Source organism: Vigna unguiculata, chromosome 4 (genome assembly GCF_037176805.1).
Source record: "Vigna unguiculata cultivar grain cowpea cultivar isolate G323 ecotype 2 chromosome 4, ASM3717680v1, whole genome shotgun sequence".
Classification (NCBI taxonomy): Eukaryota; Viridiplantae; Streptophyta; class Magnoliopsida; order Fabales; family Fabaceae; genus Vigna; species Vigna unguiculata.
In genome coordinates, this window is record NC_140795.1 from 4682504 (window position 1) to 4742367 (window position 59864).

Here is a 59864-nt window from a genome sequence, read left to right on the forward strand (position 1 = left end):
ATAATATTTTTCTCATTACAAATAATAAATTCACCAAAAGTCCAAACCTATATTTGACATGAACAGCCAATACACAAAAGTTTAATATAATGGATAATTGATTACAGACAAGTGGCCGGAGATATTTACAACCTAGAATATAACTATGGCTTATGTCACTTGTGATAAGACAACATGTGGTCCCTCGGAAAAATAGGGAAACAGCCATTTTAATATATGGATTAACCCCACGCTATCTTTTCTCCTTTACTCAAAAATAGATAATTTGGTTATTTATTCTTTAGTTGATTTTAAATTATTAAAATATAATTAGTTTATTTTTCAAAATTGTTTCTCTTTTAATATTAAAGTAATACTTGTACATATAGACCCGAAAGTGATAATAGATTCTCTTTTATAATTATTTCTGAAATATTAAAAAATAATGATATTACATGTATATTTTAATTATTATTTAAGATGTAGTTTTTATTGTGTCTTTATATTTATAAATTTAAAAGATATAAATACCTAACTTTTTCTTAAAATTCACACTATATTTATCATTATTTAAGTTTAATTAGTCTGATAATATTTATTTTTATTTATATAAATTGATATCTATTTTATAAAGGTGTTAATTGAGTTCTAAATTTTTAAAAAATATTTTAATTATATTATTTTTTTAAATAAACCTAATTGTAGCATATTCTTAAAAGTTAAATTTTTGTAAAGATTTAAATAGCAAATTAACACGTATAAAAATGAAAGGATGTACCATGCCTATAATAAAACTTATTAATTATTACTTTTATTGTGCACTGGCACTCTTACTTAATTGTGTTTTAGAATTTTGCAAGTTTCTCTCTATTGGTGTCAACTAATTTATTATCTTGAAAACCACACATCATCTCGTAAAGAATAATATTAATATTTTATTTTTTATCAAGATAAAAAAAATTACCAACTCTTTATCAATAATATATTTCTCTTTTTTCAAATAACAAAAAAAAAAAATCCGAACAATATATATAATATCTATATCTATACAAATATATTTATATATATATACTCTGCTCTATGGTTTGCACTTTGCACTTACTTACTGCACATATTATAAAGGTTCATTCCTGTGTTTCTCAGCTTAAAAGGTGAATTTCTTCTCTTTGCTTTTGGATGCTGACAAAAGAACCAATTTTTGGTCTTTGAATTTTTTTTATTCGTGATTCACGCGTTATAATTTTGAATTGTTCTCTCTTAAATTTTTTTGTCAAAGGGATTTGTATTCAATTTTTGTGCTTGCTTTCTGGGATCAGCTCAAGGTTGCATCTTTTTTGTTGGGTGGTTTGAATTTTCCTTACAGTTTTGGTTTGGTAACTTTTAGGTTTCTTGGATCCTAATATTTGGTTGACAATTCGTCTCACTGTTTCTCACTTTTAGGGTTCTGTGTTTGTTTATCTGGAATTTTGTTGGTTTCCTCTGCGCGATTCTTAGGAGAACAGAGAATGTGGAGTTCCAATCCAAATGAGTATTTATTACACGTTGAAAAATGGGTTTTGGTTATTGGATTTGCAGTTGAATCTTATTCTTTTGTTTCCTTTGTCTTTTGTCTTTTAATTTTGTCCCCCCTTCAAAGTTCAGGTATATTGGATAAACTAAATCGTAATATTTTACTGAGTTTTTTACTTAATCCATTGTGTTATTCTTTGAAAACATACATATTGTTCACTTTTATTGCCTTTATTCTCCTCTGGTTCGAGTATTTCTTTTGGCTGAGAGTCGTTGGGTCTTGTTGACTTTTTACCCACCGTTTCTTTACAATCACATTTCTGAAATTTTGAATTTCTTCCATCCACTATAGATACTTTCTGTGGTTAAACATATTTTCAAATTTTACTTTATCACTCTCTTGGTAAACTGGTGATGGGAATTCAGAAAATTAAAGCAGATTGGTGGAAGCAAAAATGATAAATTTCACTATATTTGTTCTATTTTGTTGAGTAGTATTATTCTATTACAGAATTGAATAATGGGTCAAGCATTCGGTTGCTATCAAGTTGATCAGTCAAATGTGGCCATTAAGGAGCATTTTGGAAAATTTTCTGATGTTCTAGAACCTGGATGCCATTGTCTGCCTTGGTGTCTTGGGTATCAGATCGCTGGTGGTTTGTCACTGCGTGTGCAGCAACTTGATGTTCGATGTGAGACGAAAACAAAGGTATCTGCTGCTTCCTTTCCTTCACCTACGTTGTTTCATGATGCTGTTCATTATTTTTGTTTACTATCATGAAATTGTTTGGTACATAACAATGACAATTTATACTTGATTGACATAAATAACAATTTCCAACAAAGTTTATCTGTGTATTTCTAATAACTTCATATCAGAGTTCTAGGGTTGTTACTGGTTTTCATTGATCTATGCAATGTATAAGTTTTTATTGGTCAGTTTATGCTATCAAATATCAATATTTTGTTTTACCAAGATTTGGAAAAGATTTTGCAAAATTGTTTCGATGTTTCCTATGTGATTTACTGTGATATGCTATTAGAGTTTGACTTCCATTAACTTGTTAGGATAACGTCTTTGTCACTGTGGTTGCGTCTGTGCAATACCGAGCTGTTGCTGAGAAAGCATCTGATGCATTCTATAGGCTTACCAACACAAGGGAGCAGATCCAATCATATGTTTTTGATGGTACGAAAGATGACTTTTCTATTTGAAATTCCATGCATATGTAATTATTGCAGTCAAAAGGGTGTTAATAATCAACTTTGATCATTGGTGGTTGTCGTTTGTGAAGCAATATCCCTTTTGGGTGTTGTGTTGTGTTGTGTTGTGTCATTAGCAGAATTGATAACTGTGGCTAACTTCTTTAACACTGCTAATATTTTCCATTTCTTCAGTTATCAGAGCCAGTGTACCAAAGTTGGAGTTGGATTCTGTCTTTGAGCAGAAGAATGATATAGCAAAGGCTGTGGAGGAGGAGCTTGAGAAGGTAACATTCTTTCCTGCAATTGCATATCATTCAAGGTCATAACTTGTAATCACCCTAATTAACAAGTTTATTCAACCTTGATGTTCATAGGCCATGTCAACTTATGGATTTGAGATAGTCCAGACCCTCATTGTTGATATTGAGCCTGATGTTAATGTCAAGAGAGCAATGAACGAGATTAATGCAGGTAACATGTTCTAGTTCCTAAAGAAAAAAACTTCTATATATTTGTGAATATATTTATGTTGCAGTTTCCTGTACCAAATTGCTCTTACCTTGCATAAGAGTACGTAGACATGTTATATTATACATACTGTTTGAGTTCTTGCGTTGGTTTTGGATGGAACTGACTTTGTGTATAAGCATTTTTGCAATATGGTTTGCTTGGTAGCTATAACTATGTTTTCAGCCACCAGAACACAAAAATTACAGATTCCCTGATAGGATGATAAAGTACTAGGAATTAAAAATTGCAGAACTGCATTCTTACAAACTTCTGTTACTTACAACATGTTTACATGATTATATCCTCATCCTTTTCATTGTCTTATCTACAGCTGCTAGATTAAGGTTGGCTGCAAATGAGAAGGCTGAAGCAGAAAAAATTCTGCAGATCAAGAAAGCTGAGGGAGAAGCAGAATCCAAGTATCTGTCAGGACTCGGTATAGCACGCCAACGTCAGGCCATCGTGGATGGCCTGAGGGACAGCGTGCTTGCCTTCTCTTCGAACGTGCCTGGGACAACAGCTAAAGATGTGATGGACATGGTGCTGGTGACTCAATACTTTGACACCATGAAAGAGATAGGAGCATCTTCAAAGTCGTCGTCGGTGTTCATACCGCATGGCCCTGGCGCCGTGAAGGACATTGCCGTGCAGATCAGGGATGGTCTTCTTCAAGCTAGTGCTTCACAGACAAATTAAGCTTTCTTGGAGTTGTAAATAACATAGTGTGTGTGTGTCTTTTGTGTGAACTTAGAATGTCTGTATCTTTTCGTGTTTCTATTTTGTATGTGTTCATAATACATCTTAAGTATTGATGTGCAGTTTTCTTTAATACTTGTGTTGAGGATAGTTTTGATGTCAAGCTGTTTGTGAATCATATTGTTGGAGGATATGTTATTTAAGAATTACGTTCCAAAAGATGTGTTCTATCTTGAAAGTTGTAAAGTGAATGTGTAAAAATGCGGTTCTCTATGTTTACTATTTTTGTTGCATATGCTTTCACCTCTTTGCTTATTGTAAAGAATATGAAGAATTTTGAAAGGGTAAATGATTTCTTTTAAGAATTTGAAATATTTTATGATAAAATATATTGTTTCAATGATTTGAGAAAGTCCTTCATTATGATTTGCTCAAGCTTATATAACACGTGAACTTAGTCATTACTTTAGCAAGTGTCTTATACAATCCTTGACATTTCTACCTTACTAATCGCTTAAATGACTCCAATTTCTGCTTAAACAAAGATATTTCTTCTTGAATTTGTTTATGAAGAAAAACTAAAAGGAAAAAAATTAAATTATGATAGAAAGAATCCTTATAAATTTAAATAAAAATGCTACTAAGAGATAACTTAAAAGAATGATAAGTACTTTAAAAATTTCAATATTTAGGATCAAAAGATAAATATATTAGGCAAATATCAATAATATTATACTACGACCATATTGGGAATTATCTAAAGTTCCAATAGGTTGTTCTTGATACTTAATCTAACCATTGATTATTACATAAGGTTCACATGGGTATTTGCGATGAAGAAAAAAAACAAAGACTTTTAAGAAGTTTAAGTATATTGTTGGACGCTCTTAATGCTTAACCAAATTAGGATGATGATCAAACATTGTCAGACTACAATATTATAGAATGTTGTTTTAAGGAGTTTAACAAATGTTATAAATATAAAAACATTGAAAAACATTTTTTTATTAGCAATGTTAGTATTTGTTAACGGAGGAGTTGAACTCATAATCTTTCTCACCCTCCATTCCTTTTAACATTAAGTCATTCTTATATTTTTACATCCTTTACGATTTAAGGATGATTGAAGTGGTGAATTAAAAATAGATAAAAAAAAACACATCAAAACTTCATTATTCATCGTTCATACATTGGTTATGATTAAAAAATGTAAAGCGATATGAGCTAACTAAATTACTTATCATGAAAGCGACAAATGACTTTTAACCATAAAAGAAAATAAAGTCTTTCAAAAAAAACTTAAAAAAATAAATAAAACTAGTTAAACAATATAAAATAATTTTTAAAACTCGATTATCCTAACTCAATATAAAATAATTGAGTTCAATCACGTCTAAAAGAAAAGAGAAACTAAATTTTTTCTAGTAGATTAGATGATAAATTTACGTGAACTCAATTCAACTATACTTATACACTAAATATAAATAAGCATCAATACGAATTTGAATGGCTCAATGCAATAAAAAAGACCATAAAACCGTGAAATCGTCAAATCTACAATCCAATAAAAAAAATCTGTTAGGCTGTTACTTCCTGCACCCATCAAATTTCTTCATGTACCTTATCATTTTGAATTTTAATTTTTAGAACAAATTAAATTATTTCGAAAGATTTTTATTTGGAAGATAATCACTCACTTTTCAGAAAAACACTCACTCATTCCGATTTTGGAAAAACTTTTCTGAAAGCTTTGATCGGGTGCAGGAAGAAAATTGATAAGGTTCAGGATGTAACACCCAAATCTGTTTTAATTGAATCTTATTGGGCTTCAAATACCCTACATCACAATAAACAGATGTGCAAATCCTAGCTCATATTAATTAATTTTTTTAGACAAAAATAATTTTAGAAAAAATATAATACGATGATTTAATGACAAAAATATCAATAAACTATAACACCTTGAAAAGATATATTAAATGAAATACTAAATTCAGATGTTTTTTGAGAAAAAAAGGCATAATTTATAAATTTATTGGGACTAAAAGAAACAAAAAGTTATATTCAATCTTTAATGCTTCACTTCATAAAAAAAGCTCTTTATTTAATGGATATCAGTTAATAGTAAGAACAAAATTAAAAAAAATGATGAAGAAATGGAAGAAAAAAAATTAGCAACTATAGAATTTTAAGTTGTAAAAATAATATTTTGGAGCAGAAATAAATGTTGGGAGTGTAACTAGCAATTACCAAGAAAAATCCTTATTTTTTTTTTGGTCTGCCACAGCTTTATTTGTTTGGCCCAATTTATTCCTTCTTTCTTTCTTTTGCTCAGAAAATTTATCTGCGTTCCTTTTTATAACAGCGTTTGGTTCCGGACATATTTGAATACCGAAAACCGCGTTTTGTGTATGCAACATCAAACACACCCTTGTTCGTTCTGTTCTGCACTGTCGCTCTTCGCCGTTCGCGTCAGCCATGTCCGACGGCCATCTCTTCAACAACATCACCCTCGGAGGCCGCGGAGGCACCGTAATATCTCTCACACAATTTTTCTTCTTCTCTCTAACCTTCGTTTTTTTGCTCTTTCCGAAACCCTAGGGTTTTAGTTTTGCTTCGTTCAATTGTGCTTTTGCTTTCTGTCTCTTGATTTCACTTAGCGTTTAAGTGAGATTTGTGGTGCTGTCAAGTGGTTAGATAGCTTATATTAGAGTTTTGCTCTGCATTTTCTTTTCTTCTGTTTTAAACCCTAATTATTGTTATTACTGTTGCTGCAGTCTTGTTGTAGGAGATTATTATTATTTTTTGGTTATAGAAATGTGTTGAAGTTTTACTTGTTGCTTTAGTACTGACCAGAGTGGGATGTTTGTGCATTAGTGGTTTTTGTTTTGCTGTTAAAACCCCAAGGAAGTGTTGCTTTTGCTGAGTAGATGAAAACTGGGACAGTAGAAAACAAGGTTTTAATTTGCAGTTGTGGTTGCTGTGTTACCGCGGTTATTATATTGTGAGAAATTTAGGGCAAACATGCTTGTTGTAGTTCTTGATATCGCGGGAGTTACGGAAAAATATGCTTATTGCGGTTCTTGGTATTGTGGGAAATTACTGACAACCATGGTTTATTTAGTGGCAATGGCGGTCGTGGAAATCCCAATCAGCGACAATTGCAGTTGTGGAGACCCCAAAACCTTGACGCCCAAAATATCTGTTATGCACATTTTTTTCAAAAACCTTGGTAGAAAATAGGAAATCCAAAAAAAAAGGTTTTCTTGTGGGTCATGTGTCTAGTTGTTCGAAGCAAGTGAAAAGTTGTTTTCGTTACAAATTTTATACTTTTGTACCAGTAAGTGGGCATATTGGGTGGTGGTCTTATGTGCTGTTTATCTAACATCTTTAGGAATGAACTGAATATGCTGGGCATATACCCTACTCAGAGTTGCGCTGCCTGTCCCATGCCTAATTTTTGTCTGTTTGGTTGTTATTTCAATGAAAAATTAATAACAGTTGTAGTTGAAGAACTAAACTTTTTCTGTGAATTAATAATAGTTGTAGTTCAAGAACTAAACTTTTTCAGTGAATGAGACTGAAATTAACAATGGATATGTATAACACTTCTTTTTGTGTAATTGGGTTGCAGAATCCAGGGCAGATAAGGATATATGCTGGAGGAATTATATGGAAGAGACAGGGTGGTGGTAAATTAATTGAAGTTGATAAATCTGACATAATGGGGGTGACATGGATGAAGGTTCCAAGGACTAACCAACTTGGGGTTCAAATCAAAGATGGGTTGTACTACAAGTTCACAGGATTTCGTGACCAGGTTACTCTCTCTGCCTCTTCAAATGTGCATTTTCATACAGTAGTGATCGAAAAAAGAATTCAAACTTCTGGTTTGGTTTTCTTGTATTTTGATCTTTATTAACACTTTTGAAGATCTAAATATTGAGAATTTGGACTTGAATTTCTATCAAATGTTTGATCTGAATTTTTTATGTTATTACTTTATAATATTTTGCAGGATGTTGTAAGTTTGACCAATTTTTTTCAAAACACCTGTGGAATATCAGTAGAGGAGAAACAGCTTTCTGTTAGCGGACGTAATTGGGGAGAAGTTGATCTAAATGGTTAGTGTCTTAGTGGTAATATTACAAGAACTGGCTTATGTGTTGTATCTTGTAACTGACCTTCTGCGAATGATGTGTCACTTATAACTCAAACATCATTTCTTGTCATCCTTAGTTACTATAATTTTAGTGTTTGGGGAAAGAATTTAATTTGACATTACTGTTCTGTTTGATAGCACACGAGGAAATGGTATGTAATATCCCTAGCACAGGGTTGAGCTCTCTTAACTCGAAAGAAATTTGGTTGATATCATCCAGTTTGTTCTTGGGGAGCATTTGTTTTTCTTGTATAGTGCATAATGATTTCCAAAATCAAGGAAGGCTGTAAGCTTATTATGTGCTGCTGCTTTTTTCCCTCCCTAATTTGCAGTTGCTTCGTTTCATTTTAGTGTACTTAATGTCAAATGCATTTATGCACCCCTACTTCTACTTGGTAATCACATTAAGTGCAATTTTTTAAGTGAAAAACAGTTGTTAAGAGAAGGAAGTGGTTTTATTTGTATGTGTATGACTGTATGTGATTGGAAGGTGAGGGTGGTGGTTTACTTCTCAAGGAGAAACTTTATCTCATTCTTGTTTTCTTCTTTTGTAATAAAATCTTGTTTGAATAACTTGACTTGACTTCTTTTGTAATTATGCTACTAGTAGAGTAGTGGATGTTCTTATGTTTCTATTTGCATTTCAGGAAATATGCTGGCTTTTATGGTTGGTTCAAAGCAAGCTTTTGAAGTGTCTTTAGCAGACGTCTCTCAAACACAGCTTCAAGGGAAGAATGATGTGATCTTGGAGTTTCACGTGGATGACACAACTGGAGCTAACGAGGTATATTTATACTTTCATTATCTAGTTTTGTATGCTTAAGCAATTTCGTAGAGTTTTGTCAAACTGGCAGCTTTTTTGTAAGAAAATTGTTTTCATTCCTGTTTTAGCTTTTACAGTATTGAAGACTCTAGTTATTAGGTTCAATTTGATTGTGAAATTTCTGTGGTCTAATATAGTTTATGTTGTGATCTCAGAAAGATTCATTGATGGAGATAAGTTTCCATATACCAAATTCGAACACCCAGTTTGTTGGTGACGAAAATCGTCCTCCTGCTCAGGTGAGTTTGTTCATAGATGTAAAAGATTCCATGTTATAATAACTTCTAGGTTAACTGACATTTAATATCAGGTTTTCCGTGACAAAATAATGTCTATGGCTGATGTTGGTGCTGGAGGTGAAGATGCTGTTGTTACATTTGAGGGTATTGCAATCCTTACACCAAGGTAATGTATTAAAATGCACATAAAAATATTATGCAAGCATTTTTTTGGCACGGTTGTCTTTTTGCATCTAATATTTGTGTACTTTCCATAAATATATACACATTAATGTCCATTAATATAAATTTGTACTTTTATGCAGGGGACGATACAGTGTTGAGTTACACATGTCATTCTTGCGGCTTCAAGGACAAGCTAATGATTTCAAAATTCAGTATAGCAGTGTGGTTCGCCTATTTTTGCTTCCTAAGGTTCATTCCCTGGTCCTGTGATATTTGTTTTCATATTAAGTGATTAAGGATGAATAATGCCATTATCCAGCCATGTCTTTAGATCAGTGTTTTTCTTTGGACCTTTTTAGATTTGCTGACAATTTCTCATGTATCTGTAGTCTAATCAACCACATACCTTCGTCATCATTAGCCTTGACCCCCCTATACGGAAGGGACAAACTTTGTACCCTCATATTGTGATGCAGGTAATTGCTCAATGGTTTTTGGTTTTCCAAGTTGTGAGATTTGTATTTTACATGCTTCTAACATTGTTTTGCTAATTTCTGTGTAGTTTGAAACTGACTATGTTGTTCAAAGTGAATTGGCAATAACTGAAGATCTTTATAACTCAAAGTATAAGGATAAATTGGAGCTGTCTTACAAGGTATTTTGCTTCAACTGTTAATAATTGATTCATACATCTGTACAACCCCTGAGATGCCGCTCTTCAAGAATTTTTTTGGAAAATGGAAAAAGGGTATCTTGCATATTTTAGATGATTGAGTGATGCATGCCCTTTTGTAACTTTCTGTCATGCATATTGTGTGGTAGCTGACGTATTTCCTTTTCAATTGAACAATCAGGGACTTATTCATGAAGTGTTCACCACAATATTACGTGGTTTGTCAGGTGCTAAAGTGACTAAGCCTGGAAAATTTAGGAGTTGTCAAGATGGTTATGCAGTGAAATCATCTTTGAAAGCGGAAGATGGAATTCTCTATCCCCTTGAGAAGAGCTTCTTCTTTCTACCTAAACCTCCCACTCTTATTCTTCATGAAGAGGTAAAGTCTGACTGTGCTGACATGATCAAATGTCAATTACTGGTTCATATTGGATATGATATTGTGCAAAATGGAGGTTTTAATTGTTGATCTTTCCTATTAGATTGACTATGTGGAGTTTGAAAGGCATGCTGCTGGTGGCTCCAATATGCATTATTTTGACCTTCTTATTAGACTGAAATCTGAACAAGAGCATCTATTCCGTAATATTCAGAGAAATGAGTACCACAATCTGTACGAATTTATCAGGTAAATGTTATCCCATTCCCATTGCATAATTTTACATACAACTGATTGTCATATAAACAATTTGTTTTGGCTTGCACATGCAGTTCAAAGGGCTTGAAAATTATGAATTTGGGAGATGCCCAACCCACTGTTGGTATTAAGAAGGTTCTTGAGAATGACGATGATGATGCTGTTGATCCACATCTTGAGCGTATTAAAAATGAAGCTGGTGGAGATGAAAGTGACGAGGAGGTGATCAAACAGATCTTTTATATAATTTTCATCTTTTTTTTGGTCAATGACTAGCATTTAGTAAATTTTGTGTTCTAGTTTTATAAACAAGGCGACAACATTAATTATATTGACTAACGACTGAAAATGGTTGGGCATGAAAACTTAAGCACGCTTCAAGCATATGTTTCGGTTTTTTTCATTATTGAATTTTCATCACTAAGCATGCAATTGTTCTTTCTCCTATTTTTTAAGTGTCTATCCATTTTTGTGTTTTCTATTTTGCTTTTATAGCGTTTATGTGCCTTTCTTCTGTGCTTCTGCTTTTGCACATGCACACACACACACACATAACTTGACTCTATTTAAACTGGTCCACTTTGTCTTTGGGGGCTTAGCTTGGCAGTATTTTCCCGCGCTTGTTTCTATATATACATTAAATGGTGGTAAATGTCTACAGGATTCCGATTTTGTTGCTGACAAGGATGATGAAGGTTCTCCTACTGATGATTCTGGGGCAGATGATTCTGATGGTAGTGATAGTGGTGATGAGAAAGAGGCAAGTGTTATTATTTTTTTTTTTGTCTTTGTTATCTGTGATAATTCTCTACTCTTAAGTCTATGGCTCTGCTGACACCTTAATAGTGACCAATTTTCAGAAGCCTGTGAAAAAGGAATCAAAGAAGGACCTGCCTTCTAAGGCGACTACTTCAAAAAAGAAATCTAAAGATGATGAGGATGGAAAGAAGAAAAAACAAAAGAAGAAAAAGGACCCGAATGCACCCAAGAGGGCAATGTCCGGTTTCATGTTCTTTTCTAAATTGGAAAGAGAGGTGTGTGTTCTATTCTGTCATATAGTTTTGGGTTTAAGTTGTCGTTGGGGGTATGTCACCTCACTGTTGATCTGCCTAGCCTCAGTTTGGGGTTTACAATGGAAATTGGAGTAGGGCTGTGTACTTAATTTTGATGTACTTGAAATTTTGGGGAGAGTATCGAAGTTTCTTTGGTTGGGTAGAGAAAAATAATCTTCACCATGCCTTAGTAATCTGTAACGTTGAGATCATCCAGCAAAACCTGCAATGAATGCAATTGAGCCTTAATAGGCATTGTTCCAATTTGTCTGAACGCTGAACTCATGCAGCGAACTCGGTGTAGCCAAAAATGACCTTTAGGAAAATTGTTAATTGCTATTTTGATTGATAGAAATTACAAAATTTACCAGAAACGGTGCTTGTAAGGAGGGTGGTTTATACAAGTTTAGTTCTTTATGTAATATTTTCTAAAAGTATTTATATTTTGCAGAATCTAAAGAAAACTAATCCTGGAATTTCATTTACGGATGTGGGAAGAGTACTTGGAGAGAAATGGAAAAAGATGTCAGGTATGGCTGCTGTGTCATTCCTGATCTGAGCTTATTACGTATATAGTGACTAAATCCACTAAACTGTATAATTTGTTTACCTATTGAATGCAACAGCGGACGAGAAGGAACCATACGAGGCAAAAGCACGCGAAGATAAAAAACGTTACAAGGATGAGATCAGTGGTTACAAGAATCCCCAACCCATGAATATTGATTCTGGAAATGACTCTGACAGTTCCTAAGGCTGTTTCTCAACACTGAAAAATCCTGTCAGTTAATGCACTTCCATAGTTACGTGTATTCATGGCATGCAAGCTAATGTAAGTCCTCATATTTCTTACCGGTGATGCCATCTACGCACATGCTCCGTAAATTGACAAGTTTTTCCTCTTTGAAATGGCTTGATAACTTGTGTATGAGACAGAGGAAGGACGAGCTTTGTGCGTTGATCAGTTAAATCAGTGGTCTGTGTTTGAGACCCAATTTCCTAATATATTGCCTATAAAATGACAGTCCCTTGGGTTTTTGACCCACCGATGTAGGACTTGTAACATATTTATACCTTCGACTTTTGCATGAATAGGATTTAAAATGTCATATTTAGCTTACTTTATTCATTGCATATTGGTACTCTGAAAGTCGTTTTCTCTTCTATTTTGTGTATAACCAAGGTTATTAATTACTAGAAGGCCTTTTCTCTTTTATTTTTTATACTATTATATTTTGGACAATAATTACTTAGTTAAGAGAAAGTAAATCAAGAATAAAGAAGATAGTTTAACTTTGAAAATGCTTACATATTGGAGGTCATTTAATAGGATTATTTTCATTTTACTGGTATCCATTCAACTTGTAAATGTCTGCAAGTTTTTCGATACAAATATTAATATGTTAGAAAACTACGATCAAAGGATTTGAGCCATAAATACAAATCTTGAGTGAATGGGAGGTGATTCAAAATTAATGACTTGTTGGAGGTTTAAGTCAAGTCAAGTTAAACAAATATTTTAAAATAAATTATACAAATTTTAAAAATAATTACAAACATAACAACGAAACACATTGCAGATATATTCCGAATCATCTATTACTTTATATAATCATTACAAATTAAAAGTGTGTAGGCACGAGTGTATTCTTTCCACTCTTTATTATAATATAAATGTGTGTTTATAAAAGTTAAAAGAGATTGTAAAACTGGGAAAAATTTATAAAATACACAAAGTAATGTGAGTGTTTTTCTATTTATGATGCTTGTTTTGGTTTACTTTTTTTTTTTTCAGTTTTTTGAAGTAGATTATGTACAATTTTTTTTTTCTTATGATAGTGGTATGTAATATGAGAAAAATAAGTAAAAGGTAAAAGAAAAGAATAGTGGAGAGCATTGTTGTTGTAGTTTTTGGGGCTTTCTTCTTGCACCTCACGTTTTTCTTCCTACACCCCACGTTTCAATGTAGTCATTATAATCCAACAAATTATATATATATATATATATATATATATATATATTATTAAATTAAATGGATAAGCAATAATTACTACTTATTCACCTGTATTTATTTCCCGTTATTTTTACTTAGCACTCCATAGTTATTTCGAAATTCCTTTTTGGATTTTTTTCAGATTATCTGATTCAGGACTTTTCCTCATTTAGAAATTTGGTTTTAGATTTATAAAAGTTGGTTTCAGAAATTCAGTTAAGAATTTTCCAGGATTATGAAATTCAACTTTGGAGTCTCCAAAATTTATTTTGTAATATATATTAATTTATTATAAATAATTTATTATAATTTAAAATTGATAGTTTGATTAAAATTTGAAATCAAAAAGTATATTTAATTTAATATTTATAAATAAGTTAGGAGTAAATATAATAATAGGAAAATTATGATTATAATATATTGAGATTATAGTTCTCTTTTTTTTTTTTGTAAAATTATATTTGAGAGATGTATATTTGTAAGACCCCTTTTCTTTTTATTTCTGCTCTAATAAGGTTTGGGCCTGGCTTGGTTAGAGGCCTAAGATCAGTCCACTTGAGGTCCTATGATCCCCTCTCAGCCACTTACCTCTTTCATTCTGTTTATTTTCGCAAGATAGTCCCCTCTCTTACTCCCTCTCTTTTCTCTATCAGAGAGTTCTGTTAGGGTTTGATCCAGATTCTTCTCGGAGTTAGCATAATGTCATTCCTCCATGTATGCATTAAAACCTTGTTTTCTTTTCGCTTGTTTCTATTCCTAAGCTTTGGTCTCACATAGTCATTGTCAAGGTCTCATTTTCGTACTCCATCGTTTATTTTCAGCTTCTGAAGCTACTGTTGTACTGTGGTGAGCCTTGTTAGAGCTTTTTTGCGATGCAGTTCTCTTTTTTCAAGTAAGGGAGGCTAGGGTTTTACGTTTCTAATTTATTTTGCTTGTTTTTAGTTCTGTTTCGTGTTTCTGATGATTGTGTGGTGCTTATGATGGTATGAAAATACATTGTGTGTTGTTCTGGGTGAGTTTCTGGTTTTGCATGCGTAGAACAATGGGGGAGAATTGGTATTTTCGCCCAAGCGAGATGGTTTTGCTTAGGTGAGAATAGCAGAAGCTCACCCTGGTTTATGCTCAAGCTCGAGCTCTCGTTCAGGCAGAGAGTCTACATTTTGAGCGAAGAATCATATCGCTCAAGCGAGGGATCTTGCCTAAGCGAGAACTCGTAGAGCCTTCCAGTGCTATCTATTTGTAGTCTCGCCTAAGCGAGAGCCTGTAGCTTGAGCGAGAAAACTTCTCTCGCCTGAGCGAGGGCTCCTAGCTTGAGTGAGATTGGTCAGGGACGTGCTCCAACGCTATTCTCTTCTGTGTTTTGAGTGTTTGGGTTGCATGATTGAAGGATTTATTGTAAAAGCTTGAAGTATGATGTTGCATATGTTTAATGGGATGAAATGGGGTTGTTATATGTTGTGTTTGGCATGAAATGAAATATGGATGGGTTGGTTGGTTGAGCATTGACATGAAATTATAATGCTTGAGATAAAAGTTGTGGTTATGGTGTGAGGAACATGAATCTGGTGTGAGATAAACGTAATTCCACGAGTCACGTGTGGAGATCTCATGGTGGTGTCCAGTGTATATAATTAGATAATGATTCAAGTAAAGATTGCATCCCGAAGTTCTAAAGAATCAGTTAGTTTCACATAGAGCAGACTGATTCAAGTGGTGAGAGTAGCGGGAGGCCCTAGTCTTTGGTAGGATAATGACCTTAGATGTTTGAAGGCTAACCTTGTGTGATAGGGTGAAACCCATGGCAATGGCTTTGCAGAGCAGTAGAGGCCACCACAAGTGCAAATATCTAATGAATCTGATCTTATTATATGTATTCAGATTATTGAGTCATAATGTCCTATTTGTTTGCTATCACATGTTGAATGCCTATTGTGTTGCCTATTTGGAGAACTGTTTAATATTACTTGCTAAATGCCATGTTGAAATTATTTTTACACTAGCTTACCTTTTTCGTTGTGTCTGTTCTTTGCTTTGTTTTCTCTTTTGCAATAAGGTGATCAGATGGGGGAATACCTAAAGATAGATCGGTAGGTGGTGACGCTGCTGTGTAGTTTGGAAATGTTAGCTATGGCTCTTATGAGCAGCCTTAAGGCACCAATGCCTTTGTAATTTCATTGCTCTAAGAGCAGTCTTTTGCAAAACTATTGCACTTAGTGTTCTTGTTCATGGCATTGTGTAGTGCCTTTGCTTTTCTTTTCGGTATACTTGGATGATTGTAAAATCCTTTATACTATATGGCTTGTGCTCTACTTTTACTATAATTATGCGACTTTCATTTAATATATTTATTCTATATTAAATGGGATGTCACAATATTTATTTGATTAAAATAATTTATGTTGTAAATTTTGGTGTAATGAATTAGAAAAATAAAATAAAATAATGATTATGAGTGAAATTATTTGTAAAGGATTTTAATGTAAAGTCAAAATTAAGAATATGAATTTGTAAAACATTTAAGGATGGATTTAAGGGGACAACCTAATTGCTCCAAAAAATATTTCTTTAATTTTTTTTCTATATATATTTAAATTTAAATTTTTATATTTTTTTAAATAATTTTTTTATAAATAAACCTAAATGTTTTTTCTCGCGCTGAGTTCATTCTAAAAGAAATTATCAACATGTTCTATTACAGAATCAAGACATATTGACAAATTCTTTTATTTTTAACCTTAATTCCCAAATTACAACCAAAGGATTTCATGTTTGTACTCTAAGATTCGCAACTCTCGTGATTGCAACTCGTGTTCAGCGGGTTAGCCCACCCACAACGGTGGATCTTAGAAGGCATTTAGGGAGGCTATGGCCCCACCAACTTTTTTTTAATTTTTTAAAAATAATTTTAAATTGATTTTTATTTTATCATAAAATATAATATGTAATGTTAATAAATAATAAAATATAAAATTAAATATGATAAATAATAATAAAATTTATTGAGATATTTTTCTTATTCTCTTTCATTTTAAGTTTCTCACATATTATATTCATTACTACTCTTGGATATTTTATTTTGTTTTTTGTTTTGAAAAAGAAATAGAAAGTTATACACAAATTTATTCTCCTCACTCTCATTTATCATCAGTTCTTTTTCATTCTCTAACAAAAAATATAACTCTCTTTTGTCTATTGATAGTGAAATATTAATTTGATATTTAATATTTTTTTCATCATGAGTTCTTTGTATATTTACTTTTTTTATAAAGAAAGAGAAGTTATGTACTATATGTTTTTTCATAATCATTTTTTAGATGTGAATTGATTAACATAAATATTTTTTAGTAATTATGTCTCTTAATATTTTTATTGGATATTGATAAATTATTGTTTAGTTTTCATTTTTTTTAAATAGGTAAATTGATGAAGAATAAAATAACAGATTCATTTTTTTAAGCGATGAAAAGAAAGATATTCGTGAAGATTAAAACAATAACTTCTTCACCTATTTTCATGGATGATACTAAGGATTCAAGTGTTAAATTGAGAAAATCTTATTAAAATTCAAGGAATTATAGGTGGGAAGTTTCATATTAATTATTTAGAATTATAAGTGGAAAGTTTGATATTAATTCTTTAAAATTTATTCTCAAATATAGAGTGTTTTATATTAACGGTGTTAGAAAAAAAATAAAAAAAAAATAAAATTGATGAATATTATAACCAAATTGATAAAAAAATAATATTAAGACCAAATTAAAAAAATTGAACGAATATCGAGATCAAATCAATATATGTTCAATACCATTTTTATTTGTTAAGATGTTGCTCCTTATCTTCTCTTTACATAAACAAAAATGAATTTACGGGCTAGCCCGCGTTATACGAGCCTTATGTGGGTCGGGTCTAAACGAGCCGGACCAGACCGCATTGCCACCTCTAACATTACATGTAATGAGTATAGCAATACACATTAGATGAGTGGATCCATATACTAATTAGACGAGTCTAACATTAGATATTAGATGAATTTGTCAATGCACTGATGATAAGAGTCTAATAATATATACAAGTTAGGCCAATATATCCATACACGATTTGTATTTATAACAAATATATTCTATGTATTTTTGCACAGTCTATCATTTGTATTTTTAGATAGTTCACTCTATATTTTTTAACATGTTATATCCTTTATATTTTTACAAAATTTACTCTTTACAAATTTACATATATATATATATATATATATATATATATATATATATATATATATATATATATATATATATATTTAAACTTATGAATAATTTTCACAATTCTATTCAAAATTTAATTATAAACTTAAAAATATAATTATTGTTTCCAAATAATTTTAAATATAATATATATTTAAATATTTTTTAATATATAATATATATTTACTAATATAAAAAACACACAAAGAAAAATCAACTCGTGCATAGTTTAAAACTAGTTTATTCCTAAAAGATATTAGAAGTTATTTTACCCTTTTATCCATTTATTTTATTTTTAAACTTATTTGTCCTCAACATATGCAAAAAATAATTTTAAAGATTTTTTATCTTTTATAATAAAAAAAGTACTTCTCTTAATGTTTGTTTTAGACACATTGTTAATTACCATCTTTAAGAGTTGTTTGTCTAACATATTTTTAATATCTTTATTATTAATGAATAACTTATATTTAGAGTACTATTTTTTTATAATATTTTTTTCATTTTAAATTTTATTTTTTTATGATTTGTAATTACTTGATCGTTTAATAAAATCAAATTTTGATCAACATATTTAACTTATATTTCTTAAAATAATATTACTATTTTAAAACTCATATATTTTTATCAACCACAAATTATCTGCACTATATATCATAATTGTATCTCAAAAAACTATTTTACTTTTTTATTCATTAATACAATGTACTTTATATTGTGGTCTGTATATTAGACGCACATCGATCAGACAAGTGTAATAATATAACAAAGAAATGTTAAAAGTATTGCTGCTCTCGCATGGCCCTCAAGAAGAAGGGGTATTGGAGTCCCTGAGTCCCCTTCTCTTGCTGTTTTCTTGGGAAAGATGAACAGTGGTGACGAATTCAGGAGTGGGCACATACGACTCCACAGCGATCTCGTGGGCTTCCTCAGCTTGAGCATTCAGAAAGTCATCGAATTCAGCAATGCCAGCCTCAAGGCGTGGCATGGTGATGGCCAAAGTGATGAAAAGAATGAAGACAACCTTTGCAGCACTTCCTCCCATGTTTTTTTTTTTTTTTTGTTTTTTTGGCAAGGTTGTTCAAGGTTTAGGGATTTCTGTTGAAGCTCAGAGAATCCAACAAATACCTTTTACAATCCTGTGCCGAGGAGGAGAGATTATTGATTATTTTATGGCTTGTGACATATTGGTTTATGAGTTCATCCCTTTTATACCACACAAATCCTTAACAGAACAATGGTAATCCTTCAATGGTGGGGTGTGATTCCATTTTCAGCAACCGAGAGTTGTGGTTTGCCGATAGTTCTGTTACCACAAAACTGGAAAAGAGAAACAATTATTTGTTAACTACGATCAAGTATTAAAATTACAATAAATTTCTTGTTGTTTTTAATTAGGGTTAAATGTGTTTTTATCTTTTAACTTTTACTAAAAATTGAAATTAGTTCTTCTTTGAAACTTTGACCCAATTTAGTCCCTCAACTTTTACCTACGATGAATTTAGTTATTTTAATCAATTTTTGTTAATTTTATTTGAAGTTTTAAACGTATTTCATGATAATATTTGACTTAATATTTAAGTGAAAATGTGTCAAAATGATGTAAATAACTCAAATATTATCATGAAATGTATTTGAAATGTCAACAAAACTTATCGAAATTTGGTTAAAAGGATTAAATCCATACATTTTGTAAGTTTGGGAACTAAATTGGTCTAAAGTCTCAAAAATGCACTAATTCCAATTATCACCGAAAGTTAAGGGACAAAAATATTAACCATTTTAATTATTATATTATTTACTTTGAATGGTTATTTTCAGATTATATAAATAATATTAATTGAATAAATTTATATATTAATTATTGGTTATAAAATTTTAATCGCCCACACACTTTATGCGAGCTGTAAACACTGGTCCGCCCCGCATACTCCTTGGCCCGTAGGCCCGCGGGTTGACCCGCTTTTTTTTTAATTTTTTTTTAATTTTTATGATAAAAATTTCAATGTTTAAAAATTGGGAAACTTTAAGAAGTTCACAAAATTAAGTAAAGACTTTGGGGAATTAGATGATAAATTGATAATTTAACATTTTCATCATATTCATACTATGACATACACAATGTATTCTTTAAATTTTAGCACATTAAAAAATACATAATACTTGTCTTTTCCAGTTATACAAGAATTTGAATGCAAGAGTTCATAAAAAAGTAATTAATAATTTTTTTTTTAATTTTATTCGGGCTTGCGGGCCGGCCCACGCGGGCTGGAGGCTTATGCGCGACACGACTAATAAGAGAATTGATAGAAATTTATAATATGTATTAATAGACTCATATAATATGTGTATAAATAAACTTGTCCAATGTATATTGTTAAACTCTTTTAATTAACGTATGGACAAACTCATATAATGTGTGTTGCAAGACTCGTTTAATGGATGAACTCACCTAATGCGTATTCTTAGGCTTGTCTAATTGTTACATGAAATGACTTGTTTTATGTTTTATGCATAAAATACTTGTCTAATTAGTGCATGGATAAACTAGGGATGTCAACGGGTGTACGGGTAGTAGCTCACCCACTGGATAAATATTCATCTCGTACCCGTATCCATATCCATGCGCGTATCCATTATGCGGTACCCATATATTTGTTTAATATCCATGAATATCCATGAATATCCACGGGTACCTGCAGATATTTACAAAAGAAAAGTTTTATATTTAACAACATCTTTTAACTATAAATTCAAATAAAAATACATGCATAACATTCATATATTTCAAACAAAGTGCAAATATTTCATTTAAATAGTGTTGAATGATAATTTACAAAGAAATGAAGATTTTTTAAAATCAATTGACAAAAAACAACTCATTCAATATCAATGTGTTAATGTTTTAATCATGTTTTTTTTAATTTTTTTTTAATTTAAATTAGAGTATAACGGGTACGGGTATCCACGAGTACGAATACTATGATACCCGTACCCGCTCCGTTAACATGCGGGTATAAAAAAATACTCGTACCCATTACCCGCAGGTATCCATTTATAATATCTATTTCTTACCTGTTGCGGGTTTTATTTGCGGATACCCGCACGTACGAATTTTTTTGACACTCTTAGGATAAAAACATCTAATGGTATTTTTAAAGTCGTCCAATTAGTGTATGAACAAATTCGTCTAATGTATATTACAAGATTCATCTAATTAGTGAATGAACATACTCTCTAATGTTTATTAATAGACTCGTATGATTTGTGTATGAAAAAGCTTGTCTAATGTATATTGTTAGACTCGTCTAATGAATATATGAATTAGTTGTCTAATGTGTATTGCTAGATTGGTTCGATCAATTCATCGACAACTCATCTAATCAAATTATGTGTAAACTTATCTAACCAACGTATGGAATGACTCGTCTAATATCTTTTTGTTATACTCTTCTACTTGGTGTATCCACTGTCTCGTCTAATGTGTATTGTTAGACTCGTGTAATATTTTTTGCTATACTCATTTAATAAGTATATGGAAAGACTTATCTAATGTATATTTCTAGACTCATCTAATCAATGCATCCACAAATTCTTCTTATATGTATTGTTAGACTTGTCTCATAAGTATATGGACACACTCGTATAATGTGTATAGCTAGACTTGTCTAATCATTGTATGTCCAGACCCATCTAATGTGTATTGCAAGACTCGTCTAATCATTGAGTGGACAAACTTGTCTAATTTGTATTAATAGACTTGTCTAATTTTTGAATGAAAAGACTTATCTAATGTATTTTGCTAAACTCATCTTATCAGTGTATGCACAAATTGGTCTGGTGTTTGTTGATAGACTCGTATAATCAATGTATAAACAAACTTGTCTAACGAGTATTCTTAGACTCATTTAACCAATGTATTAAATGAATCATCTAATGATTTTTGCTAAACTCGTTTAATTAGGGTCTCAACAAATTAAATTTGGGTATGAAAAGACTTATCTAATGATTTTTTCTAAACTTGTTTAATTAGCGTATTGAATTAAATTTTATTAACAGAAAAGTTTGTTGTGAATATTTTTCATAAAAAAATTGCAAGAAGTTTCCTGCATATTTTTAAATTCCACATTAACTAATTATCCACGAAGGTATTACCTACCGATCAAAATTCATAGAAAAAATGGCAAGAAAATCTTTTCCTACAAATTTTTGTAAGAAATTTGAAAAAAAAGTGACATGAAATATTGGAAATTTTAGTAGTATATTAAATATAATATTTTAATTTATTATTTTATAAATATAACTATTTAAAACCTATTTTATGTACATATCATTAATGCTATTTTTTATTAGATAAAATTAATTAATTTTTACATACTAAAAAGAAGAATAATATTTAATAGTAAGAAAATTGATGTTATTATTTAATATAAAAATGATAAATATAATTTTTTATTGATAATTGTTTCAAGACAAAATAATTTCATCAAAGTTATTTTTATACTTTATTATCAATAAAAATATATTATTTTTTAAATATAATTATCTTAAAAATAAAAATAAAATAAAATTTTCAAAATTTAATTTCATAAATGTCTAAGTAAATTGAATTAGTAAAGTAAATTACCTAAATATAAAAAACTATTATTTGGACGGCTGTCAACCAATAAAATTGAATTAGTAAAGTAAATTACCCAAATATGATCTGCAAAATGACCGGCATGACCCTCTCGACCTATCCCTCAGATGAGACGTAGTTGGTTCGGTTAATTCTCTCAACCTATTATTAGATACAACAAATGGGTTCCTTAAATGTTCTATGATACTATGATCAAACTTTTTCAAAAAATAATTTTCCTTCCTAAATATAGATTGATGTAATAAAGTTGAGAATAAAGTTATCCATTTTGCCAAAATTGAGGATGTAAGGCCCACTTATATTATGTCTTATTTAAAAAAAGGGCCACTCCGAAACAGATGGACCTAGGGCTAGCTCAAAGGATACAATCGAACCCCAAGTCTGTCCTAACTCACTTTTCCTGCTCATTCTCAGAAAACCTTAGAGCTGCAGCCATCTCCCGCTCTGCTAGGGTTTAGTGTCACCTTGGTCAAGCGAGTTCGAACCAGTGCTTTCCTCTCCACGTAAGTATTTCCCTCAATCGTGCTTGCAATTTTTGCTACTGTTGCTCTGGGTAGCTCATGTCTCTACTGCCTTTTCCTTTTTCCAGCTCCTTAAGTCGTCCCTGAGCTAGCATCAGAGCTGTTGTGCTAAATAACTTTGGTCTAGGAGTCTTCGGCTAAACCCTTCTAGGTAAGGGAAGCTAAATCCTTCTGAATATTCCATGAAATCTACCTGTTTTATGTCTGTTTCGTGATTGAATGTATTGTGTGTGAATATGTGTTGTTGGGGTTACATGTTTGAACTGCTTGGATGCTGTTGTGGGACTGTTGCACGAGAGAACAATGGTGAGCACTGATTTTCTCGCCCAAGTGAGTATGTCTCGCCTAAGCGAGATTAACAGAGGCTCGCCCAAGCTATTTTCCACGAGTAGTCACCCAGACGACCAATGCGTGTAAGGCCACTGTACTGGAAGTCGAGCTCTCGCCTAGGCGAAAGGAGCTCGCCTGAGCGAGAGTCCTTCTCGCCTGAGTGAGACCTTTCTACTTGAGTGAGAAGTTGGATGAGAATGTGGTTGGCCCTGATGTTTCTCTGATATAAAATGTTGACTCTATGCTTGTATGGATATTACTTCTAAGATATGAATGGAGTGACTTTTATGAATAAGATGGTGTATAAGTTGTGATTCATGAGTTTTAACATGATGTGAGCATGATGTTTGTATGAGATGATTCATGGAATTATAATGATGAGTTTGGTATGGGTTTGACATGAGACATGAGTGAAGGTTGGTTAATGAATATGGCATGGTGTCGGTATGAAATACACTTTACATTCGTGGTTTGGGAAGGATGAATGGAATGGATTCAACATGGAATACAAATGAGAATGGATTTTAAGGGTGGCACGATATATATATATATATATATATATATATATATATATATATATATATATATATATATATATACATATGCATATTAAATATTACTTGTTTTGTTTATGATTGGTCCATGGTTAGGGCGTAATTCCTTGAAATCTCTAGGTGGGGTTCAAGGTCGCGCTTCAGTGGTCGAGACGTAATTCCATGGCCCCTATTAGTGGGTGTCCATGGTGGTGCCCCATCTATATAATTTGGTAAGGATTCAAGGTAAGTTGCATCCTGCACTCCAAGGAGTCAGTTAGTCTCACTTAGAGCGGACTGACTCTTGTGGTGAGAGTAGCAGGAGGCCTGAAATTCATTAAGGGCTAACCTTGTGTGTGAGGGATTGATTCATTGTAACACTTGTAACACATAGCTCGGGGGTGAGCAACTCGGGGGTGAGCAGAGGTATCCACCACAAGTGCAAGCATCCGCTGAATCCGACCAGATTATATGTAATCCGGATGAGTCGAGTCGAGTCTTAGTGTATTGACTGAAAGGTCATAACATGCTTGGATGATGTATGTATAATGGACTGTTATGGTATACCTGATTGCATGATAGAACTACTTTTGGCTCTAGCTTACCCTTCTACTTTGTTGTGTGTTCTGCTGTGTGGTTCTCTCTCTTGCGATGATCATCAACTTGTTGATGTGAGCAGATGCGAGGAACACCCATGACCAATAGGGAGGTGATGGTTCCGTTGCTTAGTCGACTGGACTTCGATTTTTCTTTTTATGCCTTTTGCTAGGGTTATGACCCATGTATTATTTGATATGTACTGTGTTTCTGATTACTTTAGACCTTATACTTTGTCTTGTTTGGCATCGTGATGTGTCCTAGGATTCTCTTTTCATAACTCTTGGATATTTTTAGGGAGTGAGTCCCTACTTCGCATCTCTGCTTTTATTATTATTTGTGTGACGTGTCATTGAAGTAAGTTTATTTATTTAAATGGGACGTTACAGAGGAAAAATAATTCAAATGACAAAAAAAATCATCATTTGGGACAGGTGTCAATGAGATTAGGTCAATAAGATAAATTACCTAATGGTGAGATTTCTTAGATATAAATTGATGATGACTTTCCTTTATGTTATTTTTATACTTTTATTTAAACTATTAAGATTATTTTATTATTATTGTGTTAGAAAATGATTACTCAAATATTACTAATAATAATATAAATATGAAATAATATAATAATAATTATTAAATCAATAATAATACTAAGACAATATATAAAACAATGAATATTAATCAGATATCAACAAATATAATAACAATAAAAAATAAAAAATAAACAAGGTAAGGAATAGAAATATCCTGGGTTGAGGCACGCATAGTGCTATCCTTAGAGAGAAAACGCCCCTACTGCACAAGGCTAAACAAATACACAATCATATGTGTTTCAAATCATAAGCTTTCTCTCCCAAGATACAACAACCCGTCAGATCGATCGAGTGCAGCGAAGGATCTCCGAACCTTATGAACACCCATTGTCTTAAAGATAATATAGAGAAGAAAATAAGAACACTTTTAAGAAAAATTCTAGAGTTTGTTGTCTCTGTTATTGTTGTTGTTTTCTTCCCCATGCACCTAGGTGGTATTTATAGGTAGCAAAAGGAGTCAAAGGAGTAAAGTATAATAAAAAATATAGCTGTTAATCATAAAACACATTAACCCATAAATTAAAGGTCTATAAAAACATGAGTAACAGTAGAATTTTTATTTTAATTATTTATTTTTTAAATTATATTAAAATATTTCTAACAATCCCCCACATAATTTAAAAAAAAATAAAACAAAAAGATATTATCTTTTAAAACAAAATATTGTAGTTCAGTGTAAGGAACCTTCCAGGTCTAACCCTTACACCTAGTGCTTATAAACTTCCACCTGAGAAAATGCAGAGACTTAATTGCCTTGAACTACATCCCCTATGACCGGATTTTAGTAAATAACACATACAATATCGGTGTTCATTATAGGTTCTAATCAGTGGGTGCACGTTACGGCCTTGTGCATGTATCTTGTTTCATGAGTGTCACTTAGAGACTTGCCCATGTCTCACAATGGCAACCCTACCATCACACTCACTAGGTAAACCCTCAAAGGGTGGTTTGTGACTCACACCCCTACAATAATTGTCATTGGGTTTATTAAGAGGTATTTTATAAAATAAGCATAATAATGCACATACCTCAACCATTAGGTTTATTAAGAGGTATTTTATAAAATAAGCATAATAATACACATACCTCAACCTTATTATTGTCACAATTTATAGTATACCTCGCCATAGGAATGAGACATAAAATTTAATCAAATTATTTGGTGTACTTTAGTCAACAACAACATCGTTATTACCCATTGAACTCCATTTCATGGGATCGCCATTCATGTGGAGATGAGTGTCCATTGTTGCAACTAATTTATGGGCTATAGTCTCATTCCCCTCGACAACTTAAATTCTTGTTGTTGATGCATCAACCCTTTGATAAGCAGATCTGCAATATTTCTTTCTGACTTGACAAAGTCAAGAGAGATAATATCATGAGTAATTAAGTTTCTAATATATTTGTCTTTTGTTCTTATATGTCAATTTCATTGACATTTTTACTAAAAACTTTAAATATAACAATTTAATTGTCAGGATGCTTTGAACAAAGGAATAATGTATGCTGGTATAGTAGACCATGATAGAACAACAACTTTTTAACATATTTCCATGATAGTGCACCTCCATCCAAGGTTAAAACATAGTCATAACCAATAGGTGATTTTGCGTCACCAAAATCAATATCCAATTTACATTATCCTTCAATCATCTCAAGAAATTGGACATATTGTCATAACTAGAAGAAACACATATAGTATTACACTAGATGGCAAAACAATGAGGTATATTTATTCACTTTATAATATATAACCAAGATTTTTTTATTAACAAGTATGTTAACCATTGCAAGACACCCCCACGCTTTGAAATATTTTAAATGTGGTTCTCCTTTCTTTCATAACTCATAAAAAGTTTTATCACAATCTTTTGTGTTCAAAATATGGTAAGCATGATATAAAATTTCACTAATATAATGTTAGGCAAGCTAGAACTTGTAGAATAAGATTTACCATATCAGAACATTTTTTTTTTCTTTCACTACACCATTATATTAACACCATACACTATATGAAGATGTTACATAATGAATAATACCATGAGTTTCACACAAAACACTCATTTATATATACATGTATTGTCATTTCTCTATTTAATTAATTTTGTACCTCAAAATTTCATAATTTGAATGGTCTCTAATCAATCTTTTCAACTTCTCAACAATTGTAATAATAGCATGTCATAAATCACAACTTAACATATGGAATAATCAAAGAGAACTTATAAATATTTTATTACAAGATAAAGATTATATTTATTATCAGTCACTTTTTTTTATATATAAATATCAAGCTAAATTTCTTTTTCTCTTTGCAAATGCAAAGTTTAGTTCAAGTGTTTTCCATAACATAATAGTAGTTTTAGTATGACAAATTATTTTATAATTATTTTCATACAAAACAATTAAAATATATTCATGATATAGAACACCTTTATCAATGGTAACAATACACAAAATTAAAGCATAAATTAATATAAAAACCAAAATATTAGCTATAGACATCACAAAAAATTATTCAATGAGCAGGAATATCATTTATTCATAATTTCAATTATTGTTACCAATAGAAATAGAAACAATTATACACATAAGATTTTAGGCTTAGTTGAAACTGATTGAATTATAACCATAAGAAACACTCATAACATGTATTTTTCAGTCTTCAACTATATTGTTTTTAATTTAGAAATGAATACAAACGAGTAATCAAAAATAGAAATAACAAGAACTTAATTTTTCTCTCTAAGAATGTTAGAAAATGATTACTCAAATATTGCTAATAATAATATAAATATGAAATAATGTAATAATAATAATTATTAAATCAATAATAATACTAAGACAATATATAAAACAATGAATATTAATCAGATATCAACAAATATAATAACAATAAAAAATAAAAAATAAACAAGAAAAGGAATAGAAATATCCTAGGTTGAGGCACGCATAAAGTTATCCTTAGAAAACGCCCCTACTGCACAGGGCTAAACAAACACACAATCATATGTGTTTCAAATCATCGATCGAGTGCAACGAAGAATTTCCGAACCTTATGAACACCCATTGTCTTAAAGATAATATAGAGAAGAAAATAAGAACACTTTTAAGAAAAACTCTAGAGTTTGTTGTCTCTGTTATTGTTGTTGTTTTCTTTCCCATGCACGTAGGTGGTATTTATAGGTAGCAAAATGAGACAAAGGAGTAAAGTATAATAAAAAAATATAGCTGTTAATCATAAAACACATTAACCCATAAATTAAAAGTCTATAAAAACATGAGTAACAGTAGAATTTTTATTTTAATTATTTATTTTTTAAATTATATTAAAATATTTCTAACATATTTTAAACCACAAAATTATTTTTTTATTCGGTATTAATTTATCATTTTAAACCAAACGCATAATATTCACAAAGGAGAGTAATAAAATCCCAGTAAATTAGGAAAATTTCCATCCTTCTAAGTTCTATGTTTTAAATAAACTAATCATAGAAAGTTAGTGGAGATAATTTTTTCTGCTAAATTTAGCTTAATTTTTTACATGTAAAGACCCGGCCAAATACTTTTATAAAATACTTTTAAGAAATAGTTTAAATTTAGAGAACAAAACAATAAAATAAAGTATATTTTAGAAAAATTTAATTGTATTTTTTAAAATTTTAAAATGTGTTTTTGAAAAAAATTGTTTGAAAGAATAAAACTATTCCATTTTAATAAAAATTAGGACTAAATTAAACAAAAAATAACACAATATAAGAATTCAATTGAACATAAGGGAATGACACAATCATAAATCAACACGTGACATTAACATTGACATGTGGCATGATGTTGACATAACATGTGGACAAGTTGTTTTAAAATAAAATTATAATTAAAAAATTAAAGAAAAACACACTAACACTTGACATGCACTTATTATAACTATTTTAAACACCATTAAAAAAAACAAATTAACTAAAATAGACAAAAATTAGGAGCTAATATAATATTTTCAAAGTAAATAAGCACCAAATCGAAGAAGCAGAACAAAAACAATGATTATTTAAGTTTTTAAAGTAATTACCATTTAGAAATATGTTGATCAAAATAAAGATGAATGGATGAATTCATCAGATAAGCATATTAGAGAAACACATTAAAAATATAAATTTATTTATTTTATTAAAAACTAGCATATGTTGATTTTGATTATTATTTTATCAAGGTAATTAGCTGAATGTTGCGTTACAGTTGTATATTAAGTTTAGAAAATTGCCGAAAATTGAGAAGAAAACAAGAAAATGAAGTGAAAAACGAGAATAGTTACTTATTTTGTGGGATGTGATTCTCAGCCAGTTAAAAAATAACAACTAAACAATTATCATTTTATGAGCACCGAACATGTTCTTATACGAATTGAAAAACAAATATATACGGAAGGGTAAAATAAGAAAAATACATTCATAAAAGAAATGAAGTAAAAAATGAAAATGGTTACTCATTTTCCTATTTTGTGGGATGTGATTCTCAGTCAGTTATACAATAACAACTAAACACGATTATCATTTACGGGGCACTTAACATCTTCTTATTTGAATTGAAAAAAAATATATATGGAAGGGTAAATTAAGAAAAATACATTAAATATGATATTCACATTATATATTGTTACTAATTTTACTACTAGAAACCTAGAACTTTTGTATCTATAACTTTATGATAACCAAAAAAAATTAATACAATTAGGCCTTTTAATTTATTATAAAAACTATCAAAGTAAAATTATCATTATAAATTTTCTTAGAGGTTACGGAAAATAAAAAAATTATTGAAGAAGATAAGATGAGCACGATAAATAATATGAATGATAAAAAAAGTAAAATAAAAAAATACATAAAGAAGTTATCCAAATCAATTCGTATTATAGATTACAAAACATAAAAAACTATTTACAAACAAACTTAAAAATTACTTATTTCTAATATTCTAAGAAAACAAATATATATTAAAAGATGAATTATGTAATTGTTATAAATAGTTATAATTATATATGTTCGATTCCATTATTTTTTGTCTGCTGTTAAGAGGTTGCGAGTGATGAGAAACAAAAATGATTTATTTAATTAATATTATTTATATAATCTAAAAATAAGTAAGTAATATAGTAATTAAAAAATTGTTATTTAAAAACTTGATTGTGGTTAACGTATAGTTGTTTTCTTTTCGAGTTTTGTGGTAACAGAATTATTGGTAGACCACATCTTTCGGGTGCTGAGGTTGGAATCGCACACCAAGATTGAAGGATGACCGTTGCTTTGTTAAGGATTTGTGTGGTATAAAAGGGATGAACTCATGAACCAATATGCAACAAGCCAAAGAACAATCTCTCCTCCTCCACTCCCCCTGGTACAGGCTTGTCATCAAGGTCTTTGTTGGATTCTCTGAACTCCAACAAGAATTCCTAGACCTTGGACAACCTAGCCACAAAAATAATAAAAAATAAAATAAACATGGGAGGAAGTGCTGCAAAGGTTGTCTTCACGCTGCTGGTAACTTTGGCCATCATCATCCCATGCCTTGAGGCTGGCATTGCTGAATACGACGACTTTCTGAAAAATCAAGCTGAGGAAGCCCACACAATCGCTCTCGAGTCCTATGTGCCGACTCCGGAATTCGTGGCCAGTGAGCTCAATTACCATGTTCATCTTGCCATGCAAAACAGCACCAGGAGGGGACTGAGGGCGCCCAGGAACCCTGCTTTTGGGCCATGTGACAGCACCAACCCCATTGACAATTGCTGGAGGTGCAACAAAGACTGGGCCAACGACAGGTACCAGTTGGCCAAATGCGGAAAAGGGTTCGGAAGACGCGCAGTGGGAGGCCTCGGTGGACCCATTTATGTTGTCAATGATACCTCCGACGACGACATGCAGAACCCTAAGCCAGGAACCATCCGTCATGCTGTCACCCAACAGGGTCCACTTTGGATCACCTTCTCACGCAGCATGAGAATCACTCTGCAGCAGGAGCTTATGATTTCCTCCGACAAGACCATCGACGGTCGTGGCGCCAACGTTCAGTTCAAGGACGGTGGTGGCCTCACCATGCAGTTCGTGAACAACATCATCATCCACGGCATTCGCGTGAAGAACATCGTGCCTAAGGATGGTGGCATGATCAGGGACTCTTACAACCACGTTGGACACAGAACCAGGAGTGATGGTGATGCCATCTCCATCTTCGGAGCTTCCAACATTTGGATCGATCATGTTTCCCTCTCTAACTCTGCCGATGGACTCATCGATGTGATCGAGGGATCCACTGCCATCACCGTCTCCAACTGCCACATGACGAGACACAACGATGTGATGTTGTTTGGTGCCAGTGACACAAACCCCCACGTCAATGACAAGCTCATGCAGATAACGGTGGCATTCAACCACTTCGGGCAGGGACTGTCCCAGAGGATGCCAAGGTGCAGATTTGGATTCTTCCACGTTCTTAACAACGATTACACTCACTGGCAAATTTACGCCATTGGTGGAAGCTCAAAGCCAACTATTCTTAGCCAGGGAAACCGTTTCATTGCTCCCAACCTCGATTTTGCAAAGGAAATCACACACAGAGACTACGCTACACCTGAACAATGGATGCAATGGCAGTGGCAATCAGACATGGACCTTCTCATGAACGGTGCCACTTTCAACACCACAGGTGCTCCCATCCAGATGACATACAAGAAGGGTCTCATCATGAAGCCAAGGGATGGCACCCATGTCAGCAGGCTCACACGCCATGCTGGTGCTCTCAACTGCTATGCTGGCTTTCCTTGCTAGGGAATATATATATATATATAGATACACACACATGTGTATGTGTGTGTTCAATTTTCCTTTCTGAGACATTACAGAAGATGTATGGTTTGTGCGCTTTTAGTTGGAGGATGAGTAGACTTGAGTCTGGGTAGCCTTACATTGGAGATCACATTCTTTATTGAATTTTTTTTGTCTTGTTCTATACTTGTGCCTTCCCTAATTCTTTATTAAAACTAACAGCACAATAATTCATAACAACAACAATCCATATTGATTACTTACTCGAATGAAGATATACACATCAGGCGTTTATTAATATTTTAAACAAATGTGCGCTCATTTGAATTGTCCTTGAAGAAGGGTAATTAAAAAGGTTTCGTTTGATCTGCTCGTTTTTTGGTTTCCCATTTTTTATTTTGGCATTGAAGATTGTGATTTCGTTCGTGGGCGAAGGTGTCTGAAACAGAGGTATATGTGTCATGAAACCCTAAGTTATTTTGATTATGTGGTTTGTGGTTGTTTGTGTTTTTGGTCTTCGTTTCTCCCGTGTCGTCATTCTGGGTTATGTTTTTCTTGTTTTAAATTTTGGGGTAAAAGGTTGTTTCAAGGTGATAAGCAAAGTGAAATGTAAATGTGTGATGTAATATTATCAGGGATCAGTGGGGGCAACAAGAAAAAAGATGAATATAGATAGCTCTTGAGTTTCTTAATTGATTGTTTCTTATACTTCTCAAGTCATTGCTGAAGAAAAAAGATGACAAGTACTGACAATTAGAGTGTATATATCATGCATGCTCAGGTAGTTCGTACAGAATTTATATACATCGAAGCATATAACGTCAGGATCCACCATTGTTGGCAATGAAGGGCGTGGAGGGATGAAGATAGAAGATTGTGATTGTGAATGGTAATGAAGACGAGTTATTTGTGGATGAGGGTGCTGGAAAAATAGATGAATATTATATGAGGATGAAGATGGTGGTTGGAGCTAGGTGTTATGTTTGCTGTGAGGATGAATGTTTTGAGAGATTTTGATCAGTCGAAGAGATCTAGGAGGTATCCAAGGTCACTGGGTTGGAATATTTTTTTTTTACGTAGTTGCCACGTCAAGAAAAAACACCAAGGTATTAGAGATTGATCTATGAATTTCAAATTAATTAGAGCAAATTTTGAAAGAGGCACATCAAAATTGTTTAATAGTTTAGGGATTAAAATCAAAGTTAACATTATTATAAATTTATGTAACAAATTTTATAAAGATAAAAATATCTTTTAAAATTTATAAATAATATCTCTTTTACCAAAAAGTAAGCATTTTGAAATTTATAAAGTCTCTATTAAAGAGTAAGAAAAAACATCTTTCTCAAAATGCTTGAAATATGAAGACTTGAAATGTTTGAAAGGTAGAGTCTTTAAATTTTGCAAAAATAAAAAAATTTGTCTTTGAAATTATCAACATTAAAATATAGTTATTTTATTATTTAATTCATTTTTTTTTACTCTTTAGATGTTTAACTAACACTATTTTTTGTTAGTTTTTCTACTAATTTAAATATTTTACGTTTGATTACATTTTAATTTTTAGGAACACTAAAATATAATTATTTATTATTTTTTAAAATATTAAACACAATTATACAATAATTATGGACACTTTTGTCCTATAAATAAAGTAAAATTACATTAATAATTATTAAGTCATAGTTCATTTAAAACTACAGTTAACTATGAACACACACACACATAAGTGGGCTTTATTGAAGTTCTTTTTTGAATTTTTTTATCAGCAATAAAAAATATATAAATAGATAAACACTTGAGGTGCTCCAACCCTTTTACATATGAAAAAGCAAAGAACAAAATCGCATAAAACCAAAAAAGAAAGCAACACCTATAACCTATCAAGAAGAGGATATAACAGTTTAAGATAACTATTATACAAGCAAAACATAACATATTTCTGAAGACAAAGAGACAAAAGAGTGTTGAGGATTCCACAAGCTCAAGGAAAAACCATTGTCTTAGCCAACTTTGTGACAATATTTCTCTTTTGTTTTCTATGCATGTCCATTTGGTCCATAAGTCCACACTTTGTGTTTTGCAAAAATCTCTAGACTATATACCTAAGTCTAGATGACACATTAGATGAGCACAAATAAAAAGTTGAATAAGAGTGTAACTTCAAAAAGATATCGCAAACAAAGTATATCTCAAAGCACCTAACAAACAAGAACCATGTGATGTGTGTGGACAAGACCGCACCTTAAGCAGCTACAAAAGCATCCCCCAACTAACCAGAAAGAAAACCACACTCCTAATCCACTATGGATTTAATCCACAAATCTGGACACAAGCACCACTTCGAGTATGTGAATCTCGCATTAGAAACATTATTAGTTATCCACATCCAAGCCTTGGCTTGGCTAAGTTGAAAACTTCTTCACCATCCTTCACCTTATTCTTGAAAATGATTCCATTCATATGCATCCAGATGGTCTATACAATAGCAATCCACACATACACTTTCAAATAAAATTACCTTTTTTACTTAATGAGTATTAAGTTCTTAGTATTTTTCTAGACTAATTGTTATGTATGAACTCTTGCCATTTGAAGAAAAAGAAAACAATTGAGTTGAGCAAGTTGTGTTGTAAGGATTGACCATAGTTGTGTTGTAAACACATAAATCCAATTTTATTGCAAATAAGTGGTTATCCCTTAGAACTTATATGGTTACCTTCGTATCTGAATTTGTACATTAAACAATGTACATGCCTGTCAACCAAGCCGTTGTGCCGATAAGAACCCTAACACCAACATCACTACATTTATTGTTCCATGGTGCTATTCAGTTTGTGAAAAAAAATCAAAGTTAATTACTTAAATATAGTTTGTAAGGAAATCGATATCGTACACCATCTATGTGGTTATTTCTTTTCCACATTATACACAATTATGAAACAACTATTTTATTTATAAATGTTCAAATTAACTAAATTAGTAATCAATCAAAAGCCATAATAAAATTTATGATAGGAACACCAATTTTTTCATAATTCACCAAGAATGAAAGTGTCCAAGTTCTTTTCATGTACACACAGATCCAATTCTGTTTCAATTAAGTGCTTATTGCCTATGTTGGTGTATGGCCGGGTACATCCCGACCCAATAAGACAAAAATGGTTGGGATCACCCCGGCCCAAGTATGAGACACATTCGTTGTGGCCCAGTCACTGGGGTACCTGCTTTTCACCTTTTCTCCAACACAACACAGAGGGCCCAATAAGTGTGATGGCCGGATATATCCCGGCTCCTTTTGGCCGAGTACATCCCGGCCCAAGGGAGTGGCAGATAGAACATGTGATTATGGCGCAGAGGTACAGAGGAGCAGCGCGCAATCTCAGCCAAAAAGGAAAGAGTTGATATTTGGCAAAGTACAGACGGACAAACCCCAAAAAAAGGAAGGAGTTGATATTTGGTGAAGTACAAACGGGCAAACCCCAAAAAAGGAAGGAGTTGATATTTGAGAAGTACAGATGGCAAAACCCCAAAAAAAGCAGGAGTTGATATTTGAGAAGTACAGACGGCCAAACCCCAAAAAGGAAGGAGTTGATCTTTGACAAAAGTACAGACGGACAAAACTCAGAATGGAAAGAGCTGATCTTTAACAAAGACACAGAAGAACAATCTCAGCCAATAAGGAAAGAACCGATGCGTGCAACCTCAGTCGGAAAGGGAAAGAATCGATCCTCGAATACAAACGGCCCGCAAATAATAATAACAGGTCCATTAAGAAATTAATATAAATTAAGGCCTAGTGAACAGGTAAAGGTACGCTTTTCTCACTAACCTACTGCACCCCATATCAATCACTCTCTAACTTGAGCGTCAGAGTGCCTGTAGGTACCCCACCCCCGGAGTGCAGACGGCAGGGAGATCCAGGAGGAGTCCAGGGAGGAGCAGGAGGAGGTTCGACACAGAGGGTTCTTGAGATCGTCTGGTTCCGCACCGAAATAGTATCGATCAGGTACAACCTATAAGTTATAGGGTTACCTTTGTGTTTCTGATTTTTGTACATTCAACAACTGTCAACCAAGTCGTTTTGCTAAGAACAATCCTAACACCAACATCATTTCATTTATTCTTAATCATTGAAATTCGGTTTGTGAAAAAATATAAGTTAATTAATTTAGGCTTAAATATATATTTTGGTCCCTATTTTCGTTGTTTTTATTCAATTTGGTCCTCATTTTCGTTTTGTGTTCAATTAGGTATTAATGTTCGTTAAACTTTGGTCAATTTTGTCCTTTTCACTGACGGTGTTTAAATAGTTAACATTTTTTAACAGTACATGCCACGTGCCAGCTGTTGTTTTTCTTTTAATTTTTTAATATTTAAAAAAATTAAGGTATAAATACACATTTGGTATCCAAACTTTTTCGGAAAGTTCAATTTGGTACCTGAACTTTAGGAATGTTCAATTTGGTACCCCAATTTTCTAAAGAGATTCAATTTGGTCCTCTCCGTTAAGTTGGAGTTAACACCGTGTCCGTACAGGACACGTGTCAAGCCACGAAATTGGATCATTTTAAAAAATTTGGGTACTAAATTGAACCAAAAATTTAAATTAGGTACTAAATTGAAAATAACTATTACGCTGCCACATGTCATGATTGTAAGCTGCCACGTGGCACGATGATAAACTGACACGTGCTAGTTTTTAATTTTTTGGAAAAAAAAATTAATTTTTTTGAAAAAAAAAATAAAAATAAAATTAAAATTTAATGGCTTGACACGTGTCCTGTACGGACACGGTATTAACTCCAACTTAACGGAGAGGACCAAATTGAATCTCTTTAGAAAATTGGGTACCAAATTGAACATTCCTAAAGTTCGGGTACCAAATTGAACTTTCCGAAAAAGTTTGGGTACCAAATGTGTATTTATACCAAAAATTAATTTTTTTTTAATTTCAAAAAAATTGTCCACATGTCAATGCTAATGCCAAATGTCAATTTGTGGTTTTGTTATTTTTTTTTGTTCAATTTAGTCCCTATATTCGTTATTTTTGTTTAAATTAATCCTAATTTTTGTTAAAATAAATCAATTTTATCCCTTTCAAATTTAAACCAAATTTAATATCTTTTATACAAATTATATTAATATTTTCTAACATTGACATTTTTATTAATTATTTTTTAAATTTAATTATAAATTATTAAATTTAATTATAAATTGAATAAAATTCCTATATTTAATTGTTAAATAGAATATAATTATTTAAAATATTATAAAAATATAATTATTAAATATTTTTTTCTAATATTTATATTCTAAAATACTTTTAAAATTGATATTTAAAAATAAAATTTTAATATAAAATATTTTAGATTTTAATATCTAAAATTCAATAAAAATATTAAATATTTTAGATTTAAATGTCAATTTTACAAATGTTAAAATATATTTTTAAAATTTTAATAATTATATTTTAGTAATAGTTAAATGATTATATACTATTTAACATTGAATCTAAGAATTATATTCAATTTATAATTAAATATAATAATTTATAATTGAATTTGAAAAATAACTAATAATGATTTCAATTTTAAAAATTAAATTATTTCATTTTAAAAAAAATTGGGACTAAATTAAACAAAAATAACGAATATAAGGACTGAATTGAAAAAAAAAATAACGAATATCAAGACTAAATTGAACAAAAAGAAATAATACAACCAGAAACTGACAGATGCAGTAGCATTGACATATGACACAATTATGACTTGACACGTGGATAATATTTTTGAAATTAAAAAAAATTTCAATTTTTTTTTTAAATATTTTAAAAAATTTTAAAAAAAATAGAAAAAAATAACAAGAGCTAACACGTGATGTCATGGATTGTTAAAAAACGTTAACTATTTAAACACCGTTAGTCAAAAGGACCAAATTGACCAAATTTTGACAAAAATGAAGACTTAATTTAATAAAAACAATAAAAATAGAAACCAAATGTATATTTAAGCCATTAATTTAAGTAGCATGTAAAGAAAAGGTTATCACACATCATTTATCATTTATGTGATTATTTCTTTTACAAATTCTACACAATCAAGAAATAAATATATTTATTTACAAAAGTTCAAATTCACTAAGTAATCACCATAAATGATGTGTCAATTTTTTTTTCATGTCAAAAGAAATCCAATTTTCTACCAAATAAGTGGTTACCTCTCATAAATTATATGGTTACCTTTTTATCTGGCTTTGTACATCAAATAGTGTATACCAAGTGGTATGATAGCACAAAACTATTCCACGTGTGTACACAAATCTAATTCTCCAATTTCGTTACAAATAAATGGTTACTCCTCATAACTTTTATTGTTACGTATATATTTGGCTTTGTAATGTATGTGGTACTAACCAAACAACTCTGGTAACAACAATCCTAACATCAACATCACTTTCTTTATTCTTCCACGTAGCAATTTGGCTTGTGAAAAAATAAAAAATAATTAACTTATAATGCTTGCAAGGTCATCTAAAGGTCATTGGGTTAACAAACTAAAGGTCATCTAAAAGTTAATTATACATTTGTAGAAAAAAAAAAAGGCCTTAAGGTGAACTCATAAAGGAATCATGTTTTATATGAAAGTTCGGTTCATGATAGTCACCAACATAATTGCTTAGTACAAAATTATAGACGTGGGTAACCATATAAATTCATAGAGGTAAAATAAAATGTTAGTCATAATCTAGATGTCCAGATACAATACTTATTAGATATGACGTGCATCTGATATGCTAATACATCTATTTTGAAAATAATAGGATACAATACATGATATATGTATATTGAAAAGCACATAAAAATTCTTAAATTTATGATAAATATATGACTCATATTGTCTGAATCCAAATTATAATCATATGTACTAAAGATTGTCAAAATAAAAAAAAATTATAAATTATTGTTATCACAATAGTACTACTGCTTTATAAGATAGATACTTTATTGATAAGTATCGGTAAAGTATATGATATAGATATGTGTCTGACACGAATACGTGATCCAAATTGAAGTATTGATGCATCTAACTATTTATGTGATATTTATGTGGTCATCCCTTATGTGAGTCAGTTTAGTAGAAGCAATAACAATCGAATATGTGATATATGCCCTGTGCTAAACAACATAGGAATCAATTTTTACCAAGTGAGCACACTACAAGCAGTTTGTTTAAATTAGTTCATTAAGATTTATGGGGACCTTATCACACTCTTTCATCTTGTTACTTGCCTTTGATATTTTATTTCTCAACCATGTTATTCCAAAAATTTCCTCACCATCTCTTTGTCTGTTTCTAAATACAATGAAATTCCTATGATCCCATATACTTCTAATCATAGTCACCCATATCACCTTCTGAAACTTATTTCCTTTTACATTCAAATCAGGCATAAAATTGATCAATATATTGTAAAGTTTGGTTATGTTGTGTTGTTAATACTCCAAATCCTTTAAAGCAAAGATTCCAAGCAAAGTTAGATACCATACACTCAAAGAAAAGATGTTGAACTTATTCTTCATATATACCACAAAGGGGCGCATAAATTGCAAGATAATTGCACCCCTCTCATTTTGTTCCTATCAAGATATAACTAGCAAACATTTTTACAAAAGCCTTAAAAAAACATAATTTAAGTCTCTTTTATCTTTATTTAGTTGATTTTAGATCTGAAAACGTCAAGAGCTTACAGTGTTGAAAATGTGAAGTTTTGAAAAAGACATACATCAAAATTGTTGCTTTTTATGAAGATTTTAAGCAACAATTTTAAAATTGTTGTCGTACTGAAAATTATGGTTTATTACCTACACCTACGCTCACCTAGACTACGCCTAAAAAATTATTGTCTAAACTTTAACCCCCAGTTTTTGTGGTTTAATTCACAATTTTGTGTTGTTGCTTAAAGTAATTTTTATTATAGAGTCAGTTGATAACTTACGATAACTTTCAATTCTCAATGTATAATTTATCTTATGAAATCTTCTAATTTTTATTATTCATCTAGAAATAGTTTGATCAATGCAACAATTAATTCATAATTAGAGTAATTAAATGATAAATATATTGATCGGACAATGCATTAAGTAAGGTGTTGCAAATGTCTATTGCTTTGGCTTTTTTGTATTTCAGGGTCTCTCTGGTTGACCACAAAATTGTAAAATATGATCCGTTGATTTTTTTTTTTCAAAATTGAGTCAAGTCGTTATGAGGGAGGACGACATTAAGATGAAGTCGTCCTCCACCCGGCCGGTTTCCTTTTTTTTTTAAAAGCAATGTCTTCATTGGAGATGACAGTTTTGGTTCAAATGAAAAGTGAAGTCGTCCTCTAACATGACAACTTCACTTTTCACTTTTTTTTTTCAAAATTTTCAATTTTCAATTTTCATTATTTTTTATTTTTTTCTTTCAAAATTTTCACTTTTCACTATTTTTTCTTTTAAATATATAAGATTTTATAATTTTTCCTATTTTTTTTTTCAAATTTATCAGTTTTCATTATTTTTCCTTTTCTTCAAATTTTTCAGTTTTGATTTTTTATTTTTATTTTTCACTTATTATTTTTCCTTATTTTTTTAACTTTTTCAGTTATCATTTTTTTGAACGAGAAGTTTTATGTATTTTTGTTTAAAATTTTTCACTTTTATTTTAATTATTAATCAATGTTAAAATATATTAATTTAATATTTATTTTTATTCCATTAATTTTTTTTACTATTTATTCATCCAATAAGTTTAAACTAAAAAATAATTAAAATTTATTTATTACGAAAAAAATAACTGAAAAAGTGAATTTTTTATATTAGAGGACGACTTTACTTTTTCCACCACACACAAAACGTCCTTTAAGGACGACATTGCCTTTTAAAAAAAAATAAAGAAACCGGTTAGGTGGAGGACGACTTCATCTGTAATGTCGCCTCCCACCTTGACGACTTAAAATTTTTTGACAAAAAAAAAATGAATGAATCATTTATACAAATTTTATTTAAAATAGACCCAAAAAAAAAAAACCATGTTGATTTGCTTATACTCGTATTTTTTGATTAATATAAAAAAAAAAAAAAAGTCAAACCTATATCATCTTATCTATAATCAAACTTGTATTGTATGATATGTAGGTAAACAGATATCGTTTGATAGATTAATTTTGTATGGTTGGATGAGTTGACCTCACATCGTATAACAAGTATATAAGACCTAATAAGTGTATTTTATGATACTTACCGGAGAAACATATAGTCTTTGATATAATAATAATAATAATAATAATAATAATAATAATAATAATAATAATAATAATGTTCTCTATGTATACTTTAATGTTTTATTGTGATTAACAATCGATCAAATTAATTTAGTGCAACCATTCTTATTTTATAAATTAATACAACAACTTTTAAAAAATAATTATTGAATTTTAAGCAGGGTGAAAAATAACAAATAATTATTCCGCTTTTTCAGTTGTATTTTTGAAGTTAACATAAATATAGCAGAGTTTTATGGTTGAGATTGAACAGAAGGATTTGGAAGCCACATCTTTAGTTGCTAAAATCGGAATCACACGCCGCATCTGAAGGGTGACCGTTGTTATGTTAAGGCTTTGTGTACTATAAAAGAGATGAAGTGATGGAGAAATAACACAAGCCAAACAACGATCTCTCATCCTCTGCTCTAACTGGCACAGTTGCCAAGGTCTTTGTTGGGTTTCAACAGAGTTCCCTAGACCTTGGACAACCTAGCCACACAAAACCAAACAAAAAACCATGGCAGGAAGTGCTGCAAAGGTTGTCTTCACCATGTTGCTCACTTTGGCCATCATCATCCCATGCCTTGAGGCTGGCATTGCTGAATACGACGACTTTCTGAAAAATCAAGCTGAGAAGGCCCACGCAATCGCTCTCGAGTCCTATGTGCCGACTCCGGAATTCGTGGCCAGTGAGCTCAATTACCATGTTCATCTTGCCATGCAAAACAGCACCAGGAGGGGACTGAGGGCGCCCAGGAACCCTGCTTTTGGGCCATGTGACAGCACCAACCCCATTGACAATTGCTGGAGGTGCAACAAAGACTGGGCCAACGACAGGTACCAGTTGGCCAAATGCGGAAAAGGGTTCGGAAGACGCGCAGTGGGAGGCCTCGGTGGACCCATTTATGTTGTCAATGATACCTCCGACGACGACATGCAGAACCCTAAGCCAGGAACCATCCGTCATGCTGTCACCCAACAGGGTCCACTTTGGATCACCTTCTCACGCAGCATGAGAATCACTCTGCAGCAGGAGCTTATGATTTCCTCCGACAAGACCATCGACGGTCGTGGCGCCAACGTTCAGTTCAAGGACGGTGGTGGCCTCACCATGCAGTTCGTGAACAACATCATCATCCACGGCATTCGCGTGAAGAACATCGTGCCTAAGGATGGTGGCATGATCAGGGACTCTTACAACCACGTTGGACACAGAACCAGGAGTGATGGTGATGCCATCTCCATCTTCGGAGCTTCCAACATTTGGATCGATCATGTTTCCCTCTCTAACTCTGCCGATGGACTCATCGATGTGATCGAGGGATCCACTGCCATCACCGTCTCCAACTGCCACATGACGAGACACAACGATGTGATGTTGTTTGGTGCCAGTGACACAAACCCCCACGTCAATGACAAGCTCATGCAGATAACGGTGGCATTCAACCACTTCGGGCAGGGACTGTCCCAGAGGATGCCAAGGTGCAGATTTGGATTCTTCCACGTTCTTAACAACGATTACACTCACTGGCAAATTTACGCCATTGGTGGAAGCTCAAAGCCAACTATTCTTAGCCAGGGAAACCGTTTCATTGCTCCCAACCTCGATTTTGCAAAGGAAATCACACACAGAGACTACGCTACACCTGAACAATGGATGCAATGGCAGTGGCAATCAGACATGGACCTTCTCATGAACGGTGCCACTTTCAACACCACAGGTGCTCCCATCCAGATGACATACAAGAAGGGTCTCATCATGAAGCCAAGGGATGGCACCCATGTCAGCAGGCTCACACGCCATGCTGGTGCTCTCAACTGCTATGCTGGCTTTCCTTGCTAGGGAATATATATATATATAGATACACACACATGTGTATGTGTGTGTTCAATTTTCCTTTCTGAGACATTACAGAAGATGTATGGTTTGTGCGCTTTTAGTTGGAGGATGAGTAGACAAGTCTTCTGCAACAGACATTGTTGTTTGAGCTTGTGAAAGAGAATAAAGTGCTTCATGGGGGTTCAATTTGCAAGAAAGAAAGTTCCAAGTTACTTGTCACCTTTTTTGGTATTCAGTGTAACTTTTGTCCTCTCTTATTCATCAATATATTTTATCACCCTCATTAGGGGCATCTTTTAAATATAATCCTCTTGCTTAATATAATCATATTTACTATTATATATATATAAAAATATATATGCCATACACAACTATCTGTTATAGCTTCTTCAATTTATAATATACTAGTTCAAGATTAAAATATATAAAAAACATTTTCTTTGCTAATTAAAAAATAATTAATTTATTTGGAGTTTAATACCAAGAATTAACATAATCTCCATTATATTTAATTTAAATAAGATAAAAAAAAAGTTAGATTGAAGTTTCACCAAATATTTTTATAATTAATTCCACCTGGAAAATTATATTAAAAAGGTGAAACTAAAAGTATACACTATAATTATAGCTTTCTAATAAATAAAAATGATTTTGTGTAGTATTATACTATAATTTTTTGTGAATTATTTGAAGAGACTTTTATAATTATAAGGTTTGAGAAATGTAAACTAAATAAATTCAAAGAGGTAAGGATTAACGAAAAGCAAGTTTGATTAAGAATAGCAGAAATTATTATCACTTCATAAATCTCTCAACCCTTCTTAATTATTTTTTTAGAGTTTAGAAATATTCTTGAAATATTTTAAATATTACTATTTATTTTACTATTTATTTATTACTTTTAAGGCTTAAATGGTCTTTTGGTCCTAGTTTAGGACCACTTTTTTCACTTTGGTCCTACCTTTGAAAATGTTTTCAGTTTGGTCCTACTTTTCGTAATTTGTTTTCAATCAAGTCCTTTTCGTTAACTCCGTCAAAATCGTTAACGGAACAGTGCCAGCGTGGTTTTTGCATTGTGACGTGGATACTGTTCAGTGAGTTGGACGTTTGCACTATGCTGACCATTTAATTGAAAATGTGGATTTGTTTAGGGTTAATCTCTGATTAAATTTGGTTTAGGTTTAGGGATTTCGTCGTCGCACTTTGAAATTGTGGATTTGGGGGGCCAATTAGGGATTTCGTCCTCGCTCTTTGAACTTGTGGATTTGGGGCTCGCATTAGGGATTCTGGCATCCAATTTCGTCGCTCATCTTTGCTCAATCGCTGCGGAGGGAAAAAGCGATCTCATCGTGAAGGTATGTCGTGCTTTAGGTTATTACTGATTGTCGGAATTGATTGGGTTTAGTGTTAATGATTAGGGTTTTGTATAATCGGTGCTGCATTGTTTATTGTTTTCGCTGGTGACCCACCATTTTTAATTGCTTCTGTTGTCGCTATCTGTGGTGGGTGGGTTTCATGGTTACTTGTCGGTTTGTCGGTTTGTCGGTTATAGAAAGCGTATTTGTTCCCCCCATTTAAACATTGTTTACCATTTGCAGGTTTTTTTGTGGGTTTTTTTGTGTTTCCAATGTCTGATGAAAGGTTTGAGGTTGTGGTCCACCACCGTGGTGAATTTGCTAAAAATGAGTGGTGTAAGTATGTTGGTGGAGAAACTACTCATTGGTCATGCGATCCTGACCACTGGAGTTATTTCAAAATATTGGGGTCTCTTAAGGAAATGGGGTATCATAGCGTAAAGGGATTATGTTATTGTGTGGAGATGTTGTTGCACCCTTTGAATGATGACAGGGGTGCACTTAATATGCTTCATATCGCAAGACATTACGGTGAAGTGCATATGTTTGTTGTGCATGGAGTTGATGAGGCCCAGGTAGATGATAATATAGTGGAACCTGAAGGAGATGATGGGAGACCTGTAGAGAGTGGAGAAAACAGTCATGCTGTTAGTGAATTTGAGGTACTAGGAACTGAGATTGTAGTCTGGTCTGCTCCACCTGAAGATGTAACTTCTGCTCCAGTTGATGATGCTAGGAACGAAGACACTGAAATTGGATCAGATGAAGGTGAAGTGGTTGACAGTTTAAGGAGGTGTGGTGAAGAAGAAGTGGGAGTTAAGAATGTGGGCACAGGTGAAGAAGAAGTTGGAGGTGAGAATGTGGGCACAGGTGAAGAAGAAGCTGGAGTTGAGAATCTGGGTACAGATGAAGCAGAAGTTGGAGGTGAGAATCTGGGTACAGGTGAAGCAGAAGTTGGAGGTGAGAATTTGGGTACAGTTGAAGCAGAAGTTGGAGTTGATAAAGGGCTGGATAATGAAAGGGATTGTGATGATGAAAGGGTTGAGGTTGATAGTTGGATTGATTCTGATGCAGACTGTATAGGAGATAGTGATGGAGACGAATGGGGTTGTGGTAATGGAGGTACTGAAGGCGTAGTTGATGTAGAAATAGATGTTGATTATGGTCAAGGCGAAGTTGGTCCTAGTTCACAAAACCATGATAGTGAAGACAGTGCAAGTCAATCAGAAAATGATGGTAGGAGTAGAGATAGAGGACTGTCTGATAATAGTTGGGAGTCAGAAGAGTTATGTAGCATTGAAGGCAGTGGTAGTGAGACAGAACATGATGGGATGAGTGGTTATTTTGGTACATTTAAGAAGCCTAAGTCCATGGCTGATTACAAATGGGAGGTGGGGACAACCTTTGTGGACAAGGAACAATTTGTTGATGGGGTACGAACGTATGCTGTTCATGCTGGTAGGAACTTGAAGTTTGAAAAAAATGACAAGGAAAGAGTGCGGGTGAGATGTTTAGGGGCGCAAGGAAAGTGCGAATGGTCCCTTTATTGTGGATTTCTGGTTTCTTGTCAAACATGGCAGCTTAGGAAAGTTCAAAACCGTCATAAGTGCAGCAGAGAATTTAGTATAAATTTGATGAATTCAAAATGGTTGAGTAAAACCTTAGACAACACATTAATAGAGAATCCTAATTTGAAGCTGGTTGATATACGAAATAAAGCTGCAAGGAAATGGAATACAAAGGTGTCAGTTTCAATGGCTCATAGGGCAAAGCAACTAGCAGCGAAGGTGGTTGAAGGATCTTTTAAAGATCAGTATAGAAGGATTTATGATTATGCTCATGAGATAATCAGATCAAATCCCGGATCTACAGTTAAAGTTAAAGTGGAAGATGTTAATGATGAGAAGATTTTCATGCGAATTTACACATGTCTAAAGGCATGCAAGGACAGCTTTGTCAGCTGTCGACCCATCATAGGCCTTGATGGTTGTTTTTTGAAAGGACAATATGGGGGTGAGCTACTCACTGCTGTAGGTCGTGACGCAAATGACCAAATGCTTCCTATAGCCTACGCAGTAGTTGAAGTTGAGAACAAAGACACATGGACCTGGTTTCTGGAGTTGCTGATTGAGGACTTGGGAGGTGATGATGTATGTAGGTTCTGCACATTTATGTCCGACCAGCAAAAGGTTATATGTTTCCATATTTTGTTGTGTTCATTGTTCTTCTATTTCTGTAATATGAAAACTAACTGACTAGTATATACACAGGGTTTGCTTCCTGCCATACAAGACCTACTGCCTGGCGCTGAGCAAAGGTTTTGTATGCGCCATTTGTACAACAATTTCAGAAAGAAGTTTGGAAGCAAGCAACTAAAAAGCTTGATGTGGAAGGCTGCAACCTGCACGCACCCAAGAGCATGGGAAAGAGAAATGCATAACATTAAAGAAGTGAACGAGGAAGCATTCAAATATCTAATAGCAATACCACCAAGGTTAGTTAGCAATATCACTGATTCTCCACATTAACAATGGATTAACAAATTTGTATTGGCAGATATTGGTCCAGGTCTAGGTTTACCATGCAAGCCAAATGTGACACGTTGGTAAACAACATGAGTGAAGCCTTCAACAGCGTAATTGTGGATGCAAGGTCCAAGCCAATCATCTCAATGCTGGAAGACATCCGTTTGTATATTATGAAAAGGTGGTTCAAGAATAGATCCAAGGTGCAGAAGTACGAGGGAGATATATGCCCTAAAATACGCGCCAGATTGTCCAAAGAATCTGAACAAACTAAGTATTGGATACCAAGGTACTTTCGAATCTGGTCCTACTTTAGGTTTAAAATTTGTCAATTTGGTCCTAGTTTAAGGTTAAGTTCTTTTCAATATGGTCCTAAGTTATTTTGATTATGTGGTTTGTGGTTGTTTGTGTTTTTGGTGTTCGTTTCTCCCGTGTCGTTATTCTGGGTTATGTTTTTCTTGTTTTAAATTTTGGGGTAAAAGGTTGTTTCAAGGTGATAAGCAAAGTGAAATGTAAATGTGTGATGTAATATTATCAGGGATCAGTGGGGGCAACAAGAAAAAAGATGAATATAGATAGCTCTTGAGTTTCTTAATTGATTGTTTCTTATACTTCTCAAGTCATTGCTGAAGAAAAAAGATGACAAGTACTGACAATTAGAGTGTATATATCATGCATGCTCAGGTAGTTCGTACAGAATTTATATACATCGAAGCATATAACGTCAGGATCCACCATTGTTGGCAATGAAGGGCGTGGAGGGATGAAGATAGAAGATTGTGATTGTGAATGGTAATGAAGACGAGTTATTTGTGGATGAGGGTGCTGGAAAAATAGATGAATATTATATGAGGATGAAGATGGTGGTTGGAGCTAGGTGTTATGTTTGCTGTGAGGATGAATGTTTTGAGAGATTTTGATCAGTCGAAGAGATCTAGGAGGTATCCAAGGTCACTGGGTTGGAATATTGTTTTTTTACGTAGTTGCCACGTCAAGAAAAAACACCAAGGTATTAGAGATTGATCTATGAATTTCAAATTAATTAGAGCAAATTTTTTAATAGTTTAGGGATTAAAATCAAAGTTAACATTATTATAAATTTATGTAACAAATTTTATAAAGATAAAAATATACTTTAAAATTTATAAACAATATCTCTTTTACTAAAAAATAAGCATTTTGAAATTTATAAAATCTCTATTAAAGAGTAAGAAAAAACATCTCTCTCAAAATGCTTGAAATATGAAGACTTGAAATGTTTGAAAGGTAGAGTCTTTAAATTTTGCAAAAATAAAAAAATTTGTCTTTGAAATTACTATCAACATTAAAATATAGTTATTTTATTATTTAATTCAGTTTTTTTTTTTGCTTTTTAGATGTTTAATTAACACTATTTTTTGTTAGTTTTTCTACTAATTTAAATGTTTTACGTTTGATTACATTTTAATTTTTAGCAACACTAAAATATAATTATTTATTATTTTTTAAAATATTAAACACAATTATACAATAATTATGGACACTTTTATCCTATAAATAAAGTAAAATTACATTAATAATTATTAAGTCATAGTTCATTTAAAACTACAGTTAACTATGAACACACACACACAAGTGGGCTTTATTGAAGTTCTTTTTTGAATTTTTTTATCAGCAATAAAAAATATATAAATAGATAAACACTTGAGGTGCTCCAACCCTTTTACATATGAAAAAGCAAAGAACAAAACCGCATAAAACCAAAAAAGAAAGCAACACCTATAACCTATCAAGAAGAGGATATAACAGTTTAAGATAACTATTATACAAGCAAAACATAACATATTTCTGAAGACAAAGAGACAAAAGAGTGTTGAGGATTCCACAAGCTCAAGGAAAAACCATTGTCTTAGCCAACTTTGTGACAATATTTCTCTTTTGTTTTCTATGCATGTCCATTTGGTCCATAAGTCCACACTTTGTGTTTTGCAAAAATCTCTACACTATATACCTAAGTCTAGATGACACATTAGATGAGCACAAATAAAAAGTTGAATAAGAGTGTAACTTCAAAAAGATATCGCAAACAAAGTATATCTCAAAGCACCTAACAAACAAGAACCATGTGATGTGTGTGGACAAGACCGCACCTTAAGCAGCTACAAAAGCATCCCCCAACTAACCAGAAAGAAAACCACACTCCTAATCCACTATGGATTTAATCCACAAATCTGGACACAAGCACCACTTCGAGTATGTGAATCTCGCATTAGAAACTTTATTAGTTATCCACATCCAAGCCTTGGCTTGGCTAAGTTGAAAACTTCTTCACCATCCTTCACCTTATTCTTGAAAATGATTCCATTCATATGCATCCAGATGGTCCATACAATAGCAATCCACACATACACTTTCAAATAAAATTACCTTTTTTACTTAATGAGTATTAAGTTCTTAGTATTTTTCTAGACTAATTGTTATGTATGAACTCTTGCCATTTGAAGAAAAAGAAAACAATTAAGTTGAGCAAGTTGTGTTGTAAGGATTGACCATAGTTGTGTTGTAAACACATAAATCCAATTTTATTGCAAATAAGTGGTTATCCCTTAGAACTTATATGGTTACCTTCGTATCTGAATTTGTACATTAAACAATGTACATGCCTGTCAACCAAGCCGTTGTGCCGATAAGAACCCTAACACCAACATCACTACATTTATTGTTCCATGGTGCTATTCAGTTTGTGAAAAAAAATAAAAGTTAATTACTTAAATATAGTTTGTAAGGAAATCGATATCGTACACCATCTATGTGGTTATTTCTTTTCCACATTATACACAATTATGAAACAACTATTTTATTTATAAATGTTCAAATTAACTAAATTAGTAATCAATCAAAAGCCATAATAAAATTTATGATAGGAACACCAATTTTTTCATAATTCACCAAGAATGAAAGTGTCCAAGTTCTTTTCATGTACACACAGATCCAATTCTGTTTCAATTAAGTGCTTATTGCCTATGTTGGTGTATGGCCGGGTACATCCCGACCCAATAAGACAAAAATGGTTAGGATCACCCCGGCCCAAGTATGAGACACATTCGTTGTGGCCCAGTCACTGGGGTACCTGCTTTTCACCTTTTCTCCAACACAACACAGAGGGCCCAATAAGTGTGATGGCCGAATATATCCCGGCTCATTTTGGCCGAGTACATCCCGGCCCAAGGGAGTGGCAGATAGAACATGTGATTATGGCGCAGAGGTACAGAGGAGCAGCGCGCAATCTCAGCCAAAAAGGAAAGAGTTGATATTTGACGAAGTACAGACGGGCAAACCCCAAAAAAGGAAGGAGTTGATATTTGGTGAAGTACAAACGGGCAAACCCCAAAAAAGGAAGGAGTTGATATTTGAGAAGTACAGATGGCAAAACCCCAAAAAAGGCAGGAGTTGATATTTGAGAAGTACAGACGGCCAAACCCCAAAAAGGAAGGAGTTGATCTTTGACAAAAGTACAGACGGACAAAACTCAGAATGGAAAGAGCTGATCTTTAACAAAGACACAGAAGAACAATCTCAGCCAATAAGGAAAGAACCGATGCGTGCAACCTCAGTCGGAAAGGGAAAGAATCGATCCTCGAATACAAACGGCCCACAAATAATAATAACATGTCCATTAAGAAATTAGTATAAATTAAGGCCTAGTGAACAGGTAAAGGTACGCTTTTCTCACTAACCTACTGCACCCCATATCAATCACTCTCTAACTTGAGCGTCGGAGTGCCTGCAGGTAGCCCCACCCCCGGAGTGCAGACGGCAGGGAGATCCATGAGGAGTCCAGGGAGGAGCAGGAGGAGATTCAACACGGAGGGTTCTTGAGATCGTATGGTTCCGCACCGAAATAGTATCGATCAGGTACAATTGGCGCCCACCGTGGGGCCAGACAATTCTCAAGAAGGATGGTGTCAACAAGAGCAGCAGTTGATCAAAATACAGTAGCAGCGGAGTTGCAACGAGAGATGAACCCCCAGTTGGAGGAATTGAGACACAAGAACGAAGAAGAGATAAATGCCCTGAGAGAGGAGAACCAGCGGTTGCGAAGGCAACTTGAGAAAAATTCTCAACAAAGGGAAGAATCTCACAGTAATGGAGAAGGAGAGGGCGACACAGGTCGAGATGAATTCAAGGTACAGACCACCACCCACCAAACAAGCGCGAGACCCAAAACAGCTAGACGACACCCCTTCGTGGACGAGATCATGGAGGTAGAACTTCCTGCACGCTGGAAGGGATTGACTATGAGCCAGTACGATGGCACTACCGATCCGGAGGAGCACGTTGACGTATTCACCACCCAAGTAGGGTTGTACACTTGAGATGATGCAATTCTTTGTCGTGTGTTTCCAACGTCCCTGAAGGGTCCTACACTCAATTGGTTCACACGATTACCACCTAACTCTATTGATTGTTTCGATACGTTGGTCACCCGTTTCGGCATTCAGTTCGCCACCAGTAAGCCACACCATCTCACTTCTCTGGCGTTAGTAAATATACGACATGAGAAGGGAGAATCTTTGCGAGAGTTTATGGAGTGCTTCGGGAAGATATCGTTGAATATCTCTAATCTAAATCCTGAGGTCGCCATGCACCACCTTGTAACAGCGTTAAAGCCTGGCCCGTTCGTTGACAGTCTATGCAAGAAGCCCGTGAGCAATCTGGACGAGCTTCGAACCAGGGCAACCAAATTTATGCAGATGAAAGAATTAAAGGAGTTTCGCAGTACGACCCAATCAGACACCCGGGAAAAGAAATACATTGACAGAGAAAGGGTGTTAGCACCGCGACCTGACAGTAGATTCAAGGACTCTAGACAACCAAAGTACAACAGGTACACACCCCTCGTGTCTAACAGAACGAGAATTTTGGAGGAGGCCCTTAATGACGACCTAATAGCAACCCTCAAAGGGTCCCGACTCCCCCAAATGCGGATACCACTAAGCATTGTCGGTATCATCGAAATTATGGGCACACGACGGAGGATTGTTTTACCCTGAAAGATAAAATCGAAGAGCTTATACAAACAGGACACCTGAGAAGATTTGTCAAACGGGAGGAAGGGGGATTCTCTTTAAGAGAAGAGCGAGAAGGTAGATATGAGGAGCGACCACGAAAAACGTCAGGGTACCAAGAGAGGCGAGAAAAAGGCACCAGAAGTAGGGTTGAGCCCGAGAAAGATGATGAACAGGATGTGAGGGAGAAACCATTGAGAGGGGTGATCAACTATATATCAGGAGGCTTTGCAGGAGGCAAAGCCACTATGTCCGCGAGGAAAAAGTACGTCCGAGCAATCCAAAATGTTAATGTCGTATCTACATGTCCATGGCGGCACATGCCACCCATCACATTCTGTGATGATGATTTTCAAGCCATTGACCCCCAACACGATGACCCAATGGTGATCTCAATGGAGATTGATGACTTTGCAATAAGTAAAACCTTGGTAGACCAGGGTAGTTCAATGGATATCCTGTACTGGGGCACTTTCAAAAAGTTAAGAATTTCGGAAGTAGAAATCCAATAATACTCGGAGTCGATCATGGGCTTCTCAGGGGAGCGAGTGAATACAAAGGGCTACATTGATTTGTTCACCAAATTCGGAGCAGGGAGAACGACGCGAACGGTAAAAATTCGATACCTTATTATTGACGCTCACACCTCTTATAATATTTTGTTAGGGAGACTTTCGTTGAACATGCTTGGTGCGATGATATCCACATATCACTTAGCTATAAAATTTCCGTCAACTTCGGGAGACATAGTCACTGTACATGTAGACCAGCCAACTGCGTGCAGATGCTACGCAGATAGCTTGAGAGAAAGACCCATACACCAAGTTGAGAGCCCAGCACCGCTACAATACCAAAATCAAACCCAAGTCTTTTCACCAGGAAAATCTAGTGTGGCGAATGGCAAGTGCTGCCCAGAAACACGAGGGGAAGTTCTCGCCCAACTGGGAATAGGGCCACTCCGTGTCAAGGAAGTTGTAGGTAAATGCGCATACAGATGGGAACACCTATCAGGTGTCTTTATTCCAACAACCTGGAACGCCTCACATATGAAGTATTATAGTTATTTTATTAAATGCTTATTTTTTATTTTCAGACTTCTTACGAACGATTTGTGGATTGATTGCATAATAAGTGGTGTACTCTTTCCTACCTTGATCTTTTTTTTAACCTAAGGAGGGTTTTGGTCAAGAAGGTTTTAATGAGGCATCGTAGCAATGAATAAAGCATAATTTTTCATTATTATTACTCTACGCTTACATTTTCCATCGCTGAAGCACACACACATTTAAATCAAGTGCATCAAACAAATACTTTCTTAGCATTCTCTCTATGGGAAAGGAAGCTTCGTCAAACTAGATGATCCCCTCATATCTATATCAATGGGAAAGGAAGTTTCATCAAACCAGATGATCCCCTCATATCTGTATCAATGAGAAAGGAAGCTTCATCGCCCTAGATGATCCCCTCATATCTATATCAATGGGAAAGGAAGCTTCATCGCCCTAGATGATCCCCCCATATTGATAAAATAAATACGACAAAAATGACACGTAACAACTCACAAAAGCGGACTTACTAACCTAGTAGGGGAAGAGGCCAGGTACATCTCGGCCAAGACACATGTTGGCAGCATCACAACCACATCCCAGCCAGAAATGGCCAGGTACATCTCGGCCAGGAATGGCCAGGTACATCTCGGCAGCATCACAGCCACATCCCAGCCAGGAAATGGCCGGGTACATCTCGGCCAGGAATGGCCAGGTACATCTCGGCCAACCACACTCTTTCTTTCCTTCATATTCGATTTTACACATTTCAGCCTCTTGTTTCACTTCGTTCACTACGAGACTGAGGGGGCTGGTGTTGGTGTATGGCCGGGTACATCCCGGCCCAATAAGACAAAAATGGCTGGGATCACCCCGGCCCAAGTATGAGACATATTTGTTGTGGCCCAGTCACTGGGTTACCTGCTTTTCACCTTTTCTCTAACACAACACAGAGGGCCCAATAAGTGTGATGGTCGAATATATCCCGGCCCCTTTTGGCCGAGTACATCCCGACCCAAGGGAGTGGCAGATAGAACATGTGATTATGGCGCAGAGGTACAGAGGAGCAGCGCCCAATCTAAGCCAAAAAAGAAGGAGTTGATATTTGGCGAAGTACAGACGGGCAAACCCCAAAAAAGGAAGGATAGACATGTCAAAGTGAGTCAACCCGGCTCACACGGGTTGGCTCACCACGAGTCGGGTTCAAAATGAGTGAACCCAACCCGGCTCACTTTCTAGTGAGCCAGAAATTTTGTAACGCGGCTCAACCCACCACGGGTTGGTGGGTTAAGTGGGTTGGCTCACCAACCCACCTAATTTTATTTTTTTTAGTATTCAAATATTTAAATAAATTTTTAAGTAACCCATGAGATGACAATCGTAGTAAAATCAATAACCAATGTTTTGATCATGCTCACCACTATTATATGAAAAATTATTTCGAAGAAAGTATCCATTAGTCTAAGAAAGCACAGCTAATATTACAAATTTTTTGTCATGCTATTCGACAAAATATAAATAAAAAAACTATACATTTTCTTCATGCTAATTTAGAAAAAAATGTTTATAAGATGGTTACTTGAGTAATTTACTATAAAGATTATAGTTAAAGATTAAAGTATCAACATATATATAACTTGACAATCAAATTAATTAAACATTCAAACTATTCAAATATAATTAAGCAACATTCTAGCATTTAAAAATATGAAATTATGAAAAAATATAATAGGAGTAGTAAATAATTATTAAAAAAATTTAAAAAAATTAAAAGAAAATTAAAAAAAAATTAAAAAAAATTGTAAAAAAATGTTGGTGGGTTAAGTGGGCCAACCCACCTTCAACCCGGCTCGAACCCGTTTAACCCGTGGGTTAAGTGAGCCGGGTTGAATTCAACCCACTTTTGAAAAAGTTGAATTTTTCTCAACCCAACCCGGCTCGAACCCGTGGTGAGCCGGGTTGGCTCACGGGTTGAACCCATTTTGACATCTCTAAGGAAGGAGTTGATATTTGGCGAAGTACAGACGGGCAAACCCCAAAAAAGGAAGGAGTTGATATTTGAGAAGTACAGACGGCAAAACCCCAAGAAAGGCAGGAGTTGATATTTGAGAAGTACAGACGGCCAAACCCCAAAAAGGAAGGAGTTGATCTTTGACAAAAGTACAGACAGACAAAACTCAGAATGGAAAGAGCTGATCTTTAACAAAGACACAGAAGAACAATCTCAGCCAATAAGGAAAGAACCGATGCGTGCAACCTCAATCGGAAAGGGAAAGAATCGATCCTCGAATACAAACGGCCCGCAAATAATAATAACAGGTCCATTAAGAAATTAATATAAATTAAGGCCTAGTGAACAGGTAAAGGTACGCTTTTCTCACTAACCTACTGCACCCCATATCAATCACTCTTTAACTTGAGCGTCAGAGTGCCTGTAGGTACCCCACCCCCGGAGTGCAGACAGCAGGGAGATCCAGGAGGAGTCCAGGGAGGAGCAGGAGGAGGTTCGACACAGAGGGTTCTTGAGATCGTCTGGTTCCGCACCGAAATAGTATCGATCAGGTACAACCTATAAGTTATAGGGTTACCTTTGTGTTTCTGATTTTTGTACATTCAACAACTGTCAACCAAGTCGTTTTGCTAAGAACAATCCTAACACCAACATCATTTCATTTATTCTTAATCATTGAAATTCGGTTTGTGAAAAAATATAAGTTAATTAATTTAGGCTTAAATATATATTTTGGTCCCTATTTTCGTTGTTTTTATTCAATTTGGTCCTCATTTTCGTTTTGTGTTCAATTAGGTATTAATGTTCGTTAAACTTTGGTCAATTTTGTCCTTTTCACTGACGGTGTTTAAATAGTTAACATTTTTTAACAGTACATGCCACGTGCCAACTGTTGTTTTTCTTTTAATTTTTTAATATTTAAAAAAATTAAGGTATAAATACACATTTGGTATCCAAACTTTTTCGGAAAGTTCAATTTGGTACCCGAACTTTAGGAATGTTCAATTTGGTATCCCAATTTTCTAAAGAGATTCAATTTGGTCCTCTCCGTTAAGTTGGAGTTAACACCGTGTCCGTACAGGACACGTGTCAAGCCATGAAATTGGATCATTTTAAAAAATTTGGGTACTAAATTGAATCAAAAATTTAAATTAGGTACTAAATTGAAAATAACTATTACGCTGCCACATGTCATGATTGTAAGCTGCCACGTGGCACGATGATAAACTGACACGTGGTAGTTTTTAATTTTTTGGAAAAAAAAGTTAATTTTTTTGAAAAAAAAAATAAAAATTTAATGGCTTGACACGTGTCCTGTACGGACACGGTGTTAACTTCAACTTAACGGAGAGGACCAAATTGAATCTCTTTAGAAAATTGGGGTACCAAATTGAACATTCCTAAAGTTCGGGTACCAAATTGAACTTTCCGAAAAAGTTTGGGTACCAAATGTGTATTTATACCAAAAATTATTTTTTTTTAATTTTTTTTTAATTTCAAAAAAATTGTCCACATGTCAATGCTAATTCCAAATGTCAATTTGTGGTTTTGTTATTTTTTTTTTGTTCAATTTAGTCCCTATATTCATTATTTTTGTTTAAATTAATCCTAATTTTTGTTAAAATAAATCAATTTTATCCCTTTCAAATTTAAACCAAATTTAATATCTTTTATAAAAATTATATTAATATTTTTCTAACATTGACATTTTTATTAATTATTTTTTAAATTTAATTATAAATTATTAAATTTAATTATAAATTGAATAAAATTCCTATATTTAATTGTTAAATATAATATAATTATTTAAAATATTATAAAAATATAATTATTAAATATTTTTTTCTAATATTTATATTCTAAAATACTTTTAAAATTGATATTTAAAAATAAAATTTTAATATAAAATATTTTAGATTTTAATATCTAAAATTCAATAAAAATATTAAATATTTTAGATTTAAATGTCAATTTTACAAATGTTAAAATATATTTTTAAAATTTTAATAATTATATTTTAGTAATAGTTAAATGATTATATACTATTTAACATTGAATCTAAGAATTATATTCAATTTATAATTAAATATAATAATTTATAATTGAATTTGAAAAATAACTAATAATGATTTCAATTTTAAAAATTAAATTATTTCATTTTAACAAAAATTGGGACTAAATTAAAAAAAAATAACGAATATAAGGACTGAATTGAAAAAAAAATAACGAATATCAAGACTAAATTGAACAAAAAGAAATAATACAACCAGAAACTGACAGATGCACTAGCATTGACATATGACACAATTATGACTTGACACGTGGATAATATTTTTGAAATGAAAAAAAATTTCAATTTTTTTTAAAATATTTTAAAAAATTTTAAAAAATATAGAAAAAAATAACAAGAGCTAACACGTGATGTCATGGATTGTTAAAAAACGTTAACTATTTAAACACCGTTAGTCAAAAGGACCAAATTGACCAAATTTTGACAAAAATGAAGACTTAATTTAATAAAAACAATAAAAATAGAAACCAAATGTATATTTAAGCCATTAATTTAAGTAGCATGTAAAGAAAAGGTTATCACACATCATTTATCATTTATGTGATTATTTCTTTTACAAATTCTACACAATCAAGAAATAAATATATTTATTTACAAAAGTTCAAATTCACTAAGTAATCACCATAAATGATGTGTCAATTTTTTTTTCATGTCAAAAGAAATCCAATTTTCTACCAAATAAGTGGTTACCTCTCATAAATTATATGGTTACCTTTTTATGTGGCTTTGTACATCAAATAGTGTATACCAAGTGGTATGATAGCACAAAACTATTCCACGTGTGTACACAAATCTAATTCTCCAATTTCGTTGCAAATAAATGGTTACTCCTCATAACTTTTATTGTTACGTATATATTTGGCTTTGTAATGTATGTGGTACTAACCAAACAGCTTTGGTAACAACAATCCTAACATCAACATCACTTTCTTTATTCTTCCACGTAGCAATTTGGCTTGTGAAAAAATAAAAAATAATTAACTTATAATGCTTGCAAGGTCATCTAAAGGTCATTGGGTTAACAAACTAAAGGTCATCTAAAAGTTAATTATACCTTTGTAGAAAAAAAAAAGGCCTTAAGGTGAACTCATAAAGGAATCATGTTTTATATGAAAGTTCGGTTCATGATAGTCACCAACATAATTGCTTAGTACAAAATTATAGACGTGGGTAACCATATAAATTCATAGAGGTAAAATAAAATGTTAGTCATAATCTAGATGTCCAGATACAATACTTATTAGATATGACATGCATCTGATATGCTAATACATCTATTTTGAAAATAATAGGATACGATACATGATATATGTATATTAAAAAGCACATAAAAATTCTTAAATTTATGATAAATATATGACTCATATTGTCTGAATCCAAATTATAATCATATGTACTAAAGATTGTCAAAATAAAAAAAAAATTATAAATTATTGTTATCACAATAGTACTACTGCTTTATAAGATAGATACTTTATTGATAAGTATCGGTAAAGTATCTGATATAGATATGTGTCTGACACGAATACGTGATCCAAATTGAAGTATTGATGCATCTAACTATTTATGTGATATTTATGTGGTCATCCCTTATGTGAGTCAGTTTAGTAGAAGCAATAACAATCGAATATGTGATATATGCCCTGTGCTAAACAACATAGGAATCAATTTTTACCAAGTGAGCACACTACAAGCAGTTTGTTTAAATTAGTTCATTAAGATTTATGGGGACCTTATCACACTCTTTCATCTTGTTACTTGCCTTTGATATTTTATTTCTCAACCATGTTATTCCAAAAATTTCCTCACCATCTCTTTGTCTGTTTCTAAATACAATGAAATTCCTATGATCCCATATACTTCTAATCATAGTCACCCATATCACCTTCTGAAACTTATTTCCTTTTACATTCAAATCAGGCATAAAATTGATCAATATATTGTAAAGTTTGGTTATGTTGTGTTGTTAATACTTCAAATCCTTTAAAGCAAAGATTCCAAGCAAAGTTAGATACCATACACTCAAAGAAAAGATGTTGAACTTATTCTTCATATATACCACAAAGGGGCGCATAAATTGCAAGATAATTGCACCCCTCTCATTTTGTTCCTATCAAGATATAACTAGCAAACATTTTTACAAAAGCCTTAAAAAAACATAATTTAAGTCTCTTTTATCTTTATTTAGTTGATTTTAGATCTGAAAACGTCAAGAGCTTACAGTGTTGAAAATGTGAAGTTTTGAAAAAGACATACATCAAAATTGTTGCTTTTTATGAAGATTTTAAGCAACAATTTTAAAATTGTTGTCGTACTGAAAATTATGGTTTATTACCTACACCTACGCTCACCTAGACTACGCCTAAAAAATTATTGTCTAAACTTTAACCCCCAGTTTTTGTGGTTTAATTCACAATTTTGTGTTGTTGCTTAAAGTAATTTTTATTATAGAGTCAGTTGATAACTTACGATAACTTTCAATTCTCAATGTATAATTTATCTTATGAAATCTTCTAATTTTTATTATTCATCTAGAAATAGTTTGATCAATGCAACAATTAATTCATAATTAGAGTAATTAAATGATAAATATATTGATCGGACAATGCATTAAGTAAGGTGTTGCAAATGTCTATTGCTTTGGCTTTTTTGTATTTCAGGGTCTCTCTGGTTGACCACAAAATTGTAAAATATGATCCGTTGATTTTTTTTTTTCAAAATTGAGTCAAGTCGTTATGAG

The 59864-nt window shown here is 32.8% G+C and overlaps 3 protein-coding genes, 1 long non-coding RNA gene and 2 pseudogenes across 4 annotated transcripts; all 6 read left to right on the top strand.

The window, feature by feature from the left end:
- The first annotated feature begins 996 nt into the window (after window positions 1–996).
- On the top strand, window positions 997–4182 carry LOC114181993 (hypersensitive-induced response protein-like protein 2). Its single transcript, XM_028068730.2, has 6 exons — window positions 997–1130; window positions 2000–2197; window positions 2557–2677; window positions 2887–2978; window positions 3069–3165; window positions 3536–4182. Exons 2-6 carry the CDS (start codon window positions 2009–2011, stop codon window positions 3898–3900), a joined length of 864 nt encoding a protein of 287 aa, XP_027924531.1. The 5' UTR covers window positions 997–1130; window positions 2000–2008; the 3' UTR covers window positions 3901–4182.
- Window positions 4183–6244: 2062 nt separating this feature from the next.
- On the top strand, window positions 6245–12780 carry HMG (high mobility group). Its single transcript, XM_028069055.2, has 16 exons — window positions 6245–6432; window positions 7535–7720; window positions 7919–8024; window positions 8710–8846; window positions 9041–9124; window positions 9196–9290; window positions 9430–9538; window positions 9679–9765; window positions 9852–9944; window positions 10144–10341; window positions 10445–10590; window positions 10674–10821; window positions 11261–11359; window positions 11460–11633; window positions 12103–12181; window positions 12278–12780. The coding sequence occupies exons 1-16, from the start codon at window positions 6379–6381 to the stop codon at window positions 12403–12405; spliced, it is 1923 nt and encodes a 640-aa protein (XP_027924856.1). The 5' UTR covers window positions 6245–6378; the 3' UTR covers window positions 12406–12780.
- A 1366-nt stretch (window positions 12781–14146) lies between these two features.
- On the top strand, window positions 14147–15968 carry LOC114180298 (uncharacterized). Its single transcript, XR_003603663.2, has 3 exons — window positions 14147–14358; window positions 14466–14536; window positions 15698–15968. It is a non-coding gene; the product is annotated as an uncharacterized LOC114180298 (long non-coding RNA).
- A 14491-nt stretch (window positions 15969–30459) lies between these two features.
- LOC114181675 (pectate lyase pseudogene) lies at window positions 30460–32106 on the top strand (annotated as a pseudogene).
- Window positions 32107–41612: 9506 nt separating this feature from the next.
- LOC114181633 (pectate lyase pseudogene) lies at window positions 41613–43374 on the top strand (annotated as a pseudogene).
- On the top strand, window positions 43243–47334 carry LOC146886670 (uncharacterized). Its single transcript, XM_085672631.1, has 6 exons — window positions 43243–43296; window positions 44048–44162; window positions 44248–44439; window positions 44667–46612; window positions 46694–46917; window positions 46980–47334. The coding sequence occupies exons 1-6, from the start codon at window positions 43243–43245 to the stop codon at window positions 47332–47334; spliced, it is 2886 nt and encodes a 961-aa protein (XP_085528757.1).
- Window positions 47335–59864: the final 12530 nt, after the last annotated feature.

Bases quoted from the DNA above. Each gene is read 5' to 3' on its own strand.
- LOC114181993 (XM_028068730.2), top strand. From the start codon at position 2,009: ATGGGTCAAGCATTCGGTTGCTATCAAGTTGATCAGTCAAATGTGGCC. The intron at 2,678-2,886 runs GTACGAAAGATG...CCATTTCTTCAG, and splicing joins CCAATCATATGTTTTTGATG to TTATCAGAGCCAGTGTACCA. The intron at 2,979-3,068 runs GTAACATTCTTT...TGATGTTCATAG, and splicing joins TGGAGGAGGAGCTTGAGAAG to GCCATGTCAACTTATGGATT.
- HMG (XM_028069055.2), top strand. From the start codon at position 6,379: ATGTCCGACGGCCATCTCTTCAACAACATCACCCTCGGAGGCCGCGGA. The intron at 6,433-7,534 runs GTAATATCTCTC...ATTGGGTTGCAG, and splicing joins TCGGAGGCCGCGGAGGCACC to AATCCAGGGCAGATAAGGAT. The intron at 12,182-12,277 runs GTATGGCTGCTG...TGAATGCAACAG, and splicing joins GAAATGGAAAAAGATGTCAG to CGGACGAGAAGGAACCATAC.
- LOC146886670 (XM_085672631.1), top strand. From the start codon at position 43,243: ATGGGGGTTCAATTTGCAAGAAAGAAAGTTCCAAGTTACTTGTCACCT. The intron at 46,613-46,693 runs GTTATATGTTTC...GTATATACACAG, and splicing joins TTATGTCCGACCAGCAAAAG to GGTTTGCTTCCTGCCATACA. The intron at 46,918-46,979 runs GTTAGTTAGCAA...TTGTATTGGCAG, and splicing joins CTAATAGCAATACCACCAAG to ATATTGGTCCAGGTCTAGGT.